Genomic DNA, 67357 nt, shown 5'->3' on the forward strand with positions numbered 1-67357 from the left:
CTCGGGAAGGGGCGGGGCCCGCGATAGGATCGGGGCGTCCTATTGGAGGGGAGCCTCCGGGGGCGTGGCCAGCGGGCGGTGCGGGAGCTCCTATTGGAGGGGAGCTTCCTGGGGGCGTGGCCAGAGGGCGGTGCGGGAGCTCCTATTGGAGGGGAGCCTCCTGGGGGCGTGGCCTCGGAAAGGGGCGGAGCATGCGCGGGCCTCTTACTGGAGGGGAGCCTCTTGGGGGCGTGTCCTCGGGAAGGGGCGGGGCCCGCGATAGGATCGGGACGTCCTATTGGAAGGGAGCCTCCTGGGGGCGTGGCCAGAGGGCGGTGCGGGAGCTCCTATTGGAGGGGAGCCTCCGGGGGCGTGTCCTCGGAAAGGGCCGGAGCCCGAGGGCGGCGCGGGGCTCCTATTGGAGGGGAGCCTCCGGGGGCGTGGCCAGCGGGCGGAGCGGGAGCTCCTATTGGAGGGGAGCCTCCGGGGGCGTGTCCTCGGAAAGGGGCGGGGCCCGAGGGCGGCGCGGGGCTCCTATTGGAGGGGAGCCTCCTGGGGGCGTGGCCCGCGGGCGTCTCGGGGCTTCCCATTGGAGGGGAGCCTCGGGGGGGGGGAGGAGGGGGCGCGTCCTCGGGCGGGGGCGCGTCGGGCGGTGTGGGAGCGTCCGGGGAGGGAGTGACGGCGCCCCCGGCGGCGGGTCGGCGGCTGGTCGGCGGTGCGGGGTCCTCTGGGGAAGGCGAGGCCGCGCGGCCCCGGCCCTGCCCCCGCCGACACCATGAACCGCAGCTTCACCAAGTCCCAGACCCTGCGCTTCTTCGACTGCAACGCGGTGGAAGTGAAGAGTAAGGTGAGCCCCTCCCCCTGTCGCGATAGTCCCCGGGGCCGGGCGGCTCTGTCGCGACCCGGGCCGGGGAATGCGAGGAATGCCCCGCCGCCGGGGGGGGGGGGGGAGGGGAGGGGAGGGGGCGGGAGGGGGGCAGCCCGCCTCCTCCAGGCAGCCGGGCCGGCCGGGATCGCCGCCCGGGCCCCCAACAAAGGGACGGGGGGCGGGGGGAAATCGAGGCAGCTCCATCCCCTCCCCCCGACTTGCTGAATTTCCCCCGGAGCCCCCCAAAACGGCCCACGTCTGTGTGTGTCTGTGAGGGGGGGGGGGGGGGGGGGGGGTGGATGCGTGGACTGGACGCCCCCCACTTGCTGAATTTTCCTCCTTTTCTCCTCCTCCCCCCGCACTTTCTCCTCCGGAGCCCCCCACCGGCGCCCCAAAAAACGACCCGCGTCTGTGAGTGTGTGTTTGTGTGTACCGGGACGCCCCCCCCCCCCCCAACTTGCTAAATTTTCCCTCCTTTCCTCCTCCTTCCCCTGCATTTTCTCCTCCGGAACCCCGCACCTCCTCCTGCACCCCAAAAATGACCCCTGTGTGTGTGTGTGTGTGCGTGTGTACTGGACCCCCCCCCCCCGACCCCAGACTTGCTGAATTTTCCCCTCCTTTCCTCCTCCTTCCCCTGCCCTTTCTCCCACCAGGGCCCTCCCCTCTTGCACCCCCCCCCAAAACCGATTTCTGGGTGTCTGTGGGGGTGGGTGCGTGTGTGTGTAGAGTTGCGGGAGGACACACACACACACACGCACACACACACACACCCAGCCCGGCTTCATTTTCCCCTCTTTCCCCCGCACTTTCTCCTCCCGAGCCCCCCACCTCCTCCTGCACCCCCAAAAACGGCCCACGTTTGTGTGTGTCTGTGTGTGTCTGTGTGTGTCTGTGTACTGGACCCCCCCCCCCCGACCCCAGACTTGCTGAATTTTCCTTCTTTTCCCCTCTTTCCCCCGCACTTTCTCCTCCGGAGCCCCCCACCTCCTCCTGCACCCCAAAAAAGCCCCACGTTTGCGTGTGTCTGTGTGTGTGTGTGTGTACTGGACCCCCCCCCCCCCCCGACCCCAGACTTGCTGAATTTTCCTTCTTTTCCCCTCTTTCCCCCGCACTTTCTCCTCCGGAGCCCCCCACCTCCTCCTGCACCCCAAAAAAGCCCCACGTTTGCGTGTGTCTGTGTGTGTGTGTGTACTGGACCCCCCCAACCCCAGACTTGCTGAATTTTCCTTCTTTTCCCCTCTTTCCCCCGCACTTTCTCCTCCGGAGCCCCCCACCTCCTCCCGCACCCCAAAAAAGGCCCACGTTTGCGTGTATCTGTGTGTGTGTGTGTGTACTGGACCCCCCCCCCCCGACCCCAGACTTGCTGAATTTTCCTTCCTTCCCCCTCTTTCCCCCGCACTTTCTCCTCCCGAGCCCCCCACCTCCTCCCGCACCCCCAAAACGGCCCATGTCTGTGTGTGTCTATGAGTGTGTGTGTGTGTGTGCGCACACGCATGCAGGCCCCCGGAGGGGCCGGGCCCAGGGAGGGGGGAGCGGGGCAGGGGTCGCCCCCCCCCCCCCCCCCCCCCCCCCCCGGTTAGCCATCATCAGCCCATTTCTCAGGCGCTCGCCGCTGCGCCGACCGCTGCGCCCCCGGCCGAGCGCCCACCGGGGGCCAGACGCTCCTCCAGTCCTGAGGATGCTCGCGATGGGCCCCGTTGGGCGCTCGCTGATGATGCCGGTATCTGTCGAGCGCTCAACTCTGTGCCGGGCGCCGGCCTGAGCGCCGGGGGAGGTACGGGGTCGTGGGGCGGCCCCCCCGCGAGGCTCACGGTCTTCGCCCCCGTTTGACGGGTGAGGTCACCGAGGCGCAGACGAGCGACTCGCCCACGGTCACGCAGCGGACCAGTGGCGGGGCGGGGATTCGAACCCATGACCCCCGCGCCCTGAGCCGCGCCGCTTCTCTACCGTGCCGGGCGCCGTTCTGAGCGCTGGGGTGGGTCGAAGGGAACGGGGCCGTCCCCCGGGGGACTCACAGTCGTCGGCGGTGACGGCCGCGGCGCCCGCTACGTGTTGAGCGCCGTCCTGAGCGCCGGGGTAGACGCCAGGGGACGGGGTCGTCACGGTCTTTACCCCCCTTTTACAGAGGAGGAAACCGAGGCCCAGAGAAGCCAAGGGACCCGCCCGCGGTCACGGAGCGGACGGGCGGCGGAGCTCAGGGGAGCGAAACCGGGCCCCCCCCCGGCGGCTCTGGTCTTTCGGGAAGCCCTCCACACCCGCTGTCCTCCGGACCGGCTCGGCGGCGAGGGCCCGGGCCCGGGCCCGAGTCCCGGCTCCGCCGCCCGTCGGCCGCGTGACCCGGGGCGAGCCGCTTCGCTTCTCCGTGCCTCGGCTCCCTCGTCCGTAAAACGGGGATGAAGCCCGCGAGCCCCCCGGGGGCCGGCCTCGTTACCTTCCGTCTCCCCCGGCGCGGCGCTCACTACGTGAGCTACGGCGCTTGGCACGTAGGGAGCGCTTCACGGATACCGACGTTTTTATCGTCCCCGTCTAGGGGCCGGTGAGCCGGCGGAGGCTCGGGGGGGGTCCAGAGGCCCCCGCCCCTCTCCCCCGGCCCATCATCCGCATCCCCGGAGGTGGAGCGCGGAGCGGTTGGCTTCGATTTTCTTCTCCTCCCCCGCCGTGGCCCGCCGGACCGTCCGGACGGGCAGCCGGAGCGGACCGGTCGCTTTCGGTTTCTGGTTCCCTTTGACCGCGAGAGGAGGCGGGGGGGCGGGGGCCGTCTAGATCCCCGGCCCTGCCCCCGCGGGAGAAGAGGAGAGCCCGTGTTCCCGCGGCGCCCCGGATCGCCCAGGTCGTCGGAGCCGCGGGATTCGGGAGAGGCCTCCCGGATTCCGGGGTCGGCTGGGGCGCGATCCCCGTCCCCGGGCGAGCCGCCCGGCCTCTCCGGTTCCTCCTCTGAGACCGCCCTCCCTTCCCCTCGAGGGCCCCGTGCGGGACGGGGGTCTCTGGCGTTCGGTTCTGCGGCCGCGGGGTAGGAAGACCCGGCCTGGCCCCCGACCGGTAGCCTCGGATCGACGCTCGGGTCAGCCCGCGGGGTGGCAGATTTGAACCCCGTGCCCCCCCCCCCGCCCGGGGACAGCGGGGGGGCCGAGGACGCCCGGGTCTCCCAGGAACGTCCGGGTCCCTTCCCGGGCCGGGAGGCCGGCTTATCTCTCCGGCCCCGGCTCTGGGCCGCTTGGGAGAATGGGCCGCGGGGTACGTCGGGGTTCCCCCGCGCCTCCGCGTGATAGTGATTATGGCGCTGGTTAAGCGCTCGCCCCGTGCAAAGCGGCGACGTCTCCGCCGTCCCCCCCGGCCGGGAGACTGGGGCCCGGTCGGTGGCCGAGCTGGGATTCAAATCCGGGTCTCCCGATTCCCCGTCCTGCGCTCTTTCCGCCAGCTTAGTAGCGGGGCTTGGTGGAGGAGAGCCCCGGCTGGGGAGTCAGAGGTCGTGGGTTCGAATTCCGCCTCGGCCACTCGCCACCGTGGGCGAGTCACTCCTCTGGGCCTCGGTGGCCTCATCCGTCAAATGGGGACGAAGACGGTGAGCCCCGCGTGGGACCACCTGACGACCTCGGATCTAGCCCAGCGCCTAGCACGGTGCTTGGCCCGTAGTAAGCGCTTGACGGATGGCGTCGGGATTATTCTGGAGAGAGGTGGAGAGACCGGGATGGGTCTCTGTGGCCGGGGGGCGTCTTCCTCCGCCTCCTCACCCTGGCCTCTCACTGACCCCCCCCGAACCCCCGGCGCCCGGCGAGGTCCTGCCGAGGCCCCTCCCGAGGCCCTTGGCCCGGTGTGGAATAAAAACCCGGTCCCGTCTCCTTATATTTCATCTGCCGCAGCGCTTAGCCCAGCGTCTGACTTAGCGAGCGCTCGGCGGACATCCCGGTTGTTATTCCGTCTTCACCCCTCCGGCCTGGCGCCCCAGGCTGCGGTCGGAGGAGAGGGAGGACGTTTGGGGAAGAGGAAGATCTGGGGGGGACCGGAGGAAGCCGGGGAGGAGGGCGTCGGGCTCGTAGCTTACGGATTCGTCCGTTCCAAGCGCTTAGTCCGGCGCTCTGCACATAGTCAGCGCTCGGTAAATACGACTGAATGAATGAATTCAATTCATTCACCTGGAAGAGGTGGAGGCCGGCCCTCCCTCCCCCTCGTATCGTCAACGGCCAAGCCATTGTTTTCTCCGGTGGTCTTCTCTCCCCTCCCACCCAATGCCATCAAAAGTAGAGTATCTGTCCTAGATAAGTCGGTAAAGGGGGAGTCTGCCATTGTCGTGGGCTATCAGACCTTGACCTGATTCACTCGGTTCAGGCGCTGGTATTTGGTGGACGCCTCCCGGGCCCTCTCTCTCCCATCCGGGGTGTCCAAGGAAGTCTCCAGCGAGGCGGCCGGGGTTGGGGAAGGCGCCCTTAGGACTGCCCCGGAGGTGGGCCGACCCCGGGGGCGTGGGGTCGGCCGTGCCGGGTGGGATCTGAGGTCCCGGGGGGCCAGGCCTGACTGGTGACCCCCCCCCCCCCCCCCCCGGTCCGGAATCCGGAATTCGACTGGGATCCGTGAACGGGTTGGGAATCTCCCTGGGCGGCCCGAGTGGAGGGAGGGATCTCCGGCCCCGCTTACCCCGCCCCGGCCCGGGTTCAGGAAGGATGCTTCAAAGTTTGGGTCGGGCTCTCCCCGCTGAGCACCTGCAGCCTGGAAGGGGAGGTTTCGCGGTTAGCTCCTTGGTCCGGAGATCGATCGACCCGTGGTATTTTTCATTCATTCGGTCGGTCGTGTTTATTGAGCTCTTACCCTGTGCGGAGCACTGGTCTAAGCGCTTAGGAGAGCACAATGCAACAACAGACAGACACGTCCCCAGCCCGCAGCGCGATCCTTACCGAGTGCCTACTACGTGCGCGGTACTAAGAGTCTGGGAGCTTAAGGAGAAACTTTTCTTCTTTACGCGCTGTGGGCGGGGAATGCGTCTAACCAACTCTGTTATAGTACGCTCTCCCGAACGCTTAGTACACTGCTCTGTATACCGTAAGCGCTCGATAAATGGGTTTTTTTGGACTAGCAGGGTCCAGAGCAGCCGGTCCCCCTCTGCGCGGCGCGCTCCGGAGGGATTCCGGCTCTCGACTCTCCCACATCTCCGGGTCCTGGTTCCTTGGGATCGGACGCTGACTGTCCTCGGGGGTGTGCGGGGGAAGAGGAACGGGGAGAGGGAATAAAGTTCTTCTTGGGACCGAGGCCCGGGTGCTTCCGAGTCTCTGTTCCCATCGTTGCCCTCCTGAACGTTCGCCCCCAGCCGGGGACGGGCAGCTCGCTGACACCCTCCCCCTCTCGCCCCGCAGTTCGGGGCGGAATTCCGGAGGTTCTCCCTGGACCGCTACAAACCCGGGAAGTTTGCGGACTTCTACCAGCTGGTTCTGCACACCCACCGCATCTCCAGCACGGACGTGCTCATCGGCTACGCGGACGTGCACGGAGACCTGCTGCCCATCAACAACGACGATAACTTCTTCAAGGCCGTGTCCAGCGCCAACCCGCTGCTCCGCGTCTTCATCCAGCGGCAAGGTACCCCCCGCCCCGGGTCGGCTCCTCCGAGTCCGAGGACGCAGCGTGGCCCGGTGGAGAGAGCACCGGCCTGGGAGTCGGAGGTCATGAGTTCGAATCCCGGCCCCTGCCACGCGTCGGCTGGGTGACTGTGGGCGAGTCACTTCACTTCCCTGGGCCTCAGTTCCCTCATCTGTAAAACGGGGATGAAGACTGGGAGCCCCGCGTGGGACCACCCGATGACCCTGTATCCACCCCAGCGCTTAGAACGGTGCTCGGCACATAGGAAGCGCTTAACAAATACCAACCCTATTATTATTGATTATTATCCCCGGGCGGGGCCGGCTGGGCGGGAAGCGCACGGCGCCGGGAGTCTGGATCCGGCCCTGCCTCCTGCCTGCTGGGAGACCCCGGGCCGGTCACCTAACTTCTCCGGGCCCCGCTTTCCTTCGGAGGCTCGATTCCCCGTTCTCCCCCTTCCTCGGACGCGCGTCTCGTCTCCTTCCCGGCGCTCAGAACGGTGTCCGACGCCTCGTAAGCACTTGGACCCCACAGTTGCCGTTACTTAGCACGGTGCTTAGCGCCCGGGAAGAACGGAGAAGCGGCGTGGCTTTAGTGGCGAGAGCGCGGGCTCGGGAGGCAGAGGTCGTGGGTTCTGATCCCAACTCCGCCCCTTGTCCCTCGGGGCGAGTCACTTCTCTGGGCCGCGGCGACCTCGTCGGTAAAATGGGGATGAATAGTAATAATGTCGGTATCTGTTAAGCGCTTACTGTGTGCAGAGCACTGTTCTAAGCGCCGGGTTGGATCCGGGGTGATCGGGTCGTCCCACGTGAGGCTCAACGGTTAATCCCCATTTTACAGACGAGGTCACTGAGGCACAGAGAAGTGAAGTGACTCGCCCACGGTCGCACAGAAGACTGTGAGTCCCACGTGGGACGGCTCGATAACCTTCGTATCCTTCCCGGTGCTTAGCACGGTGCTTGGCGCTTAGTAAGAGCTTAACAGATACCATTGTTATTATCGAAATCGCTGTTGTTTTTATTATCCTTGGGGAAGGGGGGGGGGGGGGGGCTACCCCCATTTTACCTATGAGACGGGCCCAGAGAGGTCAATAGGCGTGCCCAAAGTCCCACAGCAGACCGGGGACGCGGCCATCTGGGGGGTCGGGGGGGGGGGGGGTCAGGCCGCTCGGGTCGAGGGCCGGGGGAAGCGGCCGGTAGGCTGGGTCTAGTCTGAGGCCTCGGGCATTTTACAGACGAGGTAACCGAGGCCCAGAGAAGTGAAGCGACTCGCCCAGAGTCGCACAGCAGACGGGTGATGGAGCTGGGATTAGAACCCGGGGCCTTCTGCTGCCCAGACCCGGGCTCTATCCACCGCCTCTCCTTGAGCTTCTGTGGGACCGTCCTTTTACCTGCGGTCGTTCGTGGCTTAATGGCTGGAGCCGGGGCCCGGGAGAGTCAGAAGGACCTGGGTTTTAATCCCGCCTCCGCCGCTTGTCTGCTCTGGGACCTTGGGCAAGTCACTTCCCCTCTCTGGGCCTCAGCTCCCTCCGCCGTAAAATGGGGATGAAGACCGCGAGCCCCGTGTGGGACAGGGACCGGGGCCAACCCCATCGACCCGTCTCTACCTCGGCGCTTAGAACACCGCTTGGCACATGGCAGGCGGCTTAACGAGTACCGTGGTTATCATTATCGTTGTGAACTCTCCGAGGGCAGGGCCCGAGTCACCTTCCCTCGTCGGACGTGCCCGGGTGCCCGCCGGGGGCCGGCCTGGTCCGTCGGCGAGTGATCTTTTCAAACGCCCCTCAGAGTGCAGAGTGCCCCGGGGAGGACGTCCTCGAGGGAAGAAGCGACGTCCTCGGGAGGGAAACGGGCCCGAGATGGGGACGTCTCCGGCCTGAACGTTTCTCTCCTCTCCCGCGAGCCCAACCCGGGGGGACGATTTCCTCTCCGAACGCGCCGTTTTTCCTGTCGCCACCCCGGTCCCGCCGGCGGGAAGCGGAGCCGCGTCCGGGACGTGGTGTACCGTTATCCCGTACGCTCCCAAGCGCTCAGTACGGCGCTCGGCCCGCAGTAAGCGCTCGACGAGTACGAGGCCCGGCCCGTGTTCCGCCTGGATTATCCGCCGGTCCCAGGCCCGGGGAGAGATGGCGAGGGGAAGGCAGGGAATCTGGAGGGGGCGTGGGAAAGGCACAGGGCCGGGACTCTCGAGACCTGGGTTCTACCTCCGACCCCGGCCTTCCCGGTGAGCCGGGGCAAGTTATTTAACCGCGCCGGGCGTCCCCCTCTGTGAAATGCGGATTAAATATCCCTTCTCCCTCCCTGTGAGCCCTGCGTGGGACAGAGATTGTCTCTGCTCTGGTTATCTTGAATTTAATCCAGTGATTAACACCACGCTCGGGCGCGCGGTTCGCAGTTAACCGAACGCACGGCTTCGTATTTACCGAGCGCTCGCCGCGGGCAGAGCGCCGTACCGAGCGCTTGGGTAAGTACGATAAAAGAGTTTCATAAAACTATGGATTTTTTTTTTCCTTCAGATTTTATTTTGGGGGGATTTAAGTGCTTAACTACGTGGTAAGAATTGTTCGAAGCACCGGGGTGGAAAACAGATGGACAACGGTGAAACCGTGGACCTTTTTCCTTCTAGATTTTTTTGCGCGGGGGGGAGTTAAGTGCTTACTGTGTGTCGATTCCCGGACTGAGCACTGGCGTAGATACAAGATAATCGAGTTGGACACAGTCCCTGACAAATGGGACTCACACAAGCACACGCATGCCCCTCCCCACCGCCTCACATGCGCTCACCTCCCCCTCACCTCACGCCCTCCACCATCTGCTTCCTCTCCTCTTTCTGTTTTGTTTTTCCGATGGTATTTGTTAAGCGCCTACTATGTGCCGAGCTCTGTACTAAGCACCGGGGTAGGTACAGGTTAATCGGGTGGGACCCACTCCCCGTCACGCACGGTCTTAATCCCCATTTTGCAGATGAGGTAACTGAGGTACAGGAACTTGCCCAAGGTCAGACAGCAGAAGCCACGTGGCTGACTCCGGGGCTTGGGAGTCAGAGGACGTGGGTTCCGATCCCGGCTCCGCCGCCGTGCGACCTTGGGCAAGCCGCTTCGCTTCCCTGTGCCTCAGTTACCTCATCTGGAAAATGGGGATGAAGACCGCGAGCCCCACGTGGGACCACCTCATTGCCTTGTCCCTATTCCAGCGCTTAGAACAGTGCTTGGCTATAGAGAAGCGGCGTGGCTCGGCGGGAAGAGCGCGGGCTTGGGAGTCAGAGGTCGTGGGTTCGAATCCCCGCTCTGCCACTCGTCGGCTGGGTGACTGTGGGCGAGTCACTTCACTTCTCTGGGCCTCACTTACCTCATCTGGGGATTAACTGTGCGCCTCACGTGGGGCAACCTGGTGACCCCGGATCTCCCCCAGCGCTTAGAACGGTGCTCCGCACATAGTAAGCGCTTAACAAACACCAACATTATCATTATTATCGTAATAAGCGCTTAACACACACCAGCAACGAACAAATGGCAGAGCCGGGATTAGAACCCAGGTCCTCTGCCCCTTTTCTGGAGGGGGTGGTGGGGCTGGGCTGGAATCCCACAGTGGGGGAGCCGAAAGGTTCTTTCACGTATAAATCTCTGCTCCCTCCCCCCGGCCCCCCTCTTCTTTCCCCTTGCCCTCGTCCCCCGCCCTCGACATCTCCTCTCCCCCCCCTCGCCCTCCGCGACGGGAAGCGGGCGGCCGCGGGGACGGGGTCGGGCGGTCGCCCCCGTCAGCGGCTGGGGCTTCCCGGATCGGGCGGGTGTGGGAAACGCTCCCCGTTTCTGTAAAACCGTCGCCCAGCGGCCCTCGGAGACCGGCAGGTCCCGACGGGTTCGGGTGGCTCCGTGGACTAGCGATCGATCGGTGGGGGGGGGGGGGGTATTTACTGAGCGCTTACTGTGTGTGCAGAGTGGGTGGACACGTCCCCCGCCCGCAAGGGCTTACGGTCTAGAGGGGGAGAGGGCTATTACTTACAAATAATACATCTTGGATATGTACGTGAGTGCTGCGGGGCTGAGGGTGGAGTGAAGATCTCCCTCCCAAATCGGCCAAACAGTCACTCTCCCCACCCCCTCCGAAGGTCGACTGAAGCCTCGCCTCCTCCAAGAGGCCTTCCCAGACTGCGCCCCGCTTTTCCTCAGCTCTCCCCGCCTCGCTCCCTCCCCCGCGGCGCTCTTGCATCTATATCTACTTCTCTAATTCTGTTTATTTATATCGATGCCCGTTTACTTGTACCGATGTCTCCCCCCCCCCCACACCGTAAACCCGTTGTGAGCCAGGGATGGTCTCTCTTTATTGCTGTACTGTACTTTTCAAGCGCTTAGTACAGTTCTGTGCACACGGGAAGCGCTCGTTCGATTGCATGAGTGAACGGGGTGCGTAAAGGGCACCGATCCGAGCGCCCAGAAGGGAGGGGGGGTGGTAAGAGAAAGGAGGGCTCAATCGGGGAAGGCTTCTTGGAGGAGATGGGCTGTGAATCGGGCTTGGAAGGCGGGGAGAGCGGCGGTCCGTTGTACGCGGAGGTCTCCGCCGGGTCCGCTCCGGACACCGCGTCGGCTGCGGGCACCCGGTCAGACCGTCCAACCGGTAGCCCCTGTGTACGTCCCGGGGCCCGACGGCCCGCCCGTCTCGGAGGAGGCTCGGGGAGAGGGTCCCCATCCTGCCCCCTCGCCCAGATCGATCACTGGCATTTACCGACCGCTCGGCGCGGACCGCCGGACTGAGCGCTCGGGAGAGGACGCCGCGCTAGAGTCGGGAGCCGCCGTCCCCGCCCACGAGGAGCCTCCAGTCCGGGGCGAGATCTTACGCTCAGAGACCGGACCGCCCCGTCCGGGGGGACGGGGGTCGGCGGCCCCGGCCGGTTCTCTGGGCCGGGGGGCACCCGGTGGAGGGAAAACGGGCCTTTGCGGTGGGGAACGGCGGAGGGGCGGCGTTTCAAAGAGCGCAGGAGCGGTCAGCGGCCGCCCCGGGGGAAAGAGCCATCCGTGTGACCGGCAGGCGTGTGTTTTGGCTCTTCTGGCCCGCGGAAACAGATGGGGCGGTCGGTGGGTCAGATGGCCACGGCGGCGCCCCCGCCCCCGCCCGCCGTGGTGTTTTGATCGCCCCCAGGTCAGAAGGGAGGGCTCCTCCGGGGTCCCAGCGGCACCGGGGCGGGCGGGGGGGGGGGGGCACGAACGGCCGGCGGGGGGACGACAGAAGATGACAAAAACTCCCCGGACGCTCCAACGAGAGCCCGTCCGCCCTCCCGCCGGCGCGACGTCCGCAGAGCCCCCGGCCACCCCTCCCGGGGTTGGCCCCCAGCCCGGGGCAGGTGGGGGCTTGCGGCCCCCTCCGCGTGTGGGGGAGGAAGAGGAGGAGGGAGAAAAATTTGCGAGTTTGTTTTGGAAGGGAGCGAGGGGGGCCTGGGCGGAGAAAGTGCTGTGCCCAGCAGATCCTCAGCCAAGAGCACGTCAGCCGGGCTGGTCCGCCCCGGCTCAGCCGCGGCGCCCTTGGTGAGCGGAGGCTCGGATCCTGCCCCACCTGAGGGCAGGGCTGGCTACCGGGGCAGAATCACGTTTTATATCGTACTCTCCCGAGCGCTGAATACGGTGGATTGTACCGTATCGATCTCGTACCCTCCCGGGCGCCGGGCGTAGGGCTCTGCAGACGGTCGGCGCTCAGTGAATACCGTCCATGCCCGTCTCCCCCTCCGGACCGTAAACCGGTAGCGGGCAGGGAACGCGTTCTCCCAAGCGCTTAGTACAGTGCCCTGCGCGCGGTAAGTGCTCAAAAAGTGTGATCGACCGACCGGGACAGAATTTAGGGATGCGGGGGGGGGCGGGGGGGAGGGCTGTGGGGCGGCGAGCCCCCTACCCCCCCGGGGGGTCTCCCGGGGTGGGGGCGGCATTCAGGGAGTCAGAGGTCACCAAAACCAGATAAGTCCCACTCTTCCCACTTCCCGGTTCCGCACTTACCCGGGCCAGTCGCGTAACTTCTGTGCCTCGGTTCCCTCATCTGCAAAACGGGGATTCGGTACCTGTCCTCCCTCCTACTTTGACCGTGAGACCTGGCTATCTCACATCTGCCCCAGTGCTTGGCACAGAGTAAGCCCTCAAATACCGTGTGCTATTATTATAATCATCTATTATGTGGTGGGGTCCCACAGGCGGGGTGGGCAATTAAGATCCTTTTAGAGGATGGGAGATCACGGGCCGTCGGAGGACTCGATCCGGGGTCATTCATTCATTCATTCAATAGTATTTACTGAGCGCTTACTATGTGCGGAGCACTGGACTAAGCGCTCGCAACGGACAATTGGGCAGCAGAGAGAGACGATCCCCGCCCAGTGACGGGCTCACGGTCTACTGGGGGGAGACGGGCGGACAAAAACAAGACGACGTGTTCACGATAAATAGAATCGAGTCAAGGAGAAGCTGCGCTTTTAATCCACTTCGGTCCGGGCCACCGTGGACTGGTTTGCCGGGGCGAGAGCGGGGAGCATCCCGAGCGCTTAGTACAGTGCTCTGCACATAGTAAGCGCTCAATAAATACCCTTGACTGACTGAATGAACGAATGAGAAGAACCGATTTCTTTGGGTCTGTTTGGTCAGCGTCGGTCAGCCAAGCCTCTCACTGACCGCCTCCGTGGAGGAGCGGGTCGACAAAAATCCGGCCGCGAGAACGCGCGAAGGAGCGCGGCCTACTAGGTGGAGCCCGGGCCTGGTAGTCAGAGGATCTGAGTTCGAATCCCGGCCCCGCCCCTTGTCTGCTCTGTGGTCTTCGGCAAGGCGCTCAGCTTCGCAGGGCCGCAGCGACCTCATCCGTAAAATGGGGATGGGGCCGGCGGGCCCCGCGCGGGGCGGGGACCGCGTCCGACCTGATTAGGTCGTATCGAGGACGGTGCCCGGCACGTAGTAGGGGCTTCTCGGATAGCGTTCGAAGAAAGGTATAAAACAAAGAGCGGAGAGGCAGAGATCTTCCGTCCCGGCGTCGGTGCCAGGCCCCGCGGTGCGGCCCGGGGAACAGCCGGTAGTGGGCTGCTCTAAGTAGGGGTGTCTCTGCCAACGGTTATTTTGGGTTGCCGGAGCCTCGCCACGGGCGGCCCGGCCTCGGGTCGGCTCGCGGCGACCGAGTGCGGGCGGGCGGACACGTCGGCAGTCAGATCTGCGCCCGCCTCCTCCCCGGGCCCTGCCCGACGCACTCTGCCCCGGCACCGCCCCCCCCGGCGGCCCCACCCCGGCCCCCTCACCCTTCGTCCGCGGCCCCGCCGGCGGGTACGCTCGCGGAGGGGAGTTGAGAACGCCATCTCGTTCGTTCAGTAGTATTCCTTGAGCGCTCACTATGGGCAGAGCACTGTACTGGGCGCTTGGAACGGACAGTCGCTAACAGATGGAGACAGTCCCTGCCCTTAGACGGGCTGCCAACCTCCCCCTGGTCCAGCGACTCCGGGGCAACGTGGGCATATGGCACCGCCCGAGGACCGTCACCTCGATATAGTGAGCCCCTCGTTGGGTAGGGATGGTCTCTACCTGGCGCCGAATCGTCCTTTCCGAGCGCTTGGTACAGCGCTCCGCACACAGTGAGCGCTCAAGGAATACGGCCGAATGGCCACGGACAGGATGGGCAGAGCTCCGCGTTGGGTGCCCTCGGCGGGCACAGGGCCCCGCTGACCATCTTATTAGCGCGGCTCGGCGGCGAGAGCCCGGGCTGGGGAGTCGGAAGTCGCGGGTCCGAATCCCGTCAGCCGCGTGACCCGGGGCAAGTCGCTTCACTTCTCCGTGCCTCGGCTCCCTCATCTGTAAAAGGGGGATTAAGGCCGTGAGCCTCACGTGGGACGACCGGACCGCCTCGCGTCTGCCCCGGTGCTCAGACCGGCGCTCGGCACGTAGTAAGGGCTTAACCAATGCCATCGTTATTATTACGGGGGAGCAGCGTGACTCGGTGGGAAGAGCCCCGGCCCGGGAGTCAGGGGACCTGGGTTCTAATCCCGGCTCCGCCGCTTGCCTGCTGGGTGACTTTGGGCGAGCCGCTCCGCCTCTCTGGGCCTCGGTTCCCTCGGCGTGGCTCGGCGTCAAAAACACGGGCTTGGGAGTCAGAGGTCCTGGGTTCTAACCCCGACTCGGCCATGGGCGAGTCACTCTCCGGGCCCCAGTGACCCCCGTCTGTAAAACGGGGATGAAGACGGTGAGCCTCACGTGGGACGACCCGATGACCCCGTATCTCCCCCAGCGCTCAGAACGGTGCTCTGCACAGAGTAAGCGCTTAACAGATACCGACATTATTATAATTATTGGCGCAGACTAAGCACTTCGCAAGTACCGACGTTGGGATTATTCGATGAGGAATGGAGCCGGTGAGCCCCACGGGGGACGACCTGATGACCTCCTGTCCCCCCCCAGCGCTTCGAACAGGGCTGGGCACAGACTAAGCCCTTGGATACCACCATTAGAGGCGCTTAGTACTGAGTAGGTGCCCGGGAAATACGACCGGCCCAGCCCCCGGCCTCTGCCCTCCTTCCCTCCCTGGGCCGCGGCGTAGGTGCGACAGGAAGGGAGAGGCCGTGGGGGGAGGACAATTATCTCTAACCGGGTGATTCACGCCGCATGTCAAAGAGAGAGTCATCTGTGACCTATTCGGGAGCCAGTAAAGCTGAACAGATGGATTTTAATCGCCCATTACCGGAGCAACCCTGGGCCCGGTGGAGGGCCCTGGGCCGGGGAGGGAGGGAGGGCTGGGAGAAGACCCCCCAAGCCTGCGGACCCGAAGCTCCTCGCGGGCCCCGATCCCACCTGCGACCCTGGCGCAGTCTAGAAATACCATTGAAATCTCTATCCTTCCCCCACCCCGGCGCCGGGGACGGCTGTTCTGCGTCCAGTAGCGTGCAATCAGTAGCCCGACCGGTAATAATAACGATGCCCTCTGATGGGAGCTTATCACGGGCCAGGCGCTCGTCTGGGCGCCGGCGTCGATGGAAGGTAGTCGGGGTGTCCCGCGTGGGGGTCGCTGCGCTAATCCCCGTTTACGGGAAACGATCACGATGACGATGATGGATTTGGTTAAGCGCCGACCGTGTGCCGAGCTCCGTTCTAAGCGCTGGGAGGGATCGAGGGTGATCGGGTGGTCCCGCGTGGGGTTCACCGTCTTCATCCCCATTTTACGGATATAATGATGATGATGATGATGATGATGGCATTCGCGCTCAATGAATGCTACTGAATGGATGGATGGATGAATTTGTCAAGCGCTTACCATGTGGCAAGCACTGTTCTAAGCGCTGGGGGAGATACAAGGTGATCAGGTTGTCCCAGGTGGGGCTCACAGCCCTAATCCCCATTTTACAGATGATAATGACGACGATGGTATTTGTTAAGCGCTCATTGTATGCCAAGCCCTGTTCTAAGCGCCGGGGTAGATAGAAGGTCATCGGGTAGTCCCAGGTGGGGCTCACAGTCTTCATCCCCATTTTACAGATAATAATAATAATAACGATGGCATTTGTTAAGCGCTTACTATGTGCCCAACACTGTTCTGAGCACCGGGTTAGATACGATGGTAATCAGGGTCGTCCCCCGCGGGGCTCACGGTCTTCATCCCCATTTTACAGGTGAGGGAACTGAGGCCCAGAGAAGTGAAGCGATTTACCCAAAGACATACGGCAGATGAGTGAAGGAGCGGGGATTAGAACCCAGATCCTCCTGACTCCCGGGCCCGGGCCGTGGCCATTAGGCCGGGCTGCTTCTCTGCTTGGATGGCAGAGCTGTCCCGTAGGAATGCTGTGCTGGCCGCCCGGGACGCAGGCCAAGGCCCGGGGAGGAGGGCCCCGTCGTCCACAGGGCCCCGCGGGACTGACTCACCTGGGGATTTTTTTTACTAAAACGCAGGGCGGCCCGATGGGGGAGACGGGCACACCCCTCCCTGCCCCCTCCAGCCCCACCCGCCCGCCCTGCGCGGGCAGTGGAGAGAGCCCGGGCCTGGGGGTCCGAGGTCAGGGGTTCGAATCCCGGTCAGCCGTGGGACCGGGGGCAAGTCACTTCGCTTCTCGGGGCCTCGGTGACCTCATCTGGAAAACGGGGATGAAGACTGGGAGCCTCACGGGGGACGGCCGGATGACCCCGTATCTCCCCCAGCGCTTAGAATAATGCTCTGCACAGAGTATGCGCTTAAATACCAACAGGAATTAAGTAATTAACAGTGCTCGGCACATAGTAAGTGCTTAATACCATCATCATTATTATCTGTCAAATGGGGATGAAGCCTGTGAGCCCCCCGTGGGACGACCCGATGACCCTGGATCTCCCCCAGCGCTTAGGACAGTGCTCCGCACCTAGGAAGCGCTCAACAGATACCAACATTATTATTCTTAGGGCGCTGCTGACCTTTTGGCCTCCTTGCCCGCTGCCAAATGAATGTAAATCAACAGGCTTGAGGTGGAGCCTGAGAGAATGAGGTCAAACCCCAGGGAGAACTTCCGACCCGACCCGGTGATTCAGGCCGGAGAAGGGCCGCCCGCGGAGGCCCGGTGACCTCCGATCGGCCACTGGACATCTTCAGAGGAGGAAACCGAGGCCCGTCTGCCCCGGCGCCGGGGTTGGGCCGTCGGACCCGCCCCCACACGCACACGGGTCTCTGGGTCCGGCCTATAATTAAAGAGGCCGAGGAGGAGCGAGACGGACTGTCAGCTCGCCCTCTTAATCATAATAATAATGTCGCTATTTGTTAGGCGCTTCCTGTGTGCCGAGCACTGTTCTGACGATGATGATAATGTTGGCGTTTGTCAAGTGCTTACTATGTGCCGAGCACCGTTCCGAGAATAATAATAATGTCGGTATTTGTTAAGCGCTCACTATGTGCCGAGCGCCGTTCTGATAATGTCGGTGTTTGTTAAGCGCTCACTGTGTGCCGAGCGCCGTTCTGATAATAATGTTGGCGTTTGTTAAGCGCTCACTGTGTGCCGAGCGCCGTTCTGATAATAATGTTGGCGTTTGTTAAGCGCTTACTATGCGCCGGGGTAGATACAGGGTCATCAGGTCGTCCCACGTGAGGCTCCCAGTTAATCCCCATTTTCCAGATGAGGCCACTGAGGCCCAGAGAAGTGAAGTGACCCGCCCAGAGTCACGCAGCTGCCAAGGGGCAGAGCCGGGATTCGAACCCATGACCTCGGACTCCCATACCCGGGCTTTTCCCACTGAGCCCCGCTGCTTCCCATCCTTCTGCAGCCCCTCCTCTTCCTCCCCCTTTCTCTCCTCCTCCCTCGTCATTCCTGGGCAGACGACGCGAAGTCAGAGGGCGCGGAAATTGTTACTTGGACAGAGGGCCCCGACCCCCCGGCCCAGAGCGGGCTGTGCGGTCGAGGAGCCCGCCCCCGGTCTTCCCGGCCCTCGGCCTCCCCCGAGCCTCCCTCTCGCACCCGGCACCGGGCCCGGCTGCTTCCGAGCGCGTGCGTTTGGACGTCGGAGGGAGCGAGGAGGGGCCCGGGGACCTGCGATCTGACTCGGGACGTTCCTTCTGACTCAGAGTACACGTGTGCGTGTACACGGGCTTTCCTGACTCGGAGGAAACGTGTGTGCTAGTGTGGGAGCGAAGGGACACGAGTTGAAGGGAGGCCGCGCCCCCCGTGTGCTCTCTGCGGACACGCGTCTGCGTGCGTGCCTGCGCGCCATCCATTCATTCAACAGTATTTATTGAGCGCTTACTATGTGCAGAGCACTGGACTAAGCGCTTGGAGTGGACATTTCAGCCGCAGAGACGATCCCTGCCTTATGTGCGTGGCCTAGTGGAAAGAGCCCGGGCTTGGGAGTCCGAGGTCGCGGGTTCCAATCCCGGCTCCGCCGCTCGCCGGCTGGGTGGCTTCGAGCACGTCGCTTCCCTCCTCGGTGACCTCATCCGGAAAATGGGGATGAGGACCGTGAGCCCCACGTGGGACCGCGTTGGTTCGTCGGGTCGTATTTACCGAGCGCCGACAGGGTGCAGAGCGCCGCGCTAAGCGCTCGGAGAGTCCAGCCGGGCAACGGAGAGAGACCTGACGGTGGGCTCACGGTCTCGAAGGGGGAGACGGACAACGAAGCGAGACAAGCAGACGGGCGTCGGTACCGTGCGATCGGCTCGTTTCGAGCCCGGTGCTCGGTACGGTACCCGGCACGTAGGAAGCGCTTCGTAAGTACCGTTCTAAGAAGAGTTGCGCCTAAGTGGTGTTTGCGTGGGTGTTTCTGCCAGAGCCCCACCGCCGCGTTACGGCGAGGCTCGGTCCCGCGGCCTGCCCGTTCGACGTCGAAAGAAGCCGCACGGCCTCCCGGGGAGGGCCCGGGCCTGGGTAGCCCCAGAAGGTCCCGGGTTCTAACCCCGCCGAACGCCCCCCCCCGGCCCCTGCCCCTCCCCACCCCCTTGGGCACCGGGGCTCCGAGATGGCAGGCGGCGGCGGGCCTCCGCCTCGACGACTCCCGTCTCCCCGGCGGAGACTCTTGCTCGGGCTTGTCCTGCCGCAGAGCTCCCGGGAGAGACGGGGGCGGGGGAGCGACGCCCGCGTGTGCGCGTATGTGCCCCGACAGGCACGCGTGTGCGGGCGCCCGCCTCGGCGTGTCGGCCTTCACCCGTCCTCCGGGCCGGAGAGGCCGGACGGCGCCCCCGGACGGGGCGGCGGGGACCCGTGGGGGGTGAGCGGCGGCCCCGGTGTCGCGGGCGGAGCCCCGGGCGGGCCGGGTGTCGGGAGAACCGGGCCCGGAGACGGGCACGGGCCGCCGGGGAAGCCCCGACGTGGCGCTCGCGTCTCTCCCCTGTGCGGCCGGGGTTCGAGCCGGCCGCGCCTCAGCGGTCCGTTTTATTATTGTGATGGTATCCGTCGAGCGCTTGCTGTGTGCACAGCACTGTGCTAAGCGCCGGGGTGGGTACAGGGTCACATTTTTTCATCCCCGTTTTTTACAGGCGAGGTAACGAGGCCCAGTGAAGTGACCTGGCCGAGGTCACACAGCGGACGAGTTGGCCGAGCCGGGATCGGAACCCACCGCCTCTGACTCCCGAGCCCGGGCTCTTGCCGCTGAGCCGCGCTGCTCCTCTCGTTTTCGGTTTAGGTTTCCGTACTACGGTCTGGCCGCCGGGAAGTGACTCTGTCCCCCCACCTCCCCCGCCGTTGATGCCCCCCGCCCCTCCCTGTTGGGAACCAAAGGCCGAGGAAAGGGGCGGTTAGCAGAGCTCTGTGGGCATGGCCTCCTCCGCTGTGGGCTGGGCTCCTTGGGGCAGGGGGTGGGGGGACCCGAACAGGTCCCCGCCCATTCCCGAGCGCTCAGTACAGCGCCCTGCACCCAGTAAGCGCTCAATAAATGCCATCGGATGAATTCAGACCCTCCTCTCCCCCTCCACCGCAAGGCATTCCCACCTCTGGCAGCTCTCCCCTTCCGTCAGTATTTATCGAGCGCTTACTGCGTGCAGAGCACTGTAGTAAACGCTCGGGAGAGGACCCGGTAACGGACGCATTCCCTGCCCACGACGGGGTGACCGTTCCAGAGGGGGAGACGGACATTGATAGAAATAAAGAAAAGTACAGGGACGTTCGTAAGTCCCGGGGGGCGGGGAAGGGGGATGAGTACAGGGAGCGAGTCAAGGAGATGATGATAATAATGATGATGGTATTTGTTAAGCGCCTGCTATGTGCCACTGGGGTGGACACAAGCGAATCCCGGTCCCGCGGGGGGCTCACAGTCCCGATCCCCATTTTCCAGATGAGGTCACTGAGGTCCAGAGAAGTGAAGTGATTTGCCCAGGGCCACCCGGCCGACAAGTGGCAGAGCCGGGATTAGAACCCGCGCTCCACCCCCTGCGCCTTGCTGCTTCTGATAATAGTGATGTTGGTATTCGTTAGGCGCTTACTATGTGCAGAGCACCGTTGTAAGCGCTGGGGGAGGTACAGGGTCATCGGGTCGTCCCACGTGAGGTCACAGTCTTCATCCCCATTTGACAGATGAGGGAACTGAGGCCCAGAGAAGTGAGCTGACTTGCCCGCAGTCACTCAACTGACAAGTGGCAGAGCGGGGATTCGAACCCATGACCCGTGACTCCCAAGCCCGGGCTCTCGCCACTGAGCTACGCCGCTTCTAAGGATGGGCTCTCACCGGATCCCCAACCCGGGGGGACTCACCGTGGAGACCCCGCCGGCGAGGCCCGGGGGAGCGGGGGGAGGAGGAGGAGGAGGAGGAGGAGGAGGGCCCGGCCCTCGGGTCGTCCCGACCGGACGCGGGTGCTGGACGGACGGGTTCCCGAGCCGGGGAGACGCGTCGGCGAACCCCAGGAGACAGGTCGGACGGGTTTGGGCTTGGGCCCGGGGCGCCGGGTTTGGAGCGAAGGCCGGGCGGAACCGGCCCGGTCCCTTTCAGACCCGCCCGCCGGCGCCCCCGGGGCCCGAGGGCGCCCACGACCTCGGCGGCCGCCACCTCGGAGCCCGGCGGGTCTCCCTCACCCCCCCGGTCGCCGCGGTCCCCAGAGCCCGGCGCGGGGGCCGGGGGGAGGACGCGAGAGCTGGATTTTCCTCTCCTGGAAGCGCTCGAGGAGCGGAGGTCCTCCGGTGCCCGGGCACGGGCCCGTCGTTATCATCATTACCATAAAAATCGGTATCGTACGGAATACTGTGATCGCTAATTATTTACGTTAACGTCTGCCCGCCCCCCGCCAGACCGTCAGCTGGCTGTGGGCGGGGGACGTGTCTGTCTGACGTTCGCTTGCGTTCTCCCAAGGGCTTAGCGCCACGCTCTGCACCCAGTAAGCGCCCAGTAAATGCGACCCACCGACCGATCGACTCCCCGAGGGCCGGGGGCCTCGGCCCACGGACGGCGGCCCCGGGCCGAGAGTCGGGCGCGGCGGCCCGCGGCCCGTCCGACCCGCGCCACCGGCGCCCGCGTCCGGCGGGGTCTCCGTCTGGGGGCCGGTCCCCTCCCGGGCGTCCCCCAGAGGGCCGTCCCCGGCGACTCCTGAGACCGGAAACGGAGGCGGCGGGGAGAGGCCCGGCGCCCTCCGCCGAAGCCGTGCAAGTTCAGACTCATTAAGGCCCCACGTCGGCCCGCGATTGGCGTGTTTTTGTCCGGTGACTAATTAAAGCTCGCGGGTGCTAAGGAGGCCCCGAGGTTGCCCGAGGAAGGAGAAGGCGACTCCGCCGCCCTCCCCTCCGGTTCCGTCTGGCCCGCCGGGCCCCGTGGGGGATGAAGATGCGGGCGTGGGGTTCGAGGGAAGCCGGGCCCGACCCCCCCCCCCCCCCCCCCCCCCCGCGCCCGGCTCCAGCCGTAACTCCGCTCCCCCGCCTTCCCGCGATCGATCGATCGGGTCGTTCCCCCGTCGGGATCGGGCGGGAGCCGGGAGGACAACCGGGACCCCGGGACGTCGAGGGGAGGGAGGCCCCCCAAGAGATGAGGATCGGCAACGGATTGGGAGCGGCCCGACGACGACGACGATAAGTGTCGGTCGAGCGCTTGCTACGTGCCAGCCGCTGCCCTGAGCGCCGGGGCGGATACGCCTAAATCGGGTTGGACGCGGTCCCCGTCCCGTGCGGGGCTCTGTCTCCGTCCCCGTTTTACGGATGAGGTCCCGAGGCGCGGACGGACGAAGGGTCCCGCCCGAGGTCCCACGGCAGACGAGTGGTGGGATCGGAACCCACCGCCTTCTGGCTCTCAGCAGAGTGCTCCGCATGCGGCAAGCGCTCAATAAATCCATTCGATAGTATTTTCATTCGGTAGTATTTATTGAGCGCTTACTATGTGCAGAGCACCGTACTGAGCGCTTGGAATGGACAGATTGGCCACAGAATAAATACAGTCAGCCCGCTCTGCTCGCTCCTCCCCGCGGCCCGCACCGTCGGGTCGCCGCCGGAGCCGCAGGGACACCCGGCTCGGCCCACGGTCGACGGCCGCCACGGTGCCCTGCGCGCGGTAGGTGCTCGGCCCGGTGCTCCCGGTCCTCGTCCCTATTTTAGAGATGAGGGAACCGAGGCGCAGAGGATAATGATAATCAGGGTATCTGCGAAGCGCTCACTACGTGCCGGGCACCGTGCTGAGCACTGGGGCGGATGCGAGGTCGTCGGGCCGGACGCGGTCCCGGCCCCCCGGGGGGCTCACGGTCTTCGTGCCTATTTTACAGATGAGGGAACCGAGGCACAGAGAATGATAAGGATAGCGGTGTTCGCGAAGCACGTACTCCGCGCGGGGCACCGTACCGAGGGCTAGCGAAGGGACTCGCCCGGGGCGGGGCGGGGGGCGGGCGGGAGGCCGGGGTCCGGCGGGCCCGGCTGACCCCGGCGGCGTCTCCCCTCCCCGCCCCCCCCGGCTCGTTTCAGAAGAAGTGGACCACTGCAGCTTCGGGACCAGCACGCTGACCCGCAGGAAGAAGGCGCTGGTGACCCTGCGCAGCGAGCCGCCCCGCCGCCGGCCGCACCTGGACATCGGCCTGCCCCACGACTTCCGGCCGGTGTCCTCCATCATCGACGTGGACATCCTGCCCGAGACCCACCGGCGCGTCCGGCTCTACCGGCACGGCTGCCAGAAGCCGCTGGGCTTCTACATCCGCGACGGGGCCAGCGTGCGGGTGTCGCCCCACGGGCTGGAGAAGGTCCCGGGCATCTTCATCTCGCGCATGGTGCCCGGCGGGCTGGCCGAGAGCACGGGCCTGCTGGCCGTCAACGACGAGGTCCTGGAGGTCAACGGCATCGAGGTGGCCGGCAAGACGCTGGACCAGGTCACGGACATGATGATCGCCAACAGCCACAACCTCATCGTCACGGTCAAGCCGGCCAACCAGCGCAACAACGTGGTCCGCGGCAGCCGGACGTCCGGCAGCTCGGGACAGTCGACGGACAGCGCCGCCAGCCAGCACAGCCTGCCCCCGCCCGCCCACGTCCTGCAGAACTTCCTCCCCGACGACGTGGAGAGCGACGAGGAGGCCGACCTGGTCATCGAGGGGGTGCTGGGCCCCCCGCCGGGCCCCGCGGCCCCCGGCCCGCCGCGCCCGGGCGGCCCCCGCCCGCCGCCCGCCTTCCCCGGCCCGGAGAGCAACGTCAGCCTCTACCGGCTCCTCAGCTCGCTCAAGTCCGACCCCCGCCACAGCCTGGCCACCCCGCAGGGTGGGGTGGAGGAGGACGGCACGGTCATCACGCTGTAGCCCGCCGGCCCGCCCGGACGGGCGGGGGCCCGGGACCCTTCGGGAGCCGGGAGGGGGGAGGGGACGGACGCCCCCGCCGCCGGGGCCCCGGGCCGAGGCCCGTTGGGCCACGGGCTCGGGAACGCCGCGGGGACCTCCCGCCGCCCCCCGCCCCGTTCCTTTCCGTCGGGGGTCCGTCCCCGTCGGCGCGGCCTCCCCCGGGCTGCCGGGACGGCGCCGTCCTCTCCCCGGGGGCGGCACCGTCCCGCCCCGCCCTCCGCCCTCCCCGTCCGGGATGGCCCGTGGACGTCTTCCCCTCCCCGGGGGTCAGCGGCCGCTGCTTCCCCGTGGGTTCTCGGCGACTCCGCCGACGGGACGAAACCTAGCCTTCGTTTTTTCCTTCTCGAAATATTTATTAGTTCGGTCCCCGCTTCCCCAAGCGGCCCGTTTTTACAAGTCGGGGTCCTCTTCGTTTGATCCCGGGGAAGGGTCTCGGCTCCGGACTCCCGGACGCCACGGGGCGGCCCTTGCGACGTCCGGGGAGGAGACCGGGCGCGGAGGCCGAAGAAACGGCCCCGTGCAAGGACGGGGCTTCGGAGGGGAGCGGAGCTCCGACGTCGGGACTGTCGGGACTGTCGCCCGCGGTCACGACAGCTCTCTCCAAGGGCGCCGGTCGGCGGAAACGGGCCGGTCACCCCGGAGGCGACCCTCCCGCTCCCCGCGGTGGCTCCGGAAGGCCTCTCGACGGTCCGAGACGGCCAGGTCCCCCGACGCGACGTCTTCGGTTTTAAGAACGCGGCAGAGATGGCTTCAAGATGTATTTTTCTACCTGCGCCTATCCACGTCGTTTCTCTCTTTTTTAAAAAAACAAAAAAACAACCCACAACTTTGTAGTACTGTTTATTAAAGGTTTTCTGTTTTTTGTAAATGGAGTAACGAGCCCTCTCTGTTGCGTTGAAAGTTTCATAGCGGGGGGGGGGGGGGGGGGGGGGGCGGGCGGGAGGCCGGGCGGTCGGAAATACCGGCGGGTTCCGGAGGAGCTTCCGGTCTGGGTCAATCAATCAGGGGTATCTTTGGAGCACTTACTACGTGCGGGACACTGTACCGAGCACTTGAGAGAGTCCAGTACAACCGAGGTTTGCTTGGTTTTTTTAATGGTATCTGTTAAGCGCTTGACTCTGGGCCAGGCACCGCGCTAAGCACCGTTGGCAGGCACGTTCCCTGCCTACAACGAGCCTGCGGTCCAAAGGGTCGCTGGGGAACGATGGAGATATTGGAAGATGGGGCTAATAAACACCCGCCTCGCGTCCCTGCCTCACGGCGTGGCTGGGAGCGTCGAAGGGAACTAACCAATACGGCGAGAGCGGTCGTGAAACCAAGGCGTTCGTCATTCAATTGTATTTACTGAGCGCTTATTAGGTGCAGAGCACTGGACTGAGCGCTTGGAACGGACAATTGGGCCGCAGAGACCATCCCTGCCCAATGACGGGCTCACAGTCTAATCGGATTGTTGCAGCAGCACGGCCTAGTGGATAGAGCCCGGGCCTGGGGGGTCAGAAGGTCATGGGTTCTAACCCCGCCTCTGCCATTTGCCTGCTGCGTGACCCTGGGCAAGTCACTTCACTTCTCTGGGCCTCAGAGACCTCATCTGGAAAATGGGGATTGAGGCTGTGAGCCCCATGTGGGACAGGGACTGTGTCCAACCTAACTTCTATTTATCCCAACGCTTAGGACAGTGCCTGGCATGTAGTAAACACTTCACAAATATCATCATCATCATCATTATTATTATTATTATTATTATTAATGGCCCAGCGGGGACTCGAACCAGCGTGGCCTAGTGGCAAGAGCCAGGGCTTGGGAGTCAGGGGTCGTGGGTTCTAATCCCTGCTCCGCCACTTGTCAGCTGTGTGACCTTGGGCAAGTCACTTCACTGCTCTGGGCCTCAGTGACCTCATCTGGAAAATGGGGATGAAGACTGTGAGCCTCACGTGGCACAACCTGATTCCCCTGTATCTCCCCCAGCGCCCAGAACAGTGCTCTGCACATGGTAAGCGTTTAACAAATACCAACGTTATTATTATTCTCTGGGCCTCAGTTGCCTCATCTGTAAAACAGGGGTGAAGACGGTGAGCCCCACATGGGACAACCCGATGACTTTGTCTCTACCCCAGGGCTTGGCATATAGTAAGCGCTTAACAAATACCATCTTTTTTTTTTTTTTACCAAGCGCTTAGTACAGTGCCCTGATCCGATGGAGAAAGGGCGGGCGCATGCGCCAAGCTGGGGGGGGGGGGGGATGGAGAAGGGGAGGGCGCATGCGCGGAGGCCGATGGAGAAGGGGAGGGCGCAGGCGCGGAGGCCGATGGCGAAGGGGAGGGCGCAGGCGCGGAGGCCGATGGAGAAGGGGAGGGCGCAGGCGCGGAGGCCGATGGAGACGGGGAGGGCGCAGGCGCGGAGGCCGGGGAGGGCCGATGGAGAAGGGGAGGGCGCATGCGCGCGGCTGAGGGGCGATGGAGGCGTCGGGACGTCAGCGGTCTGAGGCAGGAGAAGGAGGCGAAGAAGAAGAAGAAGAAGGAGGAGGAGGAGAAGGAGAAGGAGGCCGCCCCGAGCGGGATGCGGATGCGGACGGGGAGGCCGGAGGCTTCCGCGGCTGCGACAGCGGCCACGTGTCCCAGAGCGCCAGCGGCCTGTGGTTGGAGGAGGACGGCTCCGCCTGGGCCTCGCCCGCCTCCCGGCATCCTCTGCTCCTCCGCCGAGCGGCGCGAGCCTTCGCCGCCTCCCTATTGGCTGACGCCGCCCGCACCCCGGAGGTCAGCGCCCCCCCCCCCCACGACCTCTGACCTCTGACCCCTCCCTAACCGCTCTCCCTCGGCCAGGCCCCTTTCTCATCCTAATAATCCTTGCAAAGCGCTCACTAGAGTCCCGAGTCCCGGCCCTGCTCCAACAATCCTCCTAATATTTGTTAGGCGCTCCCTATGTGCCAGGCCCCTTTTGTTAGGCGCTCACCATGTGCCAGGCGTCGTTCTAGTAATCCTTGCAAAGCGCTTACTATAGTCCCAGCCCTGCCCCAACAGTCCTCACAGTATCTGTTGGGCGCTCGCTATGTGCCAGGCCTCGTTCTCCTCATCCTAATAATCCTTGCAAAGCGCTCACTAGAGTCCCGGCCCTGCTCCAACAATTCTCATAGTATTTGTTAGGCGCTCGCTATGTGCCAGGCGTCGTTCTCATCATCCTAATGAGCCTTGCTGAACGCTCACTATAGTCCCAGCCCCGCTCCAACAATCCTCATAATATTTGTTAGGCGCTCACTAGAGTCCCGGCCCCGCTCCAACAGTCCTCATGGTATTTGTTAGGCGCTCACTACGTGCCGGGCCTCGTTCTCATTATCCTAATGATCCTTGCAAAGTGCTCACTATAGTCCCAGCCCCGCGCCAACAGTCCTCATAGTATTTGTTAGGCGCTCACTATGTGCCGGGCCTCGTTCTCAGCATCCTAATAATCCTTGCTAAACGCTCACTAGAGCCCCGGCCCTGCGCCAACAATCTTAATAATATTTGCTAGGCGCTCACTATGTGCCAGGCCCCGTTTGGTAGGTGCTCATTATGTGCCAGGCCCCTAGGCCTGTTTTACAGATCATCATCCTAATAATCCTTGCAAAGCGCTCACTAGAGTCCCGGCCCTGCTCCAACAGTCCTCATAGTATGTGTTAGGCGCTCGCTATGTGCCAGGCGTCGTTCTAGTAATCCTTGCAAAGCGCTTACTATAGTCCCAGCCCTGCCCCAACAGTCCTCACAGTATCTGTTGGGCGCTCGCTATGTGCCAGGCCTCGTTCTCCTCATCCTAATAATCCTTGCAAAGCGCTCACTAGAGTCCTGCCCCTGCTCCAACAGTCCTAACAGTATTTGTTAGGCGCTCGCTATGTGCCGGGCCTCGTTCTCATCATCCTAATAGTCCTTGCAAAGCGCTTACTATAGTCCCGGCCCTGCCCCAACAGTCCTCACGGTATTTGTTAGGCGCTCACTAGAGTCCTGGCCCCACTCACACAGTCCTAGTAATATTTGTTAGGCGCTCGCTGTGTGCCGGCCCTCGTTCTCATAATCCTAATAATCCTTGTGAAGCGCTCACTATGTGCCAAGCACGGTTCGAATGAGGATAATCCTTGTGAAGCGCTTACTCTGGGCCAGGCCCTGTTCGATTATTAATAAGAATAATAATAATACTTAAGCGCTTACTCTGGGCCAGGCCCTGTTCGATTAATAATAAGAATAATAATAATACTTAAGCGCTCACTCTGGGCCGGGCCCTGTTGTAGTAATAATAATGTTTGTGAAGCGCTCACTATGGGCCAAGCACTGTTCGAACAATAACAGTAATAATAATAATACTTAAGCGCTCACTCTGGGCCAAGCACGCTTCGAATACTCATAATGATACTTGGCCATTCACTATGGGCCAAGCACTGTTGGAATAATATGTGTGAAGCGCTCACTCTGAGCCGGGCCCGGTCCGAATAATCCTAATAATAGTTGTTAAGCACTCATTCTGGGCCAACCACTGTGTGAATAATCGTAATAATACGTAAGCGCTCACTGTGTGCCCAGCACTGTTGGAATAATTGCAATAATACTTGTTAAGCGCTCACTATGTGCCAAGCACTGTTGGAATAATATCTGTGAAGCGCTCACTCTGGGCCAGGCCCTGTTCGAAGAATCCTAATAATCCTCGTTAGGCGCTCACTAGAGTCCCGGCCCGGTTCGATTAAGACCATTAATACTTGTTAAGCGCTCACTCTGGGCCAGGCCCTGTTCGAAGAATCCTAATAATCCTCGTTAGGCGCTCACTAGAGTCCCGGCCCGGTTCGATCAAGACCATTAATACTTGTTAAGCGCTCGCTCTGGGCCAAGCACTGTTTGAATAATCGTAATAATACTTAAGTGGTCACCGTGTGCCAAGCACTGTTCGAATAATATCTGTGAAGCGCTCACTATGGGCCAAGCACTGTTGGAATAATAATAATATTTGTTAAGCGCTAACTATCTGCCAAGCACCGTTTTCATTCTCGTTAAGCACTCACTATGGGCCAGGCCCCGTTCTAGTAATAATAATAATGTTTGTGAAGTGCTCACTATGTGCCAAGCACTGTTCGAATACTCATAATACTACTTGCTAAGCGCTCACTATGGGCCAAGCACTGTTGGAATAATAATATTTGTTAAGCGCTCACTATGGGCCGGGCTCTGTTCGAAGAATCCTAATAATCCTCGTTAGGCGCTCACTAGAGTCCCGTCCCACTTCGAATAAGACTAATAATACTTGCTAAGCGCTCACTCCGGGCCAAGCACTGTTTGAATAATCCTAATACTACTTGTTAAGCACTCACCATGTGCCCGGCACTGTGCGAATAATATTTGTGAAGCGCTCACTATGTGCCAAGCACTGTTTGAATAATAATACTATTTGTGAAGCGCTCACTATCTGCCAAGCACTGTTTTAATACTTGTTAAGCTCTGTTGGAATAATAGTAATACTTGTTAAGCACTCACTATGGGCCAAGCACTGTTGGAACAATAATAATAATATTTGTTTAGCGCTCACTATGGGCCGGGCTCAGTTCGAATAATCCTAATAATCCTCGTTAGGCGCTCACTAGAGTCCCGTCCCACTTCGAATAAGACTAATAATACTTGTTAAGCGCTCACTCTGGGCCAAGCACTGTTTGAATAATCCTAGAAATACTTGTTAAGCGCTCACCATGTGCCGGGCACTGTTGGATTAATATTTGTGAAGCGCTCACTATGTGCCAAGCACCGTTCGCATACTATCTGTGAAGCGCTCACTATCTGCCGAGCACTGTTTTAATACTTGTTAAGCACCGTTGGAATAACAGTAATACTTGTTAAGCGCTCACCATGGGCCAAGCACTGTTGGAATAACAGTAATCCTTGTTAAGCGCTCACCATGGGCCAAGCACTGTTCGAATAATAATGATATTTAAGCGCTCACTATGGGCCAGGCATTGTTCGAATGATGATAACACTTGTTAAGCGCTCACTGTGGGCCAAGCACTGTTTGAATAATAATAATAATTAATAATGTGTTTGTTAGGCACTTACTGTGTGTCAAGCACTGGTGTAGTAATAATAATGATGATGGTATCGTCAAGCGCTTACTACGTGCCAAGCGCCGTTCTAATAACGATGGTGGGATTTGTTAGGCACCTAACTCTGTGCCCGGCACTGTTCTAATAATAATAATGATGATGGTATTTAAGTGTTTACTACGTACCAAGCACTGTTCTAATAATAATAATAATAAAAAGACTCTCTTGTCAGTATTCATTTTAATAATCAAAAGACTCTCAGGCCGCTTTCTGGTGAAATAGTCCAGCGTTTCGACGGCCTCCTGTCAGGAAGCCGCCGCTGAAGAGCCACGTACTGAACGGCGGCGGTCAGCCCAGCGCTCCCCGCCCAGCGGGCGTTCAGTAAATACCATCGAACCTGCCAGTGTCCTTAGGGCAGCAGATCGCAATTTACGTCTGTCGCCTCCGAGTCGCTGCCTGCTTAAATGATGCCCCCCGCAGTAGGGGCGGGCTTTTCCGCGAAAGCGGTGTGCATGGGGGGGGGGGGCGGGGGAGGAAGGGCGTGACCGGGGGGTCATGGGGCCTTTTTCCCCCCGTTTTGCGTCGCAGGTGCAGAGCTTAGACAAGAGCCTGGAGGACCTGCTGACCAGAGTGGACGAGTTCGTGGGGTTGCTGGATATGGTAGGTCCCGGCTTCGAACCCGGGCCCCGCTCGCTTCCCGGGGCGGGGGGGGGGGGGGGGGGGGGGAACCTTCCCCCGATCCGTCGGGCCGCTGGGTCCAGGTCCCCTTTCCCGGCCGACGGCGAGCGCCCCGGGCCCGTTGGCGGGAAGGGGGATCCCGGGCGAGGCCCCCGGCGGGACGGGATCGGAGGCCCGTTGGGAACGGTAGAGCCCGGGGGGGGGGGGGGGAGACCCCGAAGCCTCGGGAGATTGGGAAGCGGCTCGGGGGAAGGAGCGACACGAGGGGAGACTGATCCCGGAGGAAGGGGGGGCGGGGGGGGCCTCGCTAAAGAAATGACTGGTCCAGGCCCGCCGGGGACACGGTCCGTCTCCCCCGATTAGCCCCTCGACGGGCGGGGAATTGTCTCTCTCTGTTGCCCAACTGTCCGTCCCGAGCGCTCAGTCCAGTGCTCCGCACCTAGTAAGCGCTCCATAAATGGAGTTCCCTAAGCGCCCAGCAGGTGCCGGGCGCCGAACTAAAAAGAAAAACCCCACGGTGAATGCCGCGCTCTGACGCGAGCGGGGTGGGAAGGTTTGGCCGGGAGGGGTGGGAGGCGGAAGACTGTCCGCCGTCCGCCCCCCCCCCCCCCCCCAACCCAGACTGTAAGCTCATTGCGGGCGAGGAACTCGTCTGCCGGCTCCCTCGTCTCCCAAGCGCTCGGTACGGAGCGCTCCGTAAATACTCCCGAATGAACCGACGCCCCGGCGGGCGGCGGGCGCCCGGGAGAGGCCGCCCACGGAGAGCAAGGGGCGGCGAGGTGAACTCGTGAGAATCGGCTCCGGTCGGCCCAAGGGTGACCCACCCTCCCCCTCAAAGCCCCCCGAAGGCTCGCCTCCTCCGAGAGGCCTGCCCTGACCGAGCCCCCCTTTCCCTCAGCTCCCTCCCTTCGCTCTCCCCTCCCGCCCCCCCGGCGCTCACGCGTCTATCCGTCTGTAATTATGTCCGTCGACTCGTCCTCCGCCCCCCCCCCCCCCCCCGCCGATAGACCGCGCGCCCGGCCGCCCCTCTCCGTGGCCGAGTCGTACCTCGCGAGCGCTCGGCCCGGCGCTCTGCGCTCAATAAGTACCGCCGAAGGGGAGGGAGGGAGGGGCGGGAGGGTCCGCCGGACCGCGGCCGTTGGGTTTCAGGTTCGCAGCGACTCGTCCCAGGTGGTCGACGAGAGCGTGCCCGCCATTCACGCCAAGGCCACCGAAATGAGGCACATCTATCGGAAGATCGACCAGCTGGAGGTCCGTACCCCTCTCCGCCGGGAGGCCCTCCCGGGTTAAGCCCCCCTTTCCCCCTGCTCCCCCTCCCGCTCTACGGGCACGTGGGTAATTCTGTTTATTAATGACGCTGACGTCGAATTCTGCCCCCGCTGATGCCCGCTGGCTCGTTCTGCCGCCCCGCCTTCTGGCCCGTGAGCCCCCCCGCTGGGGAGGGATGGTCCCCGTTGGTTACCGGGCGCCTCGTAGAGCGCCCTGCGCACGGTAAGCGCTCGGTACGTACCCCCGAATTGAACCCAGCGAGGTAGGGCGGGGAGGCGGCGGCGTCTCGCTCCTCCGGGCCTCGGTCACCTCGTCTGTCGAAGGGGAATCGAGAGCGTGACCCGGGGGGGGGGCGGCCCCATTCGCCGCTGGACCCCGGCGCCCGGCAAGCGCCCGGCCCCGGGGCGAGCGCGTCCCTGCAGCGTGTCCCCCTGCCCGTCCAGGCCTTCGTGAGGACCATGGGCAGTAACGTGGCGGGGATGGAGGAGCGAGTGGCCGAGGCGGAGTCCGGCCACGGCGCCTTCAGAAAGCTCCTGCACCACCTCGGCGTGCCGGCCTTCCTCTCGGTGAGTGCCGGGGCGGCGGGACGGGCGGCGGGACGGGCGGCGGGGACGCTGTCGGTGCCCCGCCCGACTCTGAGGAAGCGATGGCCCGTCGATGTCCGATCGTTTCCAGAAGGCGTCTTCCGCGAAGCCCCGGCCCGACCTCTACGAGCCTCCCGCCCTCTTCAGGACCGAAGACTATTTCCCTCGCGGCGACCGAGGACCCCCTACCTGACGGGCGCGGGGGGGGGACCTCCGTCTCCCCGTTGTCCGGAAATGCCCCGGCCGGGCCCCGGCCGCCGACTCTCAGGAGACAGCGGGACCTTTTTTTGGGCGGTTCTTTTCGGGGGAGGGACGGGCCGAGAGGGAAGGGGGACGGTCCTCGCCGGCGTCTTCCCAAAGACGTAAGCCGCAAAGCCTCAGAGCAGGGCCCCGTTTCCTCTGAAACGGGCAGTTCCGGAGCTCGACCCAAACCGCCGCTTCAGTCCCGCGTCCGAAACGGGCAACGGCCCCGCTTGCGCCTTGGGAGAAGCCCCCCCGCTTAAGCGTACGAAGGTTGAACCGTTACTTAGCGATGACCCGGAGGGTCGGGGAGGGCTCGGCCCTCTACCGCCGATTCTTTCAGAAGGCCCGGACCTCCGGGCTCCGCTAGCCGGTGGGAGGACTTCAGCGGACTACGCGAGACCTCCACCGGGGGAATCCTCGCGGCCTCGGGTGCGAAAACCGGACGGGCCTCGGGGAGGACCGGCGGGAGCGCTGCCTGTCGGCTCGCCGGCGTCGTCGCAATTAAAATTTAAGGATCGCGTTCGCGTGGCTGGTCCGGACTCTTCGCCGCCGAGCAGGCGCCTCTCCCGGGGCCGGGATCCTAACCGGGACCGGGGGGGGGGGGGCGGAAAGGGAAGAGCTTAAGAGACGGGACCCGGGCACACGCGCCCACACGCTGGGGCGAGAGGCGGCCGGGGATGGGGGGGGGGGGATCACGCCTCCAGCCGAGACCACGAGTCCACCGTTCCCGGGAACGGGACAATCCCCCCCCCCCCCCCCCCGTCTCCCCCGCGCGGCTTCTAAGGAGAAGAAAAGCTGGGGTGAAGCGGGCGCTCCGACAACACGGAGGCGGGCCGCCCCCCGGAAGCCGTGATAACGTCGGTATCGGTTAAGCGCTTACTACGGGCCGAGCGCCGTCCTAAGCGCTGGGCCCTGCCGGAGGGGGCGAGGGCGACGAGAGCGAGGGAAGGCCCGGTTCCAGTCACCCCTCTCGCCGTGCGGGGCGGGTGGTGATAGACCGCCCGTGCGGGCCGGCCTGCCTCCCGTCCCCCGGACCTTAATGCCGGCATTTAAGCGCGTACCGTGCGCCGAGCGCCGTTCTCAGCCCCGAGACGCAAGGGAATCAGGTTGTCCCGCCCCCAAGGGGCTCCCGGTCTCACTCCCCATTTCACAGACGAGCCCGTTTAGGCCCCGGGGAGCGACCGGCCCCGAGTCACACAGCCGACGGGTGGCGGAGCGGGGATCGGAACCCACGGCCTCTGCCTCCCGCGGCCGGGCTCTCGCCACCGAGCCGCTCCTCGGGCCCCCCGCCGCCGCTCCCGACCCCGGGCGGTCCCTCCCGGCGGAGAAAGGACCCCCCCCCCTCCTCTAAGTCGGTAGGAAAATATCAAGTTTTAATTCAAAATAAAGACACTTTGAAAATAATCTGTAAAAAAAAATCTCCAACGGGCCCGTCGGGCGAGCTCTCGCTCCGAAGTGGACGACCGACGGTACGCGGACGGTCAGGCGACCGAGAGTTACACAATTGCTTGGAAAACGTCGTGTTCTAACTAGCATGCAGTGGGACCCCCCCCACCCCCCCCCACCCCCCAAAAAAACGCCGAGTGAAAGCGCAGCGACCAAACCTCCCCCTCCTCGGGGCGACCCGGCGCCCGCCGGCCGCCCTCCGGGGGAGAACCCGGCCCGAGTCGGTCACGGCGCCGAGGCGAGCGGCCCCCTCCGCCCCCTCCTCCTCCTCCTCCTCCTCCTCCTCCTCCGTGCCCGGCGGCCCCCGGCCCCGGGCCGCCTCGTCGGAGGCGCCGGGCGGCCGCCCGCCGGGAGCGTTTCCAAGTGCCGAGACGAGGGGCGGGCGGCGGCGCGCCGTCCCCCCCGGGAGCCGGGCCCCGTCCCCCGCCGCCTCCTAGGAGCCCCCCGCCTCGCTCCGCAGGCTGAGGCCGTGCTTGACGTTCTTCAGCTCGGCCATGTTGAAGCCCAGGAGCACGGAGGGCGCGTGCCGCCGGATGGCCTCCAGGCAGCCGTGCCTCTTCTTCCCGAAGAAGGAGGCGACGTCCACCTTCCACACCCAGAGCAGCGAGGACAGCAGCTCCAGCTCCCGCCGGCTGGGATACGGCCGCCTGTGGAAGTAGTCGACGAGGAAGCGCTTCCTCTGCTCGGCCGAGCGGTTGGCGTACGGCGCGGGGTCCAGCGCCAGGACGCGCAGGGCGTCGTCGGGGAGGGGGGGCCCCTCGGCCCGCCCGTCCCCCTTCAGCCTCTTGAAGGGCCCCGGGGCGGCCGGGTCCGGGTCGGGGCCGGCGGGCGGGGCCCCCCGGCCCTCGGGCCCCGGGGCCGACTCCTTCCTCTTCCCCGGGGAGACGGGCGGGGCGGGGGCCGGGCCGGGCGGGGCCGGGGCCCCGGGGCCGTCCCGCGGGGCGCTGCGGCAGCGCAGCAGGTGCACGGCGATGGCGGCGAGCGTCATGTTGCCCGTGTAGACGCCGCAGCAGTGGACGCACTTGAAGGCCGGGGCCTTGAGGACGGCGTGCACCGTGGGGGTGATGTGGTGGCGCTCCCGGAGGTGCGCCTCGTAGGCCCCGGGGGTCCCCGAGGTCCCGAAGCAGAAGGGGCAGGTGAGCGCCGGCCCGCCGGGGCCCCCGGGGGCGCCGGCCGCCCGGGGCCCCACCTTGATGTAGACGGGGACGAGGGCCCGGGAGCAGAGGCCCGTCAGGACGGCCAGGTAGACCTCCCGCTCGCCGAGCTCCTCGCGGGGCAGCGTGCTCACGAAGTCGATGTGGGGGAAGAGCAGGTTGCCGTTGGCGTCGCTCTCGAACTGGAAGCCGCGGCCCCCGTAGTCCACGTGGGCCTTCTTCTTGCCGCGGTGGGTGGCCCGGCTGTGCTCGGCCAGGCCCCGCAGGCTGTGGAAGGAGCGCGGGCAGAAGAGGCAGCTGAGGCCGTGCATCAGCAGGTGCTCGGCCAGCTCCTTCTCGCCCAGGAAGCTCTTGCAGAAGAGGCAGCGGACGGTCTTCTCCATCATCCAGCGGAGGAACGGGGCGCAGGCGGCCAGCTTCTCGGGCTCCCCGGCCTTGGCCCCGCTCTGCCTGTGAGCCACCTCCATGTGCACCTGGTAGACGTTGGAGGGGAACAGCTCGTGGCAGACGGGGCAGGTCTTCCACTGCTTGGCCTGCCTGAGGGCCTGGCCGGGGGCGGGGGGCCGGGCGGGGGGCGCCGCCGGGGGGGCCGGGGCCGGCGGGGCCGGGGCCGGCGGGGCCGGGGCCGGGGGGGGCCCGGCCGCGGCCGGGGGGCTCGGGGAGCCGCCGGGGGGCGGGAGGCGGGCCGGCCCCGGGGGGGCCCCGACGCGGCCGGGCCGGCGGGGGGCCCGGGCAGCGACACCGACACCGGCGCCAGGGTGTAGGTGGGGATCCCGTTGACCTGCTTCCCCGTGGGGATCAGCTGCCGCAGGACGGAGCCCGCCGCCAGCAGGGCGGCGTTGGGGGGACGGCGGGCCGCAGCGGCTGGGGGCCGGGCCGGACCGGCCGCGCCGGGGCCCCGCCGGGAGGACCCCGGACACCAGCGGCTGACCCACCCGCAGGACGGCGGGCGCGGCGGCCCGCCCGGCCGGCAGGGCCCCCGGCGGGAGGGTCTGGCCCACCAGCAGGGTCCCGGGCCGGAGGGTCTGCCCCACGGGCAGGGCGCCGGCCTGCAGCGTCTGCCCCACGGGCAGGGCGCCGGCCTGCAGCGTCTGCCCCACGGGCAGGGCCCCGGCCTGCAGCGTCTGCCCCACGGGCAGGGCCCCGGCCTGCAGCGTCTGCCCCACGGGCAGGGTCCCGGCCTGCAGCGTCTGCCCCACGGGCAGGGTCCCGGGCCGGAGGGTCTGCCCCACGGGCAGGGCCCCGGCCTGCAGCGTCTGCCCCACGGGCAGGGCCCCGGCCTGCAGCGTCTGCCCCACGGGCAGGGCCCCGGGCTGGACCGTCTGGCCCACCAGCAGGGTCCCGGGCGCCACCGTCTGCCCCACGGGCAGGGCCCCGGACGGGACGCCCCGCCCCACCAGCAGGGTCCCGGGCGGGACGCCCCGCCCCACCAGCAGGGCCCCGGGCGCCACCGTCCGCCCCACCAGCACCGTCCCGGGCGAGACCACCTGCCCCACCGGCAGGGCCCCGGGGGCGCGCCCCGGCCCGCCGGCCCCGCCGCCGGCCGGACCGCGGGCGCGACGGGCCGCGGCGCCGGCGGCTCCGCGCCCGCGGGAGGACCCTCGGCGAGACGGCCCGCGGGACCCCCGCGGCCACGGCCGGGGCCCCGGGGGGTCGGCCCGCGGCGCCCCCGGCCGGGCGCCCCGGCCCGCGGGCGGGTCGGGGGGCGGCGCCGGCCGCACCGGCGGCAGGCCCTGGGAGACCGGGACCGGCCGGGGCGCCGCCCTCCGAAGGGCGGGGTCGCCGCGGCCCCCGGGCGGGGGGCCCGACAGCAGAGTCACGGGGAGCGGGAGCGTCGCCGCCCCGGGGGCGCCGGGGGCCGCGGCCGACGTCCGGACGGGCCTCCGGAGCGGGGGGGGCGGCGGGGCGGCGGGCTTGGGGGCGATGTGCGCGGGCTTCGGGGGCCCGGCCCTCTTGGCCGCGTGCTCCGAGATGAGCGAGCGCAGCTTGTCGTCCAGGTCCCGGTGGCTCTCCGCCGTCAGGATGTGGTACATGAGCGCCTCGGCGCTGGGGGCCCGGGCCCGGCACTTCTTACAGTAGTAGCCCCCGGGGGCCCCGCCCGCGGCCGCGCCCTCCGGCCCCTCGGCCCCCTGCCCGAAGTAGGAGTGGATCAGGTAGTTGAAGTGGGCGACCAGCACGTGCTGCTTCATGCCGTAGTACAGGGTGTTGGTGAAGTGACACTTTAAGCAGGTGAAGTTGATCACGTCGCTCCGGGGCCGCTTGGCCTCCCCGAGGAAGTTCACCACGTAGTTCTGGACGCGGCGCGGCGGCGGCGGCGCCGGGGGCGGCGCCGGGGGCGGGGGCGGCGCCGGGGGCGGGGGCGGCGTGTGGAACAGCCAGACGTGCCTCCCCACCGTCTGGGGCCGCGAGGCGAACTCGCACTGGGGGCAGGAGACCACCAGCTCCTGGTCCATCTCGTCGTCGTGGTGGCGGTGCAGGTGGCTCTTGAACGAAGACGGCAGCCTGGTGGAGAACTTGCAGAGAGCGCAGCAGTACGGCTCGGTCCGGTACCTCTGGCCGGGGGCGGGGGGGGGAGAGACTCCGGTCGGGGACGGCCGCGGGTCGGGGGAGCCTCCCGGACCGACCCCTCTCGACCGCCGGCCCGGCGGGAGGCCCCCCCCCCCCCCGCGGCCCCGCCCCTCCCGCGGCGTCCCACGACCCGGCCGCCCCCGACGGCGAGGGCCGGGGGACGGGAGGGGGACCCGCCCGACGGCGGCGGGGGCGGAGGCCGGGGCCTCTCCGGCGGCGGCCCGGGGCCGGAAAGTGACGCTCCCCGTCGGGGGGGGGCGGGGGGGGGTCTCCGGCGTGCACGGCGCCGTACCGGGCGCCCGGGTCGGCGTCCCCTGCCCGCACCGAGCTTACGGCCCAGAGGATTTCCACCGGAAACCCCGTGGTTCTGAGACGGGGGGGCGCCGGCCGGTCTAGGTTCGGGTTCCTCCGCGGGGCGGGCCCTGGCCACCCCGAACGGGGCGGGCTCGGAAAGAGGACGCGGGGCGCCGCCGTTCGTTGTGGACGAGAGGGACGGAGGGCGGCGGCAATCGCTCTTTCGCCTCACGACTCCTCGCCGGGGGGGGGGGGGGGGGGCCGGCCGGACCCGAGGCCCTCCCCGTCCCCGCCCCGCTTCTGACCGAGAGGGAGGCCGAGCCCCCGCGTTCGTCCGGCGGGACCGTCCTCCTCTCCCTTCGCCGACTTCCACCGCTGAAAAACGGGCTCCCGGGTCCGCCCCGCCGAGCGAGCACCGCCTCCGGGGGGGCTGCGGGTTACCCGGGGGCATCTCTGCCTTTAAGCTCCGCCTAGCTAAGATCGGCGGCGGAAGGCCGACCGGCCGACGAGTTTCGAGCCCGACCCTCCCGACCCCGAGTCTCCGGGCCGCTCGACCGGACGAAGCCGGGCCCGGAGAAGGGGCCCCGGGGGGGGGCCGCCGTGAGCCGAGGCGCCCGTGTTTCCGTGCCTCGGCCTGCCCCGCCGCGCCCCTCCCCCCCCCCCGCCCCCCCGAGCTCGGCCCGGGCGCCGGACGTACCTTCCTCTTTCCGGAGGCCTCCCAGGGAGAGACGTCGCCCCAAGAAGTGCTGCAGAAGTACTTCTCCCCCGGGTCGCAACTCTCGAAGTCCTGGACGGGACAACGGGTGATCTCCTGCGCGGGCGGCCTGGGGGCGGGGGGGGGTCGCCGGGTCCCGGCCAAGAGACCCGCGGGGCGCCGGGGAGGGGACGCTTCCCGCCCCACCCGGCTCGGGGGGGGGAGGGGGGGGGTCTCGGACCCCTCGCCCGGCGGCCCCCGCGACCCCCGAGAGTTGGGCCGGGTCCCTCTGAAACGCGCCGCGGGATTCCGCCCGTTCGGTCGCGTCGACTGAGCCCCTGCCGGGCGCGGAGCGCTCTCCTGAGCGCTGGGAAAGTACATTCGAGGGATAAAGAGGGACGAGCCCCGCCCACAGCGGGCTCACGGTCTCGGAGGGGGACGTCAGGAGCAAGATTCCCTTACCCGCAGTAACTCCTTGCAGCTGGCGAGCCCGATGTCCACGAGAATGCCTTTCACCCGTTTCCGGGCCTTCCGGATCGTCTCCAGGTTGTGAACGGGAATTTGAAACATTTTTGCGGCCTCCCTGCGAACCGACGGGGAGGAAGATGGGTCGGGAGCCGCCCGCGCGTCCGCTCTCCCCCCCGGGGTCCCGACCCCTCCGCCGAGCGTGGCTCGGCGGGAGGGGCCCGGGCTGGGGAGTCGGGGGTCGGGGGGTTCGGATCCCGGCTCCGCCCCTTGTCGGTGGGCAGGCCGCTTCGCTTCTCCGCGCCTCGGTTCCCTCGTCTGTAAAAACGGGGATCAACCGGGAGCCTCAGGTGGGACGACCTGACGACCCCGTCTCTCCCCCGGCGCCTACGACGGCGCCCCGCACGTGGTAAGCGCTCGATCCCGACATCATTACGGGCAAGTAGCGGGGAGCCCCCCGGGGGCGGTCCCCGGAGAAGCCCGCGGCTCCCATCCGCGCCGACCCGCTCCGCTCTCGCCGGCCCCCGCCTTCCCGGGGACCGGCCCGGCCCGTCGCTCCCGACGCGGCCGGGGAAACGGGCGTCGGGGATCGGCGTCCTCCGAAACGGACGCCCTCCCCGAGCCGCGCGCGGTCCTCGGACGACGGACCCCTCGACCGGGTCCGCCCGGGGCCTCTGAGGGTGTGACGGACGCCCGGGGCCTCCTCCCTCCGCCGCCGCCCTCGGATCCGCGGTTCGGCGGCCTCTTCCCAGACGCTCCCAGTCGGCCCCGTCTCGTCGGAGGCGTCCCGCCCGGTTCCAAACGCGCGTGTGGATCTTCTTTTCTTGTTAAGCCCGATTACAGGCAGAATCAGAGAAGCAGGTTAGAGAAGCAGCGTGGCTCAGTGGAAAGAGCACGGGCTTTGGAGTCAGGGCTCGTGAGTTCGAATCCCAGCTCTGCCGCTTGTCGGCTGTGTGACTGTGGGCGAGTCACTTCACTTCTCCGTGCCTCAGTTCCCTCATCTGTAAAACGGGGATGAAGACCGTGAGCCCCACGGGGGACAACCTGATTCCCCTATGTCTACCCCAGCGCTTAGAACGGTGCTCGGCACAAAGTAAGCGCTTAACAAATACCAACATTATTATTATTATTATTATTACAAGATCCTCCTTCCTCTGTTGGGATCCTTCCTCCGTAAAACCCGATGGTTTTCTCTCTGCCCCGACGGCGGCGCAAAGAAGTGGCTTTAATACCTAAGTGTTTTTCCCCTCCGGGGTGTTTACGGCCTTTTTCTTTATCCCGAGGGATTTCGCCGCTCTCCTCCTCCAACCCAGCCCGCTCGCGTTTCCCTCCCTCTCCCTCCCGGGTGGCGTCCGTCCTGGGATCTGTCCCCTCCGGGCGCCTGATACCCGCCCCGCCCTCGGTCCCGCTGCATTTACCCGTCGTCCCCCGCCCTGCGCCCTGTGTGCAGGGAACGTGCCCGGCAACCCCGCCGGACCGCCCTCTCCCAGGCCTTCCGCCCACCCCGAGCCACGGATCGATCCATCCATCGATCAAGGAGACGAGGGGCGTGAGGGGGGCACTTTTCACCGGAGAGGGAGATCCCCGACCGCCGCGTCCGACCCCGAAGGGCATCCCGTGCGCAGATCCGGCCGGTGGGAAAAAAAGCCCCGTTCTCCCCTTCATCGACGGAGCGCTCACTATGCGCAGAGCACCGTACTAAGCGCTTGGGATGGACGATCCGGCCACAGAGCGCGACCCCCCCCCCGCCCGCCGACGGGCTCCCAACCAAGAACCGACACTTCCCACCCGGGTCCGCTGGCGAGGACCTGCCTTCGGTCCGGTCGACCGATCACGGAGAAGTTAACCTCGGCTTCGCCCGATCCCAACCGCGCCGCCGATTCAACGCCGTCGACCCGCCCGCGCCGGCCCGGCCGAGCCTCGGAAATTAAGCCGCGGCAGGGGCGGGGGAGCCCGGCGCCCGCGACCGGGGCTCCGAAAGGGCACGGGGCGCCGGTCCGCCCCGAAATCAACCCGTCGCGCGAGGCGAGACGGCAGCGGGGGGGGGGGTCGCCGCCCGGCGAAGCCCCTCCGCGCGGACGGAAGGGCCGTCTTTTCCCGCGCGCGACGGATAGCGTCCTCGTTATCAGTCGTGGGACGGTGCCCGGCACATGGCAGGCGCTCAGCAGATACCATCCTCGTTATTAGTCGTACAACACATAGCGCTCAACAAATACCGTCGACATTATTAGTTATAGAACGGTGCCCGGCACATAGTTGGCGCTCGACAGATACCATCCTCGTTATTAGCCGTCGAACGCATAGTAAGCGCTCAACCGATACCGTCCTCGTTATTAGTCGACGAACAGTGCCCGGCACATAGTGGGTGCTCGACAGATACCACCATCATTATTAGCCGTCGAACGCATAGTAAGCGCTCAACAGATACCATCCTCATTATTAGCCGTCGAAGGCATAGTAAGCGCTCAACGGATACCATCGACATTATTAGTCGTCGAACGCATAGTAAGCGCTCAACGGATACCATCGTCATTATTAGTCGAAGAACAGTGCCCGGCACGTAGTAGGCGCTCGACAGATAGCATCGACATTATTAGTCGCGGAACGCATGGTAGGCGCTCAACAGATACCATCCTCATTATTAGCCGTCGAAGGCATAGTAAGCGCTCAACAGATACCATCGACATTATTAGTCGTCGAACGCATAGTAAGCGCTCAACGGATACCATCGTCATTATTAGTCGAAGAAACAGTGCCGGCACGTAGTAGGCGCTCGACAGATAGCATCGACATTATTAGTCGCGGAACGCATGGTAGGCGCTCAACCGATACCATCCTCATTATTAGCCGTCGAACGCATAGTAGGCGCTCAACAGATACCATCCTCATTATTAGCCGTCGAACGCATAGTAAGCGCTCGACAGATACCATCGTCATTATTAGTCGAAGAACAGTGCCCGGCACGTAGTAAGCGCTCGACAGATAGCATCGACATTATTAGTCGCGGAACGCATAGTAGACGCTCAACAAATACCATGCTCATTATTAGTCGAAGAACAGTGCCCGGCACATAGTAGGCGCTCGACAGATAGCATCGACATTATTAGTCGCGGAACGCATAGTAAGCGCTCAACAGATACCATCCTCATTATTAGTCGAAGAACAGTGCCCGGCACGTAGTAGGCGCTCGACAGATAGCATCGACATTATTAGTCGCGGAACGCATGGTAGGCGCTCAACAGATACCATCCTCATTATTAGCCGTCGAACGCATAGCAGGCGCTCAACAGATACCATCCTCATTATTAGCCGAACGCATAGTAAGCACTCAACAGATACCACCCTCATTATTAGCCGCAGAACGCATAGTAAGCGCTCAACAGATACCATCGTCATTGTTAGTCGAAGAACAGTGCCCGGCACATGGTAGGCGCTCAACAAATACCATCCTCATTATTAGCCGTCGAACGCGTAATAAGCGCTCAACAAATACCCTCCTCGTTATTAGTCGTAGAACGGTGCCCGGCACATAGCAGGCGCTCGACAGATACCATCCTCATTATTAGTGGAAGAACGGTGCCCGGCACATAGTAGGCGCTCAAAAGATAGCATCATTTTTAGTCGTAGAACAGTGCCCGGCACATAATAGGCGCTCACCAGATACCATCCTCATTATTAGTCGAAGAACGGTGCCCGGCACATAGTAGGTGCTCAACAATACCAGCCTCATTATTAGTTGTAGAACACATAGTAAGCGCTCAACAAATAGCATCATGATTATTAGTGGTAGAATAGTGCCCGGCACATAGTAGGCGCTCAACAAATAGCATCATCATTATTAGTCGTAGAACACATAGTAAGCGCTCAACAAATACCATCGACATTATCAGTCGTAGTACACATAGTAAGCGCTCAACAAATACCCTCGTCGTTATTAGTCGTAGAACGGTGCCCGGCACATGGTAGGCGCTCGACAGATACCATCCTCGTTATTAGTGGAAGAACGGTGCCCGGCACATAGTAGGCGCTCAACAGATAGCATCATTTTGAGTCGTAGAACAGTGCCCGGCACATAGTAGGCGCTCAACAGATAGCATCATTTTGAGTCGTAGAACAGTGCCCGGCACATAGTAGGCGCTCAACAGATGCCATCGACATCGTTAGTTGTAGAACACATAGTAAGCGCTCAACAGATACCATCGACATTATTAGACATAGAACAGTGCCCGGCACATAAGAGGCGCTCAACAGGTACCCTCCTCATTATTAGTCGTGGAACAGTGCCCGGCACATAGTAGGCGCTCAACAGGTACCATCCTCGTTATTAGTCGTAGAACGGTGCCCGGCACATGGTAGGCGCTCAACAGATAGCATCCTCATCATAAGTGGCTGAACCCCTAGTAAGCGCTCAACAAATACCATCGACATTATCAGTCACAGAACACCTAGTAAGCGCTCAACAAATACCATCGACGTCATCGGCGGTAGAACGGCGCCCGGCACACAGTCGGCGCTCCACAGATACCTTCGTCGTCATTCTTCTCCTCCCTCCCTGACCTCATCTGTGGATTAAGAGAGGGAGCCCGACGAGGGACGGGGACCGCGCCCGACCACATCTGATTCTCCGGCCCCCCCCTCCCGCGCATAGCGAGCGCTCAATAAACAGCACGATCGTTTGCAAAATCCGCGGGGCGCGTAGAGAGGCACGGACACCCGCCGCCAACGGGGAGGGAAGCGACGGTGCCCGCGGCCAGACGAGGAGGACTGACTGGCCCGAGACGGGTTTCGGGGGGGAGGGGGGGTTATTTTTTCCGGCGTCCTACAGGTTCCTTCTCCAGGCTCCGTCCTGGGCAGGGCACGCGCTGATTCTCCCGTCTCCTCCTCCCCCGAGCGCTCGGCGCAGGGTGTCGCACGTTATCGGCGCCTGGTGGGTCCCGCTGACGGTCCCTCGCGTGCGCCCGAATTCGCGGGACTTGCCCTCCGCCATCCCCCCTCGCGCCGGCTGACGGCGACGTCGGTCTTTGGTAAGCGCTCACTATGTGCAGAGCGCTGTTCTGAGCGCTGCAGGGTCATCGGGTCGTCCCACGTGAGGCTCCCGGTCTTCATCCCCATTGGACAGACGAGGTCACTGAGGCCCAGAGAAGCGAAGCGACTTGCCCACGGTCCCCCAGCTGACAAGTGGCGGAGCCGGGATTCGAACCCATGACCTCGGACTCCCAGGCCCGGGCTCTTTCCACTCAGCCACGTTGTTCACGGTAATAACAACAGTATTTATTAAGCTCTTACCATGTGCCGTGCACCGTTCTAATAATAACGATGCTGATGACGGTGTTTGTTAAGTGCTTACTATGCGCCAGGCACTCTTCTAATAATAATAATAATAGTAATAACGGTATTTGTTCATTGCTTCGTATGTCCCTGTTCTACTAATGACGACGGTATTTGTTAGGCGCTTACTATGTGCCACGCACTCTTCCAATAATAACGATGGTATCCGTTATGCACTTACTATGTGCCAAGCACTCTTCCAATATTAATAATGATGGTATTCGTTGGGCGCTTACCGTGCGCCACGCACTCGTCTAATAATAGTAACAATAACGATGGTATCTGTTAAGTGCTGACTCTGTGCCAAGCACGGTTGTAATAATAACAATAATTAGTAGGGAGCGGTTATTACGTACCAAGCACTGGTCTGCTACTACTACTAATAGTGATGATGGTGTCTGTTAGGCGCTTACTATGCGCCAAGCACTGGCCTACTACTACTACTAATGATAATGATGGTATCTGTTGGGCACTTTATGTGCCAAGCACTCTAATAACAGAATAATAATGATGGTGTTTATTAGGTGCTTACTATGCGCCAAGCACTGGTCTAATATAATGATGATGCTAACCATTTGTTAAGTGCTTACTCTGCGCCAAGCACCGGTCTACTACTACTAATAATAGTAATGATGGTATTATTAGGTGCTTACTATGCGCCAAGCACCGTTCTGCTACTACTACTAATAGTAATGATGGTATTTATTAGGTGCTTACTATGCGCCAAGCACTGGTCTAATAATAATGATGATGCTAACATTTGTTAAGTGCTTACTCTGCGCCAAGCACCGGTCTACTACTACTAATAATAGTAATGATGGTATTTATTAGGTGCTTACTATGCGCCAAGCACCGTTCTGCTACTACTACTAATAGTAATGATGGTATTTATTAGGTGCTTACTATGCGCCAAGCACTGGTCTAATAATAATGATGATGCTAACATTTGTTAAGTGCTTACTCTGCGCCAAGCACCGGTCTACTACTACTAATAATAGTAATGATGGTATTTATTAGGTGCTTACTATGTGCCAAGCACCGGTCTGCTACTAATAGTAATGATGGTATTTATTAGGTGCTTACTATGCGCCAAGCACTGTTCTGCTACTACTAATAACAGTAATGATGGTATTTATTAGGTGCTTACTATGCGCCAAGCACTGGTCTAATAATAATGATGATGCTAACATTTGTTAAGTGCTTACTCTGCGCCAAGCACCGGTCTACTACTAATAATAGTAATGATGGTATTTATTAGGTGCTTTACTATGCGCCAAGCACGGTCTGCTACTACTAATAATAGTAATGATGGTATTTATTAGGTGCTTACTATGCGCCAAGCACTGGTCTACTACTACTACTAATAATAATGATAGTATTTGTTAGGGCGCTTACTATGCGCCAAGCACTCTTCTAATAATGGTAATAATAATGATGGTATTCGTTGAGTGCCTATGTGCCAAGCACTGTTCTAATAATAGTAATCATAATGGTGGTATTTAAGTGCTTATCGTGTGCCAAGCACTGTCCTAATAATAATAATAATAGTACTTAAGTGGTCACTCTGTGCCAAGCGCTGGTCTAATAATAATGATAGTATTTAAGTGGTCACTCTGTGCCAAGCGCTGGTCTAATAATAATCATAATAATAATGATAATGATAGTATTTAAGTGGTCACTCTGTGCCAAGCGCTGGTCTAATAATCATAATAATGATAATGATAGTATTTAAGTGGTCACTCTGTGCCAAGCGCTGGTCTAATAATCATAATAATAATGATAATGATAGTATTTAAGTGGTCACTCTGTGCCAAGCGCTGGTCTACTACTAATAATAATAATAATAATGATAGTATTTAAGTGGTCACTCTGTGCCAAGCGCTGGTCTACTACTACTACTAATAATCATAATAATAATGATAGTATTTAAGTGGTCACTCTGTGCCAGGCGCTGGTCTACTAATGAGCATTTAAGCGCTATTAATAATTCCGTAATAGTGACGGTAATAAGAACCACCTAATCGATGCTAGAACAACGGCATTATGACTTGCTAATAATAGTAATGATACCGATGGCATCAGGCGCTCCCTGGGCGCCCGAGCGCCGCTCTAAATCCTCCTCCTCCTCCTCCTCCTCCTCCTCCCCGACGAGGCGCCGAACCCTGGGCGAAGCGCTGCGGCGGGATTCGAACCCAGGACGGGGGGGGGGGGGGAGAAATGGGGCGGCGGGGAGGGGGCGGGGGGGGGGAAGGACGACGAGGAGGGTGCGCTGGGCGCTGTGCTAAGCGCTGCGGGACGCCCCCTCCCCTCCCCCTCCCCGCCCCCCGCGTCCGCCCCGCACTCACCCCTCCTCCCTCCGCCGCCTCCGAGAGAAAATGGCGCTCGCTCGGCCTCCGGAAGTGACGTCGCCCTCATTTGCATGCCCCCCGCCCGCCCCGCGGCCTCTCGCGAGAGCGGCGTGACGTCATCGGGGGGGAGGGCGGGGCCCGGGGTGACGTCATCGGCGCTCACGTGACGCCCCGGGGGGCGCGTCACGTGACACCCCGGGGGCCTCGTGGCGGGGGGGGGGGCGGGGCCCGCCCCCTAGGGGCGGCCAACGGGAAGGGCCCCAGCCCAGGAGCCGCCCTCTCGTTGGACAAGGAGACTGGGGGGCGGCAAGGGGGACCCCAAGAAGGGGCGTCGGGAGGAGGAGAGGGCATGGGGGGGGGCGTCGCCCAACGGGGTCTCCCAAGGCCCGAGGCCACCGCCCCCCCCCCCCGAACCCTTTCCCGGGGGGCCGCGGAGGACGTGGGCCACCCCCAGGCCTGGGATCGGCGGCGTCAACCATCGTCGTCGTCGACGCCCAGCGCCCACCGGACCGAGCGTCGGGCGGAGCGGGCCGTCGACCTTCCGCCCGTGGTCGTCCCCCCGGTCGACCGGGGGCCTGGAGGGATCCCCCGGCGAGAAGATCCGGAGCACCCGGACCCCGCCGCGTCGGGCGGGCCGCGGCAGGCCGGGACGGTCGCCCCGCGGACGCCCGCCGTCCCACGCCTCCTCTCCGTCCGTCGCTCTCGAGAAACCCGGCCCCCCGCCGTCGTCGGGGAGTCTGCGTGAACGGGACCCGTATTCGGAGCGAAGCCGTTGGTGGGCCCGACCCCGCTGTCCCTCCGGCCCGGGAAGGCGACCGCGCCCGGGAGGGGCGGACTCTCCGTCCCGGTGCTCGGAAAGTGCTCGGCGCACAGTGAGCCCTCAGCGGATACCATCGTCGTCATCGTCGTCGTCGTCATCGCCATCAGCGTTATCGTTGTGACCCTTGGCCCCGGTCGCTCTCACTGCCTCCGTCTGGCCCCGACATCTCCGCTTCCCTGAATTCTCGCGTTTCCTCCCGCCTCCGGGACCCCTCGACCCGGCCCCCCCCCCGCGGATCCTACGGCGTCGGAGACAGAACTCCTCCCATCCTCCTCCTCCTCTTCCTCTCCTCCTCCTCCGTCCTCCCCGCCCCGCCTTCCCCCTCCGCGCGGACATAGCATCCCTCCCCGTCCCACGAGGCGTTATCCCCCATCCGGCTCTGGGCGTTCATACCGACGCGTCCCGCCCGTCCCCGGATCCTTGCCGTTCCTGCCCGGCGGCGCTGCCGAATCCGTGGCCCCATCCGTCCCTTCCGAGCGCTCGGCACGGTGCCCCGCGCAGAGTGAGCGCTCAGTGAATGCTGTCGGATGAGTGAAAACCTGCCCCGTCCCCTCTCCCCACGCTCTCACTCGGCCCATCCGACCGCTTGATCGCGTCCGGCCTCGCCTGCTCCGTCAGCCTTCTCCCCGCCCTCCCCGTGTCCCGTCCTTCCTCGCCCCACCCCTTGGTCCGCTCCGCCGCCCGGATCGTTTTTCCAAAAAAACCGTCGAGGGCCCGGCCTCCCCGCTTCTGGAGAACCTCCGTCGGCGGCCCACCGACCTCCAGGCACCCGACGGAGACTCCCGGAGGCGCCCCATCGGCTCGGCCCCCTCCCGCCTCCCTCGCCGATCTCCCGCCTGCGACCCTCTGCCCTCTTCGCTTCAGCCGGGTTCGGGCACGTGGCAAGCGCTCAACGGGCGCCACGATTCCCGTTCTTTCCATCTGTGTCCGTCGTCCGAGCGCCCGCCCCTTGCCCCCGCGTCTTGCTTCCGGCGCTCCCTCCCCTTTCTCGGATGACAGATGGCCGCCCTCCCCCGCCTTTTAAATCACGTCTCTTCCGAGAGGCCTTGGCCGCCTAAGCCCCCGTTTCCCCCGCCCCCTCTCTTCTGCGTCATCCGGGTACATCCGATAGTAGTTCTTGAGCGCTTACTGTGTGCGAGAGCGCCGGACCGAGCGCTCCGAGCGGACGATCCGGCAAGGGAGCGAGACCGTCCCTGCCCGGCGACGGGCTACTTGGATCCCGCCCTCGGGAAGCACTGGATTTTCACCCGTCCGCGGCACGTTTCCGTGTTTCATTGCTCGACCGTTTCAGGTCCGTTTCCCCGTCGGGGACCGTCGGCTCTTATGCGGGCGCGTCTCCGCCCTCAGCCGCGTTGCCCTCTCCCAAGTCTTCAGTCCTCTGCCCCGTAGAATGTGCCCGGGAGACGCCATCGATTAATAAATGGCTATCCCTCCTCCTTTCCGCTGGACTTTCCAGGCCCCCTAACGTGTCCAGTGCCACCGATCACCTTAATAAATCCCACAGTGGGTTAGTGTCATTACTCTAATTGAGCTCTTCAAAACGTCCGTCGATCAATCAAGGTGAATTCTTGAGCGCTTCCTAAAGGCGGAGCCCTGGGGCGAATAGAATAGAGGCGATCCCCTGCCCTCGAGGAGTTTTACAATCTGGTGCGAAAGGCGGGGCGTTGAGATCCATCAGAGATAGGGGAAGGAGAATAAAGAGATGTCCCGTGGGGGTAGGTGGGGAGGCGAGGAGCAAGAAGAGGTGACGCAAAAGACGGGAGGGAAAGAGCAGGGCAGGGAAGGTTTCTTCTCGCCCCGTTTCCGGTCAGGGAAGTTAGCGGTCCGACCCCTTAGCTCGAATCAGGTTCAAATCCCCGAATCCTTCCCCCGAGGAAATTCATCTCCTGCCCGCGCCTCGCCCCGTCCCCCGGGGCTGGCAATGCGGCGGTCCAAGAAGAAAGATAACCGGAGAAAACTCCTCCGAAGGCGGGATTTTTGGTGGGGGGGGGGTAAGGCTTTATTCTGCGCCCCCTTCTCCGGCCCTCTCACACCCAGAAGTCCCCCGCCGAGAGCCGCGCCCACCCGCCACAGGACCGAAGCGGGCTGAACGCGGGGCCCCGAGCATCGAGACTCTGCTCGAAGGAAGAGGTTTTTCCCACGTCCTAACATCTGACGTGTGAAAAATTCTCCTCTGTTGTCAGCCCCCGTCCCGCGGATGCTCTCGGCGGAGCGACGGAAATAGCCCGACTAGAATCGGTGGCCATCCCGGAGGCATTTCGGGCTGGCGGAAGAGGAGAGGAAGAAGAAAGAGGACATCTGGGAATCCCAAGTTAGTTTCGCCGAGTTTCCCGGAGGCCTCGACGTCGGAGACGGAGCGGCCTCCCTCCCGGTCGGCCGCCGGGCCGAGAGGGGCCCGCCGAATGGCGGCGGCTCGTCCGCCGGGCCTCCGGTGTCGACGGGCAGTTCCTCTCCGAGAGGGGAGTCTAGTTCATCGCCACCCTCCCGCGGCCCCTCGGGCGCCGCCGCGCGCGAGGGGCCCGAGTCCGGCGAGAGCCTGGGGGTGGGGTGGGGGGGGGGGCCCCCGGCCCGGCCGGGGGGTGGCGAGGAGGGACGGCCCCACAAGCGGACGGGCCCGGCCGCCGAGGGCGTCGTCGGGCCAGGTCGAACGGCGCGGCCTGAAGATTGTCGTCGGTGCAGATCCATTTCTCGTTGGCGTTCTTGAGGAGGAATATCTGCCGGAAGCCCATCGCCGGGTCCTCGTCGATCTGTGAGGCGGAGCGACACCTCGGCAGCCGAGGCGGGGGGGACGGGAGGGGGCTCGTCGTCTCCCTCAAGGTCGGCACGGGGGGGGGGGGCCGGGTCTACGGACCGCCGGGGATCTCCGCCGAGGGGCGTCCGTCGGCGGCAGGGAGGGGCGGTCGCCGAGGGCTTTCGACCGGCTTGTTACGGGGGAAACGGAAAACGTGTCGGGAGGGAGAGGTAGGGATGGGAGAGGGGAATCGGGGTGCGGGACGGTCTGTGCCGGGTCGTCACCGGGAAGAGCCGGGGATGGAGGAGAGGGGAGAGGCGGGAGCGTGGGGCGGTCGGGCCGCGGGGGATGGAGGGGGGACCGCGGGGGAACAGCAGATCGCTCCCGAGATCCTCGTGGGCGGGGGACGGGTCACCGTCTCGTTACGGCCGCACTCTCCCCAGCGTTTCGTCGTCGGTCGATCGCGCCGTCGGCGTCCGGGACGGCGGCCGGCCCACGGACCTCCCCTCGCGCCCCGGTGGCCGGTCGGGGCCGGAGTCCCCGCGCGCCACCGAAGCGGGGTCGACCCTCGGCCCACCGCGCCGAACGGAGGAGGGGGCGATGGGCTCTTTATAAGGCGTTTCGGCCAGGGGCTCCCCGCGGGCCGAAGCGACGTCTTCTACCCCGTCGCGCCGCCCCGACCGGCGAGCTCGGACGCGGGGCCCGGGCCCGGGCCCCGAACCCGGCGTCCCGGGCCGCGGTCGAGCCTCACCTTGAGCCGGCCCACGACCGTGCTGGCGATGCGGTTGTCCGGAGCCGGCTGATGGTCCTGCGACGTCAGGCTGCGCCGGACCTTCGGGAACGGGAGGCTCTGAGGGGATGGGGAGGGGCGGGGGGGACAAAATCAGAAACAGGCTGTCACGACTGGATCGGGCATGCCTTTAACCTGACGGCACCCGACCCCCTCGCCCCACCCCGCCGCTCTCCCGCCGTAACCCGGCTCCCGCTCTCGGCTCCTCCGACGCCAGCCCGCTCGCCGTACCCCGGTCTCGTCGCATCTGCCCCCGTCCCGCCTCCGGCCCGCGACGCCCTCCCTCTTCACGTCCCGGGACGGCAGCGCGGCCCGGGGCGGAGAGCCCCGGGGCGGCCGGCGCCAGTCGAGTCGGACCCGGTGGGGCTCGCGATCTCAATCCCCGTTCTACCGCCGAGGCAACGTGACGACCGGGGCGCTGTTTGCGGAGCGGGGGAGATCCGGCGTCATCAGGCGGTGTCCCCCCCCCCCCGGCAGGCTCGCCGCCTTCGCCCCCGTTTTCCAGAGGAGGGAGGCGAGGCCCAGGGAAGCGAAGCGCCTTGCCCGGTCAGCCAGCTGACGAGGGGGATTCGAACCCCTGCCCCCGACTCCCAAGCCCGGGCTCCTCCCGCCGAGCCACGCCGCTTCTCCCGTAGGCACGGGGGAGCGAGGTGACCCGCCCGGCGGAGCCGGGACTGGAAGCCGGGCCCCGCTGACGCCCAGGCCCGCGCTCTATCCGCCGGGCCGCCCCGCTCCTCTGACGGGACGACGGTCGTTGCCGTGGCCCCCGAGGGTGTGGGACGGCGCCCCGGAGAGCCGAGCGGAGGCAGAAGGCGGGCCCTTGCCGCTCCCGGGCCCGGCCCCCTCCGCATCCACCGGGTCCCGCCTCCCCCTCCCCAACCCACCATCATCTTCTCCATGATGGTGGCCTTCCCTCGGAACCGCTGCCCTTCCCACGTCAAGCAAGACGTGTCCGTCTGGGGAGACAGAGGAGACGGTCACTCCGCCCCCGACGGGGGGGACGAAGCCGCGCGCGGCCCCGCCGGCCGTCCCCGGCGACCCCGGGCCGTCACCGGAGGAGCGGCGCGGCTCGGCGGGGAGAGCCCGGGCCTTGGGAGTCGGAGGTCCCGGGTTCGCATCCCGGCTCCGCCCCGCCTCGGCCGGGTGACCGGGGCGAGTCGCTTCACTTCTCTGGGCCTCGGCGACCTCGTCCGGAAAACGGGGACTGACCGTGAGCCTCACGCGGGACCACCCCGACGGCCCCGTCTCTCCCCCCCCCGGCGCTCGGAACGGCGCTCTGCACGTAGGAAGCGCTCGCTTAGCAGATGCCGGCATCTCGACGCCCGCTCTCGTTCGGGGCTGTCTTTCGCGTGGTTTTCGAGCGCCGGCTGCGAGCCAGGCCCCGTAACGGCGGCGAGAACGGTGCCGGGTATTTCTTCGGCGCCTACTCTGTGCCAAGCACCGCGCTGAGCGCCGGAGGGGGACGCGGGGCGGTCGGGTGGCTTCGTCGTCGTCGTCGTCGTCGTCGTCCCCCCCCCCCCGCTGGGGCAGATCCAAGGAAACGGGGGTCGGACGGGGTCGCGGCCTCCACCCCCCTTTTCCAGACGAGGCGACCGGGGCCCGGAGAGGCGAAGCGACTCGCCCACGGTCCCACAGCCGACAAGGGGCGGAGCCGGGATCCGAACCCGCGACCTCCGACTCCCAAGCCCCCGCCCCCCTCCACCGAGCCGCCGTGCGCGCGACTCGACCGCGTCCGGCCCGATACGCCGGCAAGGGGATCGGAGCGCCCCGTTAGGGACGGGACGCGGCTCACGGCAGAAAAACGGGTAACGGATCGGCGTCGGAAAAGACGGACGCGGCGACTTCAAACCCTCCGGTCGGTCCCTTCGACTCGCCGGTCGCCCGAGCGCAACGTCCTCTCGCCGTGGGACCCCGTCGGCGGGAGCGGGGGGAAGGGCCGAGGCGCTCGGCCGGAGGGCCGACGGCGGCGCGGCGGGGCCCGGGGTCGGCGGCGGGCGGGCGCCGGATCCCCCAACGGATCCCCGTTCCGCGATCCCCCCCCCGCCACGCGGCGGGACGAGGGACCCGGAATAATCCCGGCCCACCAATTCCCCCGCCCGGGCCCGCCGGCGGATCGACGGCGGAGGAGCCAGAGGTCAACGGACGGAGCCATCGCGGCGCCCGTTCGAGCGCCGCGTGCAGAGCGCCGCGATGGCGGCACCCGCGGGGCGTCGCCGCGTGCGGACCGCCGGCCCCGGGCAGAAACGGGGTGAGCCCTCGCCGGTCCCGGGGGTCGGGGGGTGGGAAGGCCCGCCACGCCGCCCCCCCCCCCCCCCGCCCCCCGCCCCTTCCTCGGTTACGAGCCCCTCCCCTCCTTCCCTCCTCCGCTGACCCCGGCCCCTCAACCCCCTCTCCCCGCCCGCCGCCCCCGCCCGATACCGCGGTCGTTCGGTCGGGTTCAGGGAGCGCTTACTACGCGCGGGGGCGCTGTGCCGAGCGCTCGGAAAGGACGATAGAGGGATGGAGACGACGACGATGACGGCCTTCGTTAAGCACTAACTGCGCGCTGGACGGTTCGTTCTTTCAGTCGTATTGATTGAGCGCTCACCGCGGGCGGGGCGCTGTGCCGAGCGCTCGCAAACGACGACAGAGGGATGGAGACGACGGCGACGTCGGCCTTCCTTAAGCGCTCCCTGCGCGCCCAGCGCCGTTCTAAGCGCCGGACGGTTCGTTCCTCCGGTCGGATTTAGTGAGCGCTCACCACGGGCGGGGCGCTGTACTGAGCGCTCGCAGAGAACGATAGAGGGATAGAGACGACGGCGACGTCGGCCTTCGTGAAGCGCTTACTGCGCGCCGAGCGTTGGACCGTTCATTCGTCCCGTCGCTCCTATGCATTGAGCGCTCACCACGCGCAGAGCGCTGTACCGAGCGCTCGCAAAACGAACGACAGAGGGATGGAGACGACGGCGACGTCGGCCTTCGTTAAGGACCCACTGTGCGCCGAGCGCCGTTGTAAGCGCCGGACGGTTCGTTCCTCCCGTCGGATTTAGTGAGCGCGTACCGCGGGCGGGGCGCCGTACGAGCGCCTGCAAAGACCGAGAGAGACGCTGGTGATGACGGCCTCGTTGAGCGCTTCCTCCGCGCCGAGCGCTGGGACGCTTCATTCGTTCCTTCGATCCTACGTACTGAGCGCTTCCTACGGGCAGAGCCCGCCGAGCGCGCCGGCCTTCTCTGTGCCTCGGTCACCTCGCCGTACCGGGCGAGAAGCGGCGTGGCTCGGCGGAAAGGGCCCGGGCTTCGGAGTCCGGGGTCACGGGTTCGAATCCCGGCTCGGCCCCTTGTCGGCCGGGTGACCGGGGGGCGAGTCGCTTCGCTTCTCTGGGCCTCCGTGACCTCATCTGGAAAATGGGGATTAACCGGGAGCCCCCCGTGGGACCGCCCGATGACCCCGGATCTCCCCCCAGCGCTTAGAACGGTGCTTCGGCACGTAGTGAGCGCTTCACAAATACCCACATCATCATTCTTCTTCTTATTATTATTATTATTATTATTATTAAGCAGCGTGGCGCAGTGGAAGGAGCCCGGGCTTTGGAGTCGGGGCCCGTGAGTTCGAATCCGGCTCCGCCACTCGTCGGCCGGGGGACCGCGGGCGAGTCGCTTCACTTCTCCGGGGCCTCAGTTCCCTCATCTGTCAAATGGGGATGGAGACCGCGAGCCCCCCGTGGGACGACCCGATTCCCCCGGGTCTCCCCCAGCGCTTAGAACGGTGCTCGGCACCTAGGGAGCGCTGAACGAATACCAACATTGTTATTACAGTGCCCTGCGCATAGTAAGCGCTCGATAGATACTATTGAATATGGATTATATTCGTATTAATGTCTCCCCCCCCAGCTCCGTCACGCGTCTGCTGCGCGAACCCGGGGCGAGCCGGCTCCACCTCTCCGCGCCTCGGTCTCCCCCGCTGTAAAATGGGGATTCGGACCGTGAACCTTGCTTGGCACACAGCGAGCACTCGATACGTGTCTACGCGTACGTGATACGTTATTGCGCGGTTGAGAAGCGGCGGGGAGAAGGCCGGGCTCGGGAGTCGGAGGTCGTGGGTCGGATCCCGGCGGCCGCACCCGTCGGCCGGGTGACCGCGGGCGAGTCGCTTCGCTTCCCCGGCCCTCGGTTCCCCTCATCTGTCAAATGGGGATGAAGGCCGGGGAGCCCACGGGGGCCCACCCGCTCACTCTGTAGCCCCCTCCCAGCGCTCAGAACGGCGCTTGGCACAGAGTGAGCGCTTAACGGATGCCACCGGTTATCATCGTGTACGTACCGTCAGAGGGGACGCGTGGCTCAGTGGAAGGAGCCCGGGCTCGGGAGTCGGAGGTCGTGGGTTCGAATCCCGGATCCGCCACCCGTCGGCTGGGGGGACTGCGGGCGGGTCACCGCTCGGTGCCTCGGTGCCCTCATCTGTCAAAATGGGGATGAAGACCGTGAGCCTCACGAGGGGCGACCCGATGACCCTGGATCTCCCCCGGCGCTTAGGACGGTGCTCTGCACAGCGTAAGCGCTTCACAGATCCCGACGTCATCATTACATGTGTGTGGGTAAACAAGTCATTCGTTCGTAGTATTTACTGAGCGCCTTACTGTGTGCAGGGCACTGGACTAAGCGCTTGGAATGGGCGATTCGCAACGGAGGCGGCTCATTCATTCAGCAGTATTTACTTGAGCGCTTACTACGCGCAGAGCACTGGACTGAGCGCTTGGAACGGACGATCCCTACCCCGACGACGGGCTCACAGCCTAAACGGTAACGCACGTATATACGTGTAACACGCGTATGATATGTGCACGTAACACACACACAAACACATATATATGTCTATATATATATACACACACTTATAATAATAATAATAATAATAATAATGTTGGTATTCGTTCAGCGCTCCCTAGGTGCCGGAGCACCCGTTCTAAGCGCTGGGGGAGACACGGGGGAATCGGGTTCGTCCCACGGGGGGGCTCGCGGTCTCCATCCCCATTTGACAGATGAGGGAACTGAGGCCCGGAGAAGTGAAGCGACTCGCCCGGGTCCCCCCGGCCGACGAGTGGCGGAGCCGGCATTCGAACTCACGGGCCCGGACTCCAAAGCCCGGGCCTCCTTCCACTGAGCCACGCTGCTTCACTTATATAAAACCCGCTTCACCGCCAAGCGGGGCACCCGATGCCCATCCGCGAATTTCCGCCTATTATTTCGTCCTCGCTTTAACTTGCTCTTTCGAGTCATTTTGCTACAAGGGCGGGGTGGATTTCATCAGATGGCCTGTCATTTTCACCCAACTCTGAAATTTCACAGATTCCCTAGGAGCCTTAAAAAAAGAAAAGGCCCGGAGCCCGAACGTAGCTCGCGAGCCCGTCTTTCACGGCTCCTGCCACCGTACCCGAAACACGCCGCATTGTTAGGCCTCGGCCTTCGGGATTCTGCCGCGCCCGGGGTCTTCGCCGGACCCGCGGCTTCCCCGGCCCGACTCCTCCGGGGTCGCGGCCGGAGCCCCGCAGTCATCCGGGTGTGTTTGTCGAGCGCTTCCCCGTGTGCAGGGCGCCGCGCTAAAGCGGTCGGGGGGGAGTCCGACGGGAGGCCCCAATCTCACCTCCGTCCTCGCCGCTGTTCCGACCGCCGGAGTCCGGAGCTGGACCGGACTGTGAGCTCCCGAGGGCAAGGGGCTCTCTCCTCCCTTGAACTTCTTTCCGAGCGCTTAGTACAGCGCTCCGCGCACCGTGAGCGCTCCGGAGACGCGACCGGATGAACGAACGTACCCCGTTCAAGCTCGGAAGCTCCCGCGGGTCCTTGGCTCAGTTTTTTAAAAATGGTATTCGTTAAACGCTGACTACGTGCCAGGGACTCTGCTGAGCGCTGGCGTAGACGGAGGCCAGGTTGCACCGCGGTGCCCGTCCCAGCCGGGGCTGACGGGTTTGACCCCCCCCATTTTACAGATGGGGAAACTGAGGCCCGGAGAAGGGAAGTGATCCGCCCAAGGCCACAGAGCGGGCGGGTTCTGCGCCCCCCCCGCCCCGGACCGCCCGGCTTCTCGGGCCGCCGACGGGCAGGGGAGGCGGCCGGGCCCGGCGGCCGGGGCATCGCGCTGGGTGACCTCGGGCAGGCCCTTTGCCGTCTCCGTGCCTCAGTCTCCCCGTCCCTAAAGCGGGGATGACACACCCGTTCTCCCTTTCCCTTAGACCGAGCCCCGTACGGTCCATTCATTTTGTATCGTCCCTCGGTGCTCGGCGCGGCGCTCGGCACGTAATACGCGCCCTCTGGACCGTAAGCTCGATGTCGGCAGGGGCCGCGTCCGCTAATCCTGCGGCACCGGACTCTCCCGCAAGGGCTCAGTACAGTACTCGGCACATAGGACGTGCTCAGGTCATTCGGTCGTATTTACCGAGCGCTTACCACGCGCAGGGCACCGTACCGAGCGCTCGGAATGGACAACTGGGCAACGGATGATGATCCCCGCCCCAACCACGGACACAAACACCACTGGCTGCCTCACGTCACGTTGGCATAACGTCAGAGAAGCGGCGTGGCTCGGGGGCAAGAGCCCGGGCTTGGGAGTCCGAGGTCGCGGGTTCGAATCCCGGCCCGGCCACCTGTCGGCCGTGTGACTTCGGGCGAGTCACTTCTCTGGGCCTCGGTGATCTCATCTCTAAAATGAGGACGGAGACCGTGAGCCCCACGTGGGACGGCCTGATGACCTGTATCGCCCCCCCCCCCCCCCCAGCGCTTAGAACGGTGCTTGGCACACAGTAAGCGCTTAACATATGTTATCATGTATTTATATCATTATTATTATTATTATTATTATTAACACCTCCACCCCAAGAACAGCCCGACACAGCTTCCCTCCCCTCGTCCGTCCTCCTTCTTCCCTCCCAACCCCGGGGAGGCCCCCGCGGCTGCTGCGATCCGGGGGCGAGGCCCGCCCTCGGCCCGCGTTCCCGGTGGCTTCCGCCGGCGGGAGTTCACTCCGGCCGGGAATCCGGCCGGTGCCGGGGGCGACTTTATTCCCCCCGGGGTCCGGCGGGGTCTCCGCCGTCCTCGGTTCCCAGCTCTTCTGGCGCCCTTCGGAGTTGGTCCTCCACGCTCCCGGGGTCATCGGGAGGGTCCCCGTCGCCCTCCCCGGGCGGGCCCGGCCGGCGGTAGGTCCGGGGGGTGACGTCGTCCTCTTCTCGGGGGCCCCGCCCCTTCTTCCTCTTCCTCCGCCTCTGCTCCTCGGCCAGGAGGTCCGGCAGCTGCGGGTTCCGGCCGCCGTCCCCCCCGTCCCGCCGCCTGTCCTTCCTTCTCTTGTACTCCGCGATCTGCTTCAGGAGGGCCGCGCGGTCGATCCCGAACAGGTTGGTCTGGGCCTCCGCCGGAGGCTGGGCCTCCGCTTCCCTGGGGAGACGGGAGGGGAGGATGGTCCTTGGGCAGGGACTCTGTCGGGTGCTGCGCTGCCCTCTCCCGAGCCCCGAGGACGAGCGCTCCGCATACAGTCGGCGCTCAAGAAATCGGGCGATGGGTGACGGGATAATCATCGTCACCGTGACGACGGCATCCGTTCAGCGCCCGCTACGTGCCCACCGCTCTCCTGAGCGCTGGGGGAGATACGAGGTGGTCCCACGTGGGGCTCGCCATCCCCACGGGGGGGGGGGGGGGGGCACCGAGGCACGGAGGGGCGGAGCGGTCGCGCGGCAGACGGGCGGCGGGGTCGGGATCGGCACCCACGTCCCGTGCCTCCCAGGCCCGGGCCCTTTCCGCTGCTGAATGACGGAGCGGGTCTCCCGACTCTACCGTATCGCGGCTACGGCCCGGGGCCTGGGAGTCAGCGGGACCTTGGATAAGTCACTTGACCGCTCTGGGCCTCGGTTCCCTCGTCTGTAAAACGGTGGACTGAGACCGCGAGCCCTAGGCGGGAAGCGCCGGGTACGGTGCCCTGCACCCGGGAATCGCTCAGTCGACACCGCCGCGTGCCAGGGACGGCGTCCAACCTGATTAGCCCGTAGCTATCCCGGCGCTCGCCACCGCGTCCGGCACGACGTGAGCACTCCACCAGCACCGCCGCCGTCATTATTAGACCGTATTCTCCCACGGGGTCAGGACGGTGCTCCGCACAGGGTAATCGGTCGGCGGTACTTACCGAGCACGTGATGATAACGATAACGATAGCGGTTTCTCTGACTGTTTAATAAACGCCGTTAAAAAAAGAAACAACAAACAGCCGCCCACGGGGCCCGATTCTACCGGCCACCCGCTGACTCCCCGGGGCCCGACCCGGGCCTGTTCCTTGAGCGCTCACCGTGTGCAGAGCGCCGTACTCGGGGCACGAGAAGGAACCCGGGAGGAAAACTCACCCGAGAGGAGGCCGGTCCTCGTGGCCCTGATCTTCTGGAGGCCCGAAGTCGGCAACTCGCAGTAACCTTTCCACCTGGAAAGGGGACGAGGCGACCGCGCGGCCGCACCCGGGGGCTGGACCGACGCCCGGGGCCCCGGGGCCGAAGCCCCCTTAGCCCCCGAGCCCCGGCCGACAAGGACACCGGAGGATCCGTTCTTCGCTCCGTCGCATTTACCGAGCGCTTACCGTGTGCAGAGCACCGCGTTAAGCGCTTGGAGGGTACAATATGATAAAAAGAGGATGCCCTTCCCGGCCCACGGCGAGCTTAGGGTCCAGACGGGGAGACGCTAACGTCCCGGGGCCACCGTCGAACCCCGCCCGCGCCGTCCGCCCGGCCCGGGGCCGGCTCACCTCCGATCTGGCGGCGTCTTCCCTGTCCCGGACGAAGACGACGGGCGGGACGTTCTGCAGGATCCGCTGGGTGATCAGGAGGTGCCTGAGGGAGACGGGGACGTCCGCCGGCCGCCTCGGGGTCGAGGCCGCGGGCGAGGGGCGCGGGCACCGCGTCTGACCGAATCACCGTCTGCTGATTCGGCGCTTAACTCGGACTGAGTCCTCAACGCCGTTATCACCGTCACTTAACACCGGCAACTCTCGCGCCAAGAGGCGGCGGGGCCCAGGGGACGCGGGAGGACCCGGGTTCCGATCCCGGCCCCGCCGCTCGTCGGCTGCGCGGCCCGGGGCGAGTGCCTTCACTCAGCCTCGGTCACCTCCCCTGTAAAACGGGGATTAACGCGGTGAGCCCCAGGCGGGACGGGGGCCCGGTCCAACCCCCTCTGCCTGCGTCTCCCCCGACACTCAGGGTCCGGAACAAAACGAGCGCTCGACCGATACCATTTCGACGGAAACCACACTGCACGTCCCGGATGTGGCGGGAAGTCTGGGATTTGCGCCCGCCCTCTGGCCCCCCACCGCCCCGCCAGCTCTCCGCGGGCAGGGAGGCTGCCCGCTCACCGCACGGGACTCTCCCACGTGCCGAGGACCGCGCCCCGCGCCCCGCGCGCGTTCGGAAAATAGCACGGTTTGGCGGACTGGGTCACGCTCGCCCTCACGGCCCGCGATACCCTTCCCCGCGCCCCGGGCCGCGGGAGACCGGGAGGCTCCCGGCGGCGGTACCTCATGCGCGGAGCGGTCTTCCGCAGAACGGCTTCTACGTGGTCGTTCTTCTCCACGGACGGCACGGTCTTCCAGTATACCCGGCACACGGAGAAGTCGGGGGAGAGAGACACCTGACGGCCCCCGCACGCACGCAGACACACGTGTACACGGACCCCAGAAGAGCAGAAGGTAAGTAGATTTCGGGGCCCCGGGCTTTGTCTCCCCAACCAGCTTCATCTCGGGGGGACGGACGGGCCCCAGGCACCAGCTTGGCACAAAGTGCTTAACGCATTTCAAAGAAAACTACTACTATTATTACCAACTGTCACAGACTGTAAAGTCGTGATGGGCAGGGAACGCGTCTGCTGGTTCTGTTGTATTGTGCTCTCCCAGGCGCTTAGTACGGTGCACTGCACATAGTAAGCGCTCCATAAATACAACTCATCATCTGCTCCTCCTCTTCCATGCTCCCTTCCTCCTACTTTTCCATTCTCCCCTTCTTCCTCCTCCTCCTCCTCCTTTTCCGTTCTCCCTTTCCTCCTCTCCTTTTCCATTCTCCCCTACGTCCTCCGCCTCCATTCTCCCCTTCTTTCTCCTTTTCCATTCTCCCCTTCTTCTTCCTTTTCCATTCTCCCCTTCTTTCTCCTTTTCCATTCTCCCCTTCCTTCTCCTCCTCTTCCATTCTCCCCTTCCTTCTCCTCCTCTTCCATTCTCCCCTTCCTTCTCCTCCTCTTCCATTCTCCCCTTCCTTCTCCTCCTCTTCCATTCTCCCCTTCCTTCTCCTCCTCTTCCATTCTCCCCTTTCTCCTTTTCCATTCTCCCCTTCCTCCTCCTCCTCTTCCATTCTCCCCTTCTTTCTCCTCTTCCATTCTCCCCTTCTTTCTCCTCTTCCATTCTCCCCTTCTTTCTCCTCTTCCATTCTCCCCTTTCTCCTTTTCCATTCTCCCCTTCCTTCTCCTCCTCTTCCATTCTCCCCTTCCTTCTCCTCCTCTTCCATTCTCCCCTTTCTCCTTTTCCATTCTCCCCTTCCTCCTCCTCTTCCATTCTCCCCTTCTTTCTCCTCTTCCATTCTCCCCTTCTTTCTCCTCTTCCATTCTCCCCTTCTTTCTCCTCTTCCATTCTCCCCTTCCTTCTCCTCCTCTTCCATTCTCCCCTTCTTTCTCCTCTTCCATTCTCCCCTTCTTTCTCCTCTTCCATTCTCCCCTTTCTCCTTTTCCATTCTCCCCTTCCTCCTCCTCCTCTTCCATTCTCCCCTTCTTTCTCCTCTTCCATTCTCCCCTTCTTTCTCCTCTTCCATTCTCCCCTTCTTTCTCCTCTTCCATTCTCCCCTTCTTTCTCCTCTTCCATTCTCCCCTACGTCCTCCGCCTCCATTCTCCCCTTCTTTCTCCTCTTCCATTCTCCCCTTCTTCCTCCTTTTCCATTCTCCCCTTCTTTCTCCTTTTCCATTCTCCCCTTCCTCCTCCTCCTCTTCCATTCTCCCCTTCACCCCCCCTTTCCACTGTCCCCTTCCTCCTCCATTCTCCCCCTTCCTCCTCCTTCTTTTCCATTCTTCCCGCGCCCCCCCCCCCCCCCCCCCCGGTCCTCTATTCTCCCGTTCCTCCGCATCCATCTGATTTTTCCTCTTCCTCCTCCTCCTGATCACCGTGAGGACAGGACACTGTCCCCGGGAGATCGGCGGAAACAGACACCCTGCCGCCCCAGGCGTTCCCCGCCCCCGGCAGTACGGTTCTGAAGCACCCACCTTGGTGAGCTCCACGTTCAGGTCATAAAGGTCGCCGTCGATTTCCCAGTTGGACACCAAGTCGGTCAGGGCCTGGTAGAGCAGGCCATCCAGGGCTCGCTTACGGATGCTCTCCTCTTTCCTCGTCTTGGGGGCGACTGCCTTCACCAGCTGATCCAGTTTGCTGGGTCTGTACATCTTTCACGAGACAGTCGATCGAGGGCATCTACTGAGCGCTTACTCGGTGCGGGGCGCTGTTCTAAGTGCTCGTGAGAGTAGGATCCGACAGAATCTCCCTCTGCTCCTCCCCCTTCCCCTCAGCACTGTGCTCGTTTGTCTATATTTTTATTCCCCCGTTTATTCTGTTAATGAGCTGTCCCTCCCCTTCATTCTATTTATCGTGATTACGTTGTCTTGTTTTTGTCCGTCTCCCCCGATCAGACCGTGAGCCCGTCACTGGGCAGGGATGGTCTCTATCTGTTGCCCAAGTGTCCGTTCCAAGCGCTCAGTACGGTGCTCCGCACATAGTAAGCGCTCAATAAACACTAGCGAACGAATGAATTGGCCGACGCGTTCCCCGCCCGTAACGAGCTGACCGTCCGGGGGGGGAGGCGGACGTTAATTTGAATATTTTATACGATTTAAAGCTAGGTACCTAAGTGCTGCGGGGTTGGGACGGGGCGAATATCAGACGTCCGAAGGTCGCAGATCCAAGTGCACAAACGAGGCGGAAGGGAGAGCGAGCCGGGGAAAAGAGCGTTTAAGCGGGGAAGGCCTCTTGGAGGAGACGTGACCGTAATCGCGCTCCGAGGGCGGGGAGAGCGACGCGTCCGGGCCAGCACTTAGGAGGGGGTTCTCGGCACCTACCGAGCGCTCGACAGGTACCACGATCAGTATTACCCTTACCGCTTTAAAGGGCTTCCTTTCGCATCACCTCGAGAGGACTACCTTTTGAGCACCACCCACCCCCGCCGCGGCAGCGGGAGGGTGGACCCCGAAGGAGACGGAAGCTTCGGCCCAGTCTGGTTACCCTGAGCCCTCCTTTTATTCGTCCCCCCCCTCCCCACAGCCCTTCCGTCCGCACCGCTCATTTTTAGTCATTCCATCGTGTTTACTGAGCGCTTACTATGTGCACAGCACTCTGCTAAGCGCTTGGAACGGACAAATCGGCAACAGATAGAGACGGTCCCTATTTATCCCTCCTCTCAACCGTCAGCTCGTCGTGGGCCGGGAATGCGTCCGTTCTGTTATACGGTCCTCTCCCGAGCGCTTAATACAGTGCCCTGCACGCGGTAAGCGCTCAATAAATAGGACCGATTACTCCGGGTACCCGAGGGTTCCCCTCTTCAAAGCCCTCCTGACAGCTCACCTCCTCCAGGAGGCCTTCCCAGACCGAGCCCGCCCTTTCCCTCTGCTCCTCCCCCTTCCCCTCCCCACAGCACCTGGGCCGATTTGTATATATTATTTATTGCTCTATTTATTTTATTAATAATGCGTATATAGCTACGATGCTACCGATCCGTTCCGACGGCATCGATACCTACTTGTTTTATTCTGCTCCCCCGTTTAGACCGCGAGCCCGCTGAGGGGCAGGGACCGTCTCTCTCCGTGGCCGCACTGTACGCTCCGAGCGCTCAGTCCAGTGCTCCGCACACCGTAAGCGCTCAATAAATACGACCCGACGGACGAATCCCGAACTCTCCGCTTCCCCCGAGCAAACTATCTCGTCCCCCGGGAGGTCTCCGCGGGCCCGGGCGCCTCCGGTCGGACGTCCGCCTCCCGCCGGCGTGGAAGTCCCCCGCCGGCTCGGGGCCACGTGGGGAGTCTAGTGCAGCGCCGGGGCGCTCGACGGGAGGCCGAGGGCGACGGGGGACCCGGTCACGGGTGCCGGAGTCGGGGCGGGGTGGTCCCGGCGGCTCGCTGGCTCCTCTACTTACGTAGTGGGTTCCCAGGGAAGACCCTTCGTACCAGAACTTCTTCCTGCGGGGGCAACAGTCGACACCGAGAGACGGCAGTTAACGACGGAGCTGACGGAGCCCCGAAGAGGTGCCGGGGGCCGGGATGGAGACCCGGTCCCCGGCCCGCGCGGGGCTCACGGTAAGCGCGTGACCAACCCCACCGTCGTTATTCCGGAAGCACTTAAATACCGCCGTTATCATGTGCCCGGCGCCGTGCTGAGCGCCGGGGCGGATACGAGAGAAGGGGATTGGGCGGAATCTCGGGCCCCTCCCCACGATAAGTGGTTCGGGTCCCGGCTGGGAACCGTAATAATAATATTTCTTCCCCGCTTACTACGTGACGAGCACTGTTCACACTGACTTGTTCATCCCAAGCGCTTAGTACAGTTCTCTGCACATAGTAAGCGCTCAATAAATACCACCGAATGAGTACTGAATGAATGTTCTAGATGCTGGGGCAGATACGGGCCGATCAGATTGGACCCGGGCCCGGGCTCGCGGTCTTAATCCTCGTTTTACAGTTAAGGCAACCGAGGCGCAGAGAAGGGCAGTCGCTTGCCCACGTGGAAAGAGCCCACCAGGCCTGGGAGTCGGCGGGTCATGGGTTCTAATCACAGCGCTGCCACTTGTTTGCTGGGTGAACTTGGATAAATCCCTTCACCTCCCTGTGCCTCAGTGACCTCCTCTAGTATAATGGGGATGGAGACCGGGAGCCCCACGTGGGACGACCCGATCACCTTCTATTCCCCCCCCAGCGCTTAGAACGGTGTTTTGCACAGAGTAAGCGCTCAACCAATGCCATCGTTACGACCGGTGACATGCCAATGTAATACATTTACATTACAATACACATACGACACACAATCTACTATATAATACGTACAACGTGTAACGTATATAATATACGATAAGAGGCTACAACGTCATAACTATAATTCTTATAATGATATATCACTATAATTACAGGAATACATCATTATAATCACAATCCTGATATTACACTACATTGTATAACACACAAGGCAATATATAATAGTATTAATTGTCATTATAATCATAGTGATATTTAATCGTATCGAGTGACAGTATAACGATGACCGATGTTATCACAATGTGACACCGCATTATAATGATACGGTATGATACGATAATACCAACATTATCATAATACATGACACGGCAATACATTACATAACATAACATATAATGATACGGGATGTGATGATATATAATACACGTTAGGGTAATATATAACGCATGATGACAATATATGATAATACACGATATGATGACATATAATACACGATACGCTGCTATAGGATAATACACGATACGCTAAAATATAATGCACGATATGATATATGATAACACACGATAGGATAACATGTGATAATGCACGATATGATAAAGTGTGATAATACACGATACACTAATATGTGATAACACATGGTATGATAAAGTATACCGCACGATATGATATACGACGACACACGATATGATGATATACGATAAAACGCGACATGATAATGTGACAATACAGGATATGATGATATATGATAATACATGATGTGATAAAATATAATGCACGATATGATAATATACGATGATGCGCACTATGGCAACATATGATAATACACGATATGATAATGCATGATAATGCACGATATGTCAACATATGATAATACACGATACGATAATATATGATGGTGCATGGTATAACACATGATAATAATAATCATAATATTGGTATTTGTTAAGCGCTTAGTATGCGCAGAGCACCGTTCTAAGCGCTGGGGGAGACACGGGGGCATCAGGTCGTCCCCCGTGGGGCTCACAGTCTTCATCCCCATTTGACAGATGAGGGAACCGAGGCCCAGAGAAGTGAAGGGACTGGCCCCCAGTCACCCAGCTGACACGTGGCGGAGCAGGGATTCGAACCCATGACCTCTGACTCCCAAGCCCGGGCTCTTTCCACTGAGCCACGCTGCTTCTCTTCTACTATCATGATAGTACATGATATGATAATATATGATACACGATATGCTACAATATAGTGCACGATATAATACACGACAATACACGATATGCTAACATACGATAACACATGATACGATAATAGATGATAAAAGATGATATGATAATAGATGATAAAAGATGATATGATATGATAAAAGGTGATATGATAATAGATGATCGAAGATGATATATGATAAAAGGCGATATGATAATAGATGATCGAAGATGATATGATAATAGATGATCGAAGATGATATATGATAAAAGGCGATATGATAATAGATGATCAAAGATGATATATGATAAAAGGTGATACGATAATAGATGATCAAAGGTGATATGATAATAGATTATTAAAGATGATATAATAGATGATAAAAGATGATATGATATGATAAAAGGTGATGCGATAATAGATGATCAAAGATGATATGAAATGATAAAAGGTGATATGATAATAGATGATCAAAGATGATATGATATGATAAAAGGTGATATGATAATAGATGATCAAAGATGATAGAATAGATGATAAAGATGATATGATAAAAGGTGATACTAGATTAATAAAGATGAATATGAAATGATAAAAGGTGATATGATAAATAGAATGATCAAAGATGATAAGAATACGGATGATCAAAGATGATATGATATGATAAAAGGTGATATGATAATAGATGATCAAAGATGATAGAATAGAGGATCAAAAGATGAGATGAATATGAATCAAAGGTGATATGAATAATAGATGATCAAAGATGATAGAAATAGATGATAAAAGATATATGATAAAAGGTGATAATAGATTATCAAAGATGATATGAAATGGATAAAGGTGATATGATAATAGATGATCAAAGATGATAGAATAAGATGATCAAGATGATATGATATGATCAAAGTGTTATGTAATAGATGATCAAAGATGATATGAAATGATCAAAGGTGATATGATAATAGATGATCAAAGATGATAGAATAGAGGATCAAAGATGAGATGATCAAAGGTGATATGATAATAGATGATCAAAGATGATATGAAATGATCAAAGGTGATATGATAATAGATGATCAAAGATGATAGAATAGAGGATCAAAGATGAGATATGATAAAAGGTGATA

The 67357-nt window shown here is 62.9% G+C and overlaps 5 protein-coding genes across 11 annotated transcripts in view; 2 read left to right on the plus strand and 3 right to left on the minus strand.

Annotated features, from left to right (window-relative positions):
* The first annotated feature begins 659 nt into the window (after positions 1-659).
* On the plus strand, positions 660-24461 carry PARD6G (par-6 family cell polarity regulator gamma). Of its 2 annotated transcripts, none has more exons than XM_029052376.2 (3): positions 660-826; positions 6193-6415; positions 22730-24461. In XM_029052376.2, exons 1-3 carry the CDS (start codon positions 755-757, stop codon positions 23548-23550), a joined length of 1116 nt encoding a protein of 371 aa, XP_028908209.1. In that variant the 5' UTR covers positions 660-754; the 3' UTR covers positions 23551-24461. The 2 variants fall into 2 exon arrangements, with proteins under 2 accessions (XP_028908209.1, XP_028908210.1); XM_029052377.2 differs by having other exon boundaries at positions 22733-24461.
* Positions 24462-25980: 1519 nt separating this feature from the next.
* BLOC1S4 (biogenesis of lysosomal organelles complex 1 subunit 4) lies at positions 25981-32928 on the plus strand. 3 transcript variants are annotated; one of them, XM_029053265.2, is made up of 5 exons: positions 25981-26342; positions 30221-30292; positions 31460-31561; positions 32023-32145; positions 32258-32928. In XM_029053265.2, the coding sequence occupies exons 1-5, from the start codon at positions 26043-26045 to the stop codon at positions 32354-32356; spliced, it is 696 nt and encodes a 231-aa protein (XP_028909098.1). In that variant the 5' UTR covers positions 25981-26042; the 3' UTR covers positions 32357-32928. The 3 variants fall into 3 exon arrangements, with proteins under 3 accessions (XP_028909098.1, XP_028909099.1, XP_028909097.1); XM_029053266.2 differs by having other exon boundaries at positions 31481-31561; positions 32255-32928; XM_029053264.1 differs by having other exon boundaries at positions 25983-26342; positions 32255-32928.
* A 1226-nt stretch (positions 32929-34154) lies between these two features.
* On the minus strand, positions 34155-39213 carry ADNP2 (ADNP homeobox 2). The gene is given in 5 exon segments (XM_039910580.1): positions 34155-35682; positions 35685-35823; positions 35825-37558; positions 38566-38655; positions 39025-39213. Coding segments are annotated over 5 exon segments (3468 nt in total). The 5' UTR covers positions 39133-39213; the 3' UTR covers positions 34155-34285.
* A 7961-nt stretch (positions 39214-47174) lies between these two features.
* On the minus strand, positions 47175-54310 carry LOC100090520 (synaptojanin-1-like). The gene is made up of 5 exons (XM_029053397.1): positions 53497-54310; positions 51929-52000; positions 51006-51104; positions 50081-50270; positions 47175-47440 (listed from the first exon to the last, which is right to left on the minus strand). The coding sequence occupies exons 2-5, from the start codon at positions 51941-51943 to the stop codon at positions 47175-47177; spliced, it is 570 nt and encodes a 189-aa protein (XP_028909230.1). The 5' UTR covers positions 51944-52000; positions 53497-54310.
* A 3522-nt stretch (positions 54311-57832) lies between these two features.
* RBFA (ribosome binding factor A) overlaps positions 57833-67357 on the minus strand; it is a 10797-nt gene continuing 1272 nt past the window's right edge. Inside the window, exons 1-7 of one of the 4 annotated variants that reach the window (XM_039910491.1) lie at positions 64196-64238; positions 62914-62920; positions 62280-62456; positions 60556-60668; positions 59791-59875; positions 59399-59472; positions 57852-58442 (exon numbers count right to left, since the gene is read on the minus strand). In XM_039910491.1, the coding sequence (XP_039766425.1) occupies positions 58070-58442; positions 59399-59472; positions 59791-59875; positions 60556-60668; positions 62280-62456 (822 nt within the window). In that variant the 5' untranslated portion in view covers positions 62914-62920; positions 64196-64238 and the 3' untranslated portion in view covers positions 57852-58069. Of the gene's footprint in view, positions 58443-59398; positions 59473-59790; positions 59876-60555; positions 60669-62279; positions 62457-62913; positions 62921-63802; positions 63837-64195; positions 64239-67357 lie in introns of those variants that run through there. The other 3 variants (XM_039910490.1, XM_029053398.2, XM_039910492.1) reach the window with 3 other exon arrangements.

Source organism: Ornithorhynchus anatinus, chromosome X2 (assembly GCF_004115215.2).
Source record: "Ornithorhynchus anatinus isolate Pmale09 chromosome X2, mOrnAna1.pri.v4, whole genome shotgun sequence".
NCBI lineage: Eukaryota > Metazoa > Chordata > Mammalia > Monotremata > Ornithorhynchidae > Ornithorhynchus > Ornithorhynchus anatinus.

Excerpts from the sequence above, each read along its gene's own strand:
- PARD6G (XM_029052376.2), top strand. The coding sequence starts at position 755 with ATGAACCGCAGCTTCACCAAGTCCCAGACCCTGCGCTTCTTCGACTGC. Across the intron at positions 827-6,192 it reads CGGTGGAAGTGAAGAGTAAG|TTCGGGGCGGAATTCCGGAG; the intron begins GTGAGCCCCTCC and ends CTCGCCCCGCAG. Across the intron at positions 6,416-22,729 it reads CGTCTTCATCCAGCGGCAAG|AAGAAGTGGACCACTGCAGC; the intron begins GTACCCCCCGCC and ends GGCTCGTTTCAG.
- BLOC1S4 (XM_029053264.1), top strand. The coding sequence starts at position 26,043 with ATGGAGGCGTCGGGACGTCAGCGGTCTGAGGCAGGAGAAGGAGGCGAA. Across the intron at positions 30,293-31,459 it reads TCGTGGGGTTGCTGGATATG|GTTCGCAGCGACTCGTCCCA; the intron begins GTAGGTCCCGGC and ends GTTGGGTTTCAG. Across the intron at positions 31,562-32,022 it reads GGAAGATCGACCAGCTGGAG|GCCTTCGTGAGGACCATGGG; the intron begins GTCCGTACCCCT and ends CTGCCCGTCCAG.
- LOC100090520 (XM_029053397.1), bottom strand. Across the intron at positions 50,271-51,005 it reads CGGTCGTGGGCCGGCTCAAG|ATCGACGAGGACCCGGCGAT; the intron begins GTGAGGCTCGAC and ends TCCGCCTCACAG. Across the intron at positions 47,441-50,080 it reads CCCGGCCGGGCCGGGGGCCC|ACTCCCCGACGACGGCGGGG; the intron begins CCCCCCCCACCC and ends CCGTTCACGCAG.